Source organism: Mixophyes fleayi, chromosome 6, assembly GCF_038048845.1.
Source record: "Mixophyes fleayi isolate aMixFle1 chromosome 6, aMixFle1.hap1, whole genome shotgun sequence".
In the NCBI taxonomy this organism is placed as follows: Eukaryota; Metazoa; Chordata; class Amphibia; order Anura; family Limnodynastidae; genus Mixophyes; species Mixophyes fleayi.
This window is the reverse complement of record NC_134407.1, coordinates 100,130,621-100,202,709: the sequence shown is the minus strand read 5'-3', so window position 1 is coordinate 100,202,709 and position 72,089 is coordinate 100,130,621.

The window sequence follows — 72,089 nt, the reverse complement described above, 5'->3', positions numbered from 1 at the left end:
AAGACGTGAGTCAGCACTGCCTATGGGGGATGGGTTTATTATTTTCTGTGCAAGTTTACTTTTGTTGCAAATAAAAGCTATTTTATGTTGAAACATTTTCCTGGCTAGAGACCCTTAATTGGCAATCAAACACACAGCAGTGACTAAGACTGCAACGAGAGCTAATTACACCGGAGAGGCAGACCACCCCCTGCTACTATGGTAGTTCTGCCTTTTAAAACATACTTTATTGTCTTACCAAAAAAAGTGTAATCTAACAATTGTATGCAATTTCTTAAAAACTAGCTCATTACACAGTTAGAGCTAATTTTAATGTTGAATTCTTTGCAGAATAGGCCAAAAGGGTCCCAACAAGATTTACCATCAGAGGCCCACTATGTCCAGTTCTTGCGAGAATTTTAAATTGTAAGAACAGTCACTGCACTGCATATATCAAGGACATTTCACATTCGCTATATAAACACTAACATTTCTCTGTATCCAGATTTTTCACCATGGACGTTTAACAGCAAAGGCATGCTAGAGATCTTCAATATGCAATGATCTAACCAGCCAAAATCAATTATACAGAACAGCATTATTTTCTTCTATTCTGCCCATGAGGCAGCTGTATAGCCTAGCCGGACAAATAATGATATCTGGAAAGATGATGCCCTCCACAATGAGGCTTAAAGAAAGTAATTTATTTAACTTATGTTATTTACATGATTTTTTCCTGTTTTATGTTTAGGTTATGTTGTGTTGTTAGGAACCACAGGAATCCTACTTATGCTGCAGACAGGATCATCTAACATATTACTCACATACTTGCCAACTTCTTGTGGTTGGCTTCCGGGAAGTGCCGGGGGGAGGTTGGCGTGCGGGTGGTGGGGACCTGAAAATAGCGTAATTTGGGCTCACCCCCCCCCTTCCCGCTGTAAAATGACGCATTTGCGTCATTGCATCACGGGGGGCGGGACCAAATGCTGTGATTCCCAGAGAATCACGTCATTTTGGACCTAATTCTGCCCACTTCACTAGGAACTGGGCAGATGCGGGAGATTGCCATACACTCCCGATAGTCCGCGAGACCCATCTTGAATCCGGGAGTCTCTCGGACATTCCAGGATAGTTGGCTAGTATGATTGATCATAGCAAGTAATAATGGCTTTGAGCCGCTGGCTGGTTTGTCATGAGGGACCTTTTACATAAAGTTTTAGTCCTCAGTCTGCAGAGTGTGCAAAGTGTGAAACTTGTTTGTGTAGTAACTAAGGCCCCTATTTCTCAAAATGTGTCAATTACTTTAGTGTGGCATTAAAAAAAACACTTAGCGATGCAATTTAACATTAAAATATCTCCAGGGCAGCTCAGCGATGCTCAGCTTCCTCTGCGATACTGACTCAGAGTGATATGAGTTAATTTACTGCTTCAACTGCTAATATCTGGCCAGTAGATTTGCACATGAGTGAGACAACCAGCCATTTCAGGCATGCACAGTGAAAACACATATTTGGGTTTTAATTTCCACTAATTAAAATAAATAAATAAATATAACACATTATAGAAAAATGTTAAAATAATCATTTAAAAATGAAAATACTTAAAAACAATTGAACATGAATGCTCTATTCAAAGAATAAAGTATTGTTTAAATATATTTTGTTATCGCCATCCAGACATGGCGAAAACAGAATAAATAATGTGTGCTACATGTACCACTGTGATCCTTGCTAAATGGCTTCCCCATGCAAAGGGAAGTTATCATCGGCGATATCACTATAGGGTTTTTTTCACTGTGTATACCAATACACAGTGAAAAAAACCCTATAGCTGGTAAAAACCATTTTTTTAAACCTGAGCCTCCAATAAATAGCAGAGTTAAATCTAGTTTGATATGCCTTAACCATTGCAGGGAACACGTACACCATCCCTAGTGGGACAATAATACCTGTGCAAAGAAATAATCACACAAGCAAAATGAAATTGAACAAAAAAACTTATATAAACTGAAAATTAATTTGCAATAACATAAAGTAATGGTGCACCATACATATAAAGAAGAATGCAGTCTGTTGTTTGTGGTCAGCGATGACAAGAGTCCCCAGTGTACATACTGTATATCCTGTGAATGTCTTGGGATAGAACTAACCATAGATGCAGGCCTGTAATACAAGTGAACACCATTCCAGTGGATGGTAGTATGAACATCAGTTGGAGGTCTCCTAACAATGCCTCCACCTCACTTCAGGATTAGGATGATCTGCACCTGAAGATGGATCCCATTGCAGTTATCTGGAATGCAGCTAAGCAGAGTGTGGTCTCAGGCAGGGGCGGGCTGGGCCCTACAGAAATAATCTATTTTGGGCCGGTGGACTAAGCGGTGGCTGGTCCCTCCTCCGAGGGGCCAGCAATGTTACATCATAGGGGTTACCCCAGAGCATTAATCCAGCTCCAGCCGCGAGGGGGGAGGGGCGACAATCAAATCATTAGTGGTCAGTGGCAGCAACAGGCAGCCAATCATGAGGCTGCCTGTTGCTGATTGGCTGTTGCTGATTGGCCTCAGACAGGAAGTGCTCACTTCACTTCCTGTCTGAGCAGTGAGGAGGGAGATGCAGCAGAAGTGCACCTAAAGGTAAGGGAGAGGTGTGTGTGTGTCAAGGGGGCTTATGGCAGTGTAATGTGTGTGATGGCACAGGGGGCTTGTGGAAATGTAGTGTTTGTGTGATGGCATGGGGCTTGTGACAATGTAATGTGTGTGATGGCACAGGTGGCTTGTGGCAATATAGTGTGTATGTGATGGCAAGGGGCTTGTGGCAATGTAGTGTATGTGTGATGGTAAGGGGCTTGTGGAAATGTAGTGTGTGCAGAGCCGGATTTAGGCCTCATGGGGCCCTAGGCAGGCTACTGGTTTTGGGCCCCCTCCCTGAAACAATCCATAGCACTATATTTTTGTAGCCTACCATATATCCCTATAGTTAAGTAGAAGTGAAAGTATGTGCCACCGCCAAAGGTGGTGGGGGTGTGGCTTGCATCTTTGGGGGCGTACCTAACATGTGAAAAGAGCAAGGTTACAGAAAAAGGCACCTGATAATTACCGAGCAGTCCCGGTTTTTAAGTAGTTGGGTCAAAACAACCTAATAAGTATTTAAGACAGAAATACAGAAATACTTATTAAGTTGTTTTCAAAAATAATACACATAAATCCAAGGATGTGCCCTTGTCACTTTTGTCCATCAATCATCAAACTATGCCCATTTATTGCTACTTTTGCACCTTCATTATATTACCCCTGTGCCCCTTCACTGTATCACCTCCTTACCCCTTCATTGTATTACCCCTGTGCCCCTTCATTGTATTACCCCTGTGCCCCTTCATTGTATTACCCATGTGCCCCTTCATTGTATTAAACCCTGTGCCCCTTCATTGTATTACCGCTGTGCCCCTTCATTGTATTACCGCTGTGCCCCTTCATTGTATTACCCCTGTGCCCCTTCATTATGTCACCTCTGTCTATGTGCCTCTGTTTTACTTACCTGTCTTTTTCTCTTTTGAATTCCTCTTTTCTGTCTTCTGGTCTTCTTGTCTTCTTTCTTCTCCCACGCAGCTCCTCGGTGTTAGTCCTTCTCACAGTGGCCGGAAACAGAATAAAAAAGGTGAGCGCCCCTCCGCCTTGCCTACCCCGCTCACCGCCAGTCCTGACTGGGCCCTCTGGTACCACTAGGCCCTAGGCAGTTGCCTAGGTTGCCTAGCGGTAAATCCGGCCCTGAGTGTGTGTGATGGCAAGGGGCTTGTGGCAATGTAGTGTGTGTGTGATGGCACGGGGCTTGTGGTAATGTAGTGTGAGTGTGATGGCAAGGGGCTTGTGGCAATGTAGTGTGTGTGATGGCATAGGGCTTGTGACAATGTAGTGTGTGTGTGATGGCACAGGGCTTGTGGCAATGTAGTGTGTGATGGCACAGGGCTTGTGGCAATGTAGTGTGTGAGATGGGTGGTGTCTAATTAATGGGTGTTATTTTGTTTGTGTGGTTATGGTGGGGCAATTTAATTTAATAGTGGGGTTGGTGCAGACTTATTAATGTAGGGTGGGATGATTCATTTAATGTTGGGGTGGTTTGGATGCTATTAATTAAATGTGTGGCAGAGTTTTGGAAAAAAGATTGTTATTTCTTAAAAGTGAATGCAAATTATTTAATGTATGGTAGGAAATATGTTTATTTAATAAATATGACTACAATTAATGTTGGGGTTGTTTGGGGAAATAGGTCTTTTTATTAAAGGTGAATAAAATTATTTTACAGTCACAGCTGGTTACAAGAAAGGGGCACTAATAATAAAACATGAGTTGTTTTGATTTAATATCGGACTGCATAGAGACAGGGAGGCCTACTGTGCTCACTCATTGCTGGTATTTCTATATCTCATGTACCTATTCTGTTTCCAAACAGGGACCCAACATTCCAGGATCCAGACAAGCACAACTGAGCTTATGACACGAGCAGCAGCAACAAGTATTGAAAGAAGGAAGAACAGGTAGGAGAGAGCAGGACTTTCTGCCAACTGTCCTTATTCTGGTGGGGCGGTCCTGAGTTTGGGGACTGACCCACTCAGTCAGGACTTTGTCCTGACTACAGGGATATTTGAGAGGTATGTCCCACTTCACACTGCTCTGCTCATGAAGGGGGAGCTGCATGCACCTAACAGTAGTGCACGTAGCATTGCTCGGTATTTAAATGTTAATTGGAAGAGTTGGAGAGCTACCTAGCACTGTCTAAAATTATAGCTACGCTCCCATGCATGCTTGTCATGCCCACTGGTGATGTGCCATGGAACCCCCCCTCCTCAAATCCTGCATTTGCCCCTGGGCCGCCACTTATGGGCCAGTGCTGTGGTCTTTCCCCCTTGTGCTAAAGTCTGCCAGCCAGTCCCTGGTCTCAGGCTATTAGTGATGGATTTATAGCAAGGAACAATCACAAGGCAATTTTGCATAGAATATTTCCCTATATTCACTAAGGGGAACTGCCCCCGAGCAACTGTATATAATGTGAAGCTAACTGGATTTGTCTTAATATTTAAGAAGCCTAGTACCTAATTCATTCTAGCTAGCTAAACCAGGGAATGCCTATACTGTGCAGATACTGAAATCATATTTTCCTAGCAGCAGCAAAGTTGACACATTGGCCTGTTTTAGAATTGCCCATAAGTGCATTTGTGTGACACAAACTGTGGATACACTGTCCTCTTGCACTTGGAGAGCAGTAGCAGAGCCATTAATGTGCAAATGCAATACAGTAAGTGCGTGCAGACGCAAGTTAAGCACACTCCTTTAAGATGCATCTTATTTTGAGTTGCATATATCTTTAAATACATCAGCTGAGAGACACAAAATTTGCACTTATAACCTACTTTTCAATTTGTTGACAATGATTGTTGAATCTCCAGACACATCTATACACTAGATTTAAGGTTTCTTTAATCTTAAGATGCGAGGATCTCAAAATACAGATGAGAAAATGCAAGTGTTCAAATGCATCTTTAATCATATGCAAACAGGGCATCTTTACTAGAGATGCTCGGGCTCAGTTGTCCGAGAACCGAGCCCAATCAAACTTCGACGATCCGAGCAGCAAGCCGTGCCATCTCAGTACTTTTGCGCACCCTCGGAAGTGAAAACGAAGCAAAACGTCATTGTTGCATCATCTAATCTCGTGAGTTTTGGATTCTATAAGTACTGCCATCCACGGCGATCCGGCGCCATTTCACAGAGAGACACAGAAGGGGTAGCACAGTTCTTGGCAGTCTCTAGTGCAGTTGGGCAGCGTCATATCTAAAACAGAAAGAGGGCTGGCAGTTTTCCTAAAAGTCTCCAGTGACATTCTACTGAGTTATAGCTCACACAGAAACAGGAGAGGTCCAAGTATTGTTGCCAGTCTACAGTCTACGTGCCATTGCTCTATTGCTAATTGTCATTGCTGAAATAGAAATAATAGGGCTGGCAGTGTTTTTATAAATCTCCAGTCACATTCTACTGTGCCATAGCTCATACAGATACAGGAGGGGTGGCAGTGTCATTGTCACTCTCCAGTCTTCAGTCACATTGTTCTTGTCATTCTCCAGTCTTCAGTAACATTGTTTTTGTCACTCTCCAGTCTCAGTGCAGTTGGTCACACAGAAACAGGGGTAGCAATGTTCTTGTAACTCTCCAGTCTTCAGTCACATTTTTGCTGTCACTCTCCAGTCTCAGTCATGATGATACTAATACCTCTATGTCATGTGCTAAAGTCTATGTTCAAGTGCATAGTGGTTTTAAATCAGGGAAACAAAAAATGTAAAGAAAAAGCTTGTACCTTTTTAAAGAAAAAAACTCCTCTCTAATAAAGGTGAAAGTTTACATAAAATTGCCAACATGCCTTTCTACCCAAAATATTAACAAACTTACCAGCATCAGCTAGCTCCCTTCTCTCAGCTGGATCCCAGCACCTGCAATCTACACTGTCATCATCCTCATCCTCACACAATACTAATTCATCCCCGCTGGAATCCACCATTACAGAAGTCACTGTACTTTGATGTAATGGCCTTCCCAGTGGAATTTGTAGTTTATTTTACAACAGAACTGTCACAATTTTTGGGCAATTCTTTTACACCAGACCAAATGTCAAAATGTTGTGTTGACTCATCTGCATCACCACTGGGCATCTTGGGAATGCTAAGTTGTTTCCTAGCAGCAGTTGCCAAAGAAACTGAGGGAGGATGAGTCATCGTGTCATGTACCACTTGAGCTGTCAGCTTGCTGACCAGAAACTCATTGCATCTCTTGAGATCTGGGTCAGCTGGAAAGAAAGTGAAGAGATAGCTCTTAAACCTAGGATCATACACAGTTGCCAAAATGTAGTGATCTGATTTCATGATGTTCATAACTCTCAGATCCTGGCGAAGCAAATAAAGTACTTGATCCTACATAGTTAGCGGAATTGCTTAGTTTCATCTCCTCCTTCAATTTGTCTATCTGCTATTCCAAAAGTCTAATTAGGGCAATCACTTGACTCAAGCTAACAGTGTCTGAACTCAGTTCACAGGTGACTGCTTTGAGTAGTTTCAGCACCTTGCACAACACGGAAAGTATTCTCCACTGCGCTGGACTAAAGTACATTCCCCCTCAAATTCTTATTGCAGCAGTTGCAATCTCCTACATGCTGTTGCAGAATGCCGAAAATGACCCGAATTATAACTGGTCATTTTTTTAAAGGCTCGATACCACCAAGTTGATTAAGTGAGCAAAATAGGGAATGTGATGGGATTCTCCCCCGCTGTAATGCTCTCACAATATTGGTGGCGTTATTACAAATGACATATCCTCAGGAGAGCCCAAGCAGAATAAGCCATGTTGCAATGACATCCCTTAGTTTTTCAAACAGGTTGTCAGAGGTATGCCTCTCAGTGTAGCCGGTGATACACAAATGTAGAATACCACTTTGTATTTGTAACAGGATGAGGGGGATATTTGTGTAGCTGACGATGGCACTAATGAGGATGTTTTTGATGATGATGGTGAGGATGATGTTGTTTGTGTAAGTCCTGCACAATTATTTTTACCCAATGCTAACAGTTGTCTAGCCATTTGTAGCATTTGTAAAGCCACACCGACAACACCTTCCTCATCAATATTCTCACTAGTGATCAGGGTTAGTTGTGCATCCAAGTTGATAAGGCTAGATGACTTCTCCATTATCCAGGATTACTCTGAAGAATTCTTGAGCATTAGTCCTGCTGCTGCTGCTACTGGGGGTGGATCTTCAACTCAGAAGTAGACCAAGAAGAAGACCACTAGTAGTTTACAACAATTGAATGTTAATCACTTACAAGAGGAAGCAAGTATGAAAGCTGTCACCCAATTGACAATAAGGGTGTGCACCGGGCACTTTTGGGGTTTTGGGTTTTGGGTTCTGATTAGCTTGAGGTTTTGGGTTCTGATTTGTTTTGCCAAAACACCCCACGAAAGGTTTTAGTTCTGATTTTGGGTTTTGGGTTCTGATTTATTTTTAAAAAAGCATAAAAAGTGCTAAAATCCATATTTCGGTTTTTTTTTCACTCCTACACTATTATTAACCTCACTAACATTAATTTCCACTAATTTCCAGTCTATTCTGAACACCTCACACCTCACAATATTGTTTTTAGTCCAAAAGGTTGCACCGAGGTAGCTGGATGTCTAAGCAAAGCGACACAAGTCGGCGGCACAAACACGTGGTCCATCGTAGGTGGCTGTGTAGGCTTGAATGGCCTTTTTCTGCTCCTCCATCCTCTGCAGCAGTGGAGTTCAAGCGCGTCACTACCTCTTGTTTTTGTTGATGGCAGGGCATGTTCATGCTTTTTTGATGTAGCAGGAACAGTGAACGTAGTTTAATATCTGATACTAAGATTTCTGGACTGCGTAGTGGAGTGGCCCTGGTACCCAATTTGGTACCGGGGCCACAATACCTCCTTCAACTGGTCTAAATTCCACTGCACAGATGGCTGCTTCTCCATCCTCTGCATCATATAGAGGGTGGAGTTCAAGCGCGTCACTACCTCTTGGTTTTGTTGATGGCAGGGCATATTCATGCTTTTTTGATGTAGCAGGAACAGTGAACGTAGTTTAATATCTGATACTAAGATTTCTGGACTGCGTAGTGGAGTGGCCCCGGTACCCAATTTGATACCGGGGCCTCAATACCTCCTTCAACTGGTCTAAATTCCACTGCACAGAGGGCGGACACCAGATGCATGTCTAACACCAACATAGCTGTTAAGGCCGCAGTTATCCGCTTTGCCATAGGATGACTACTGTCGTACTTCGTGCTCATTGCAAACGATTGTTGGACGGTAACATAATGCCAAAAAAAGAGTTGCAAGATGGAATTGTCCTTGGGCCCTCCCACCCACCCTGATGTTGTTGAAATAGGACATGCACACTTTAACAAACCAATCATTTCAGCGACAGGGCCTACCAAACTACTGTGGCTGAAATGATTGGTTTGTTTGGGCCCCCACACAAAAAAAGCTGTTCATCTCTCTCTGTACAAACTAAACTGGCTCTACTGAGGCAAGATGTCATCCTCAACCTCAAACTCTGATTCCTCGTCCCTTCAGTGTGTACTTCCTCATCCTCACACATTATCAATTCGTCCCCGCTGGACTCCACAACCACAGGTCCCTCTGTAGTCTCTGGAGGGCAGTGCTGTTCTTGATTGAGGAATTGATAATTCATTTTTATGAACATAATTTTTTCAACGTTTTGCGGAAGCAACCTCCTTTGCTGCTCACTGACCAGGTTCCCCGCTGCACTAAAAACTCTTTCCGAGTATACACTGGAGGGGGGACAACTCAGGTAAAATAGAGCCAGTTTGTACAGGGGCTTCCAAACTGCCTTTTTTTCCGGCCAGTAAGAATATGGACTGTCTGACATGTCTACTTGGATGGTGTCAGCAAAGTAATCCTCCACCATTTTTTCAATTGTGGCAGAATCCAATGCAGCGACAGTCTGCAATGGTTGGCAGGTCCTTCAGTCTGGACCAGATGTTCTCAGCATCCCCGCCAGCGGGTCTTTTAGGAAAACTGAGCTTTTTCCTCGCAGCCACAGATGTTGAAGATTGGGCATCGCCATTGGCAGACGACGTTGATGGCATTTCATCGTCTATGTCATGACTAGTGGCAGCAGCTTCAGCATTAGGAGGAAGTGGGTCTTGATCTTTCCCTACTTTATCCTCAAAATTTTTGTACTCCATTATATGCAGCACAAGAGAGCGTACCCCTAAACCACACACACCTTGGGACTGCTGAAACTGTGAACGTAGTAATATAGATTGCAGTTCCTATTTTTTTGGACTGCAGAAATAGTGAACGTAGTAATATTGATTGCAGTTTCTATTTTTTGGACTGCAGAAACAGTGAACGTATAAATATAGATTGCAGTTCCTATTTTTTGGACTGCAGAAACAGTGAACGTAGAAATATAGATTGCAGTTCCTATTTTTTGGACTGCTGAAAGAGTAAACGTAGTAATATAGATTGCAGTTCCTATTTTTTGGGACTGCAGGAATATATTGCTCTAGAATATTTTTTATACTTTTTAAATTATTTTTTTATATTTTTTTTTAATTATTTTTTTATTATTTTTTTTTTTTAATTTTTAGAAGATTTTATTATAATTATAAAATTACTATGGACTTAGCCCAAAAAAACTCAGGAGAAAAGCACCACTGGACTAAGCAAGACAGACACTGGCCAAAGTACCACTGGAATCAGCAGGACACAGCACTGGACAAAGTACTACTGGACTCAGCAGGACAGAGCACTGGACAAAGGACCACTTGACTATAGTAAATTAGTATAATAACAGTGCACAGGATATCAACCTCCCTCGACAGTGATCGCAGGGAGAATGAAAATGGCGGCCACGAGCGGGGCATTTATGACAATCGAGCAGAGCCGGATTAAGGGAACGGAGGCCCCCCCCGTGATCCGAGTTGCCCGCGCCCCCCCCCCCCCGGCACTTACCTCCTTCTCCGGCGCGCTGTACGCTCTTTACTGAGGAGATCTCGTGAGAGTGAGACTCACAAGATTTCCTCAGTAAGGAGACTACAGCGTGCCGGAGAAGGACCGCAGTGAAAGTGCTCAGCAGCACTGATCGCGCCGGGGGCGCCCCCGCCCCCAACCGATCAATACTGCTGCTGAGCACTTTCAAGGGCCCCCTGGATGCCATAGGCCCCTGGGCTGTAGCCCAGTTAGCCCTATGGTTAATCCGGCCCTGCATCCGAGTCTCGCGAGATTCGACACGAGACTTGGATGTCATAGCCTCGTTTTGGATTCGTTTGGCGGCTGAAAGTATCCGAACAGTGCTCGGATCCCGTCGGATCCGCACTGTTCGGGTGGGCTCGGATTTCGGTAATCCGAGCCCGCTCATCCTTAGTTGACAAGTGGATCACAGACGCCAAGGCCACTGTGTTAGTATTAGATCTGCGTCCAATATCCACAATTAATCTAGCTGGTTTTAAACAGTTAATTGAGGTCCTCTGTCCCCGATACCGAATTCCATCACAACACCATTTTACTAGAAAAGCAATTCCTCACCTCTACCAGAAGGATCCATAAAATGTAATTATTGAGCTACAAAATGCCATTCTACCCACTGTACACTTAACCACAGATATGTGGACAAGTGGAACTGGGAAACCTAAATATTATATGACTGTGACAGCCCACTGGGTTGGTGAATTGCCTTCAGCAGCAGGAACAGCAACAGCATGTACCCAACAACGCCAGATTATTCCGAGGCAGACTACTCTGTGTATCAGCGACTTCACTAAGAGGCATACCGATGACAAACTGTTTGAAAAACTAAGGAATGTCATTGCACATGGCTTATCCCGTTTGGACTCTCCTGAGGATATGTAGTTTATGATAATGCCACCAATATTGTGAGAGCATTACAGCTTGGTAAAATCCATCACATTCCCTGTTTTGTTCAATACAATTTACTTGGTGGTACAGAGCTTTTTGAAAAATGACAGGGATATGCAGGAGATGCTGCCTGTGTCCCAAAAAAAATTCGGGACATTTTCGACATTCTGCAATTGCAGCAGCTGCAAGAACAATTTATTTTGCCCTGCCACCAACTGAAGCAAGAGGTGGAAAGAAGGTGAAATTACACACTTTATATGTTTGTGAGCATGGGGGAACAGCGAAAAGCCATCCACGCTTACTCCACAAGCCATGACATTGGGTAAGGAGGGGGAATGTATTTTAGTCCAGCGCAGTGGAGAATACTTCCCAGTATATCTCTTGTGTACAAGCTCTCTTAAATCTGGGATCTCATCCGTTGGGTCACGTTTTAATTTAAGTTTGGTCTCCTTAATTGCGTTTATATATTGGTTTAAATCTCTGTTCAATGCATTGTATTCCAAGATGACGGAATCCATGCTGCCCACATTTCCGTGTCATAGTAAGTTTGGCAGTTCATCGGGTATGAGAGGGAGGTATCCAGAGTGGAGAAGGAGATTAAAGATGCATCACGAGCAGGCATGATTTAATAATGTAGAGTTCATTGACAGCACTGTTGGGCTTAAGGCAGCTAAGCTATTGGTAGCTTTTTTTGTGAGGTCCAAGCAAACCAAGAACTTCAGACACAAATGTGGCCCTCCTTGTCGCTGGAGGGCTTGCTTTGTTAAAATGTACATGTCCTTTTCAATATCTTAAATAAGGGTGGGTGGGAGGGAACAAGGACAATTCCATATTGTACCACTTTTCTTTTCTGGCACTGCTGTGTGGCAATGTTTCCTACATGTGCAATGAACTGCCGTGTTTGTGTCGTTGCTCTGTCTCTTAGCATCCAGCCAGGTCGCTGCAGTCTTTGTCCGAAATTGTATGAAAATAATATTGTGAGCTGTGAGGTGGTCAAAATTGACTGGAAATGGCTGGAAATTAGTGTTATTGAGGTTATTGAGGTTAAAAATAATGTAAGAACAAAAAAGTGCAAAATTATGTGATTTTAGCATATTTTAACTATTTTTCTAAAAAATACAGATCCAAAACCAAAACCAAAACACGCAATGGTGGTTTTGCCAAACCAAAACCAAAACACGAACCTAATCCAGATCCAAAACCAAATCATGGGTCTCAGTAAACATCTCTAGTCTTTACAGCCTTTTTCATTCACTCTGATATTGGATTGAGTACGATCTGGCTACGCTGAAATAGTTGACAGTCAGACTGTGTCAGCCCCCGTCTCCACACTGACACTTGGTGCAGGAGACAGTCGTCTGCCACTTCTCAGCAGCTGCGTCCCGTTGCCTAGCAGCGAGAAGCTATATCCGCTCACCTGTCGGCAGTCAGCATGTCTAACCACCAAAATCTCCCTAACCCTATCTGTATACACCTTATGATATATAAAGCTCCCTCTGACACATGTCTAGTGCCAGAGTATTGGTGCTCCAGCGCATCCTGAACTTCTGATCCAGTGTTCTTTGGTTCTGACTCGGCTTCCTGTTAATATTCTCCTGTGTTTCGTTTTGGTATCTCGCTGCCCGGCTGATTTGACTTGACTTCTCTCTGCATCCTCCCTGTGTACTGCACCGCTTGGTTGGCTCTGACCTGGATTGCCTGACTACGCCTGTCTACTACTGTCACTACACAGGTAACTGTCCTCGAGAACCGTGACCTGCGTACCCTCTGCAGCTAAGCCCAAACTCCCATGTGGTCCCTGGTGAATACCGGGGGTACGTTAGACTCCACGCCTCCCTGTTCAGTTGCGCCAATACCAGTTAGCAGCCATCTGTGCAATTCCGTGTCAGACTGTCAACAGATTCTGTGTGTTGACAATTGTGACATTGTGACTGTCAAAAGGCAGTAAAGTCAACAATCACAATCTCGACATTCAAACGGCAATACAACAGTAGCCGGCAGAATCGCAGGCACAAAATAGTGCATACTACAAAAAAATAAATACAGTGGGCCTGATTCATTAGGGCAAGTACCTGCAGATTTTGGGCGTATCGCACACAAAGTCACATGCCCAGAACCGAGCCATACGGAGGAGAAATTGAGATATGGTTATGCACACAAGCAATGTTCGTGCGAAAGTAAGCGTAAGAAGCATTTACGACAGTTTGTGACTTAGGGAGAGAAAAGGGGCGTGTGATGGGCGGACACCTCTAAGACATACTCGAAGTAGGTGTTTACCTGCAAATACAAGAAAATCGTACTCTGCCGCACGAAGAAATTTACTTCTCATCACACGTAAACCTTGCTCAGGGTCTAGTCTAAGTCCACGTTGACATAGCTGATTAAACACAGCTTGACACTTATGTCATCTAATGCAAGTGTGAACCATACTCTTGCATACACCTCTCTCATTACACATCATTATAAAAGACCTAATGATGTAGAATTACATTGTCTGAGTTTATAGTGGAAGTTATGTAGTTGACTGGTTGTTGTATTTTTTTTTTTTAGAGTTAATTGATTTATTTTAAGAGGTTTGATTTGTCTCGTGCACTCCATACTAGTGTGTTTTTAGTTACACGTGTGATAGATGTTTTAAAGATGTGTTTTTTTCCTTCCCAAAATATTTTTTTTCTCTACACCTCAAACAGTCTATAATGATCTTCATGAGGTCAGCTGTAGGTGTATGTTTTAAATGTTTAATGTGCACGCAAACTTCAAAGGTTGCAGGGCATGAGTTTATTTATTTATTTGCACCATAGCCAGATTTCCGGCATGTCATAGGGGCAGTAGATGGGACACATGTAACCCTGGTCCCGTCGGGTGGGAATGCTTCCATTTATTTGAATAGGAAGCAATTCCACTCGATCAATGTGCAGGCTATATGTGACCCGTCTCTCCTGATTTGTGACCTAGTTGCTGAATCATTGGCGGGGGAGTACATATGACTTCTTTGCTTTCAAGCAGTCAGGGATGTAGCGCAGATTAGAAAAGTGGCAAGGGGGTGCAAGACAACATGGCGATGTGTGGCTGCTTGGTAACTTTATTTCCATTTTTACATTATGTATTATTAACCTTTTGTGGTCGTTCAGACCTTCCTATACAGTGTAGTCCGAAATGGTACTTTGCCCTCTGTTACTAAATCTCACCGTTCTGTAATAATAACAAGAATATAACAAACAACTACAGTGTCTTGGACATGCTCCAACCAAAACAGAAACATGTACACACATTTTAAAGTTAATTACCTCTCCAATGCCACATGGTTTAGCCAAGAACCAAATAGCCAAATTTAGGATGCTTTGCTTGCCATAAAGATGCACCTAGGGCTTGATTCATTAAATAAATTAAGCTAAAAATAAAAGGTAAGTTTCTCCTGGAGAAACCATGATAAAATGCACTGGCTGCAAACTTGGTTCTTATTTTGCACAGAAGTGAAAATGTGCCTGTTTTATAAGGTATCCCACTTGATTTTAGCATTATTGTTACAATGTAATTTACAGTTGATCGCGGACATGCCCTCCGCCAACTATAAATCTGCAATCACATTTTAAATTTACCCCCCTTCAAATTGAACATGGTTTTGCAAATGAGCTAATGAGTTAATCCTTTTTTATTTTTCTTTCCGTAATGAATTAAAGAAATTAAAGCAAATTTGTGTTTTTGGGCTATAATAGTAACACGATTCACCATATCATGTTTGCATATTCCATAAGCATATTTACTATGTTTGGTAAGCCATGACTAATTTTTTTTCTCTTTGTCTTTCTTGTCACCCTACATAGGATATAACACATACTCATTCCGCCCTTGGCTCCTCACTCCTATTTTTAGCCCAGACACAGAGTGTGAAGTTGTGTACAACTCGGCACATAAAGCCACTTGATCAGTCATAGAGAGGGCATTTGGGCTTTTGAAGGCACGGTTTAGGTGCCTTGACCGGCCTGGTGGCACACTGATGTATTCACTGATGGAAGTATGCAACATCATTGCTCTGTGTGTGGTGTTTCACAACATTGCCATCAGCAGTGGGACTCCAGGGGTGGAGGCCGCGGTTGCTGGGGAAGAGAAAGTAGGCGCAGACCCCAGCCTTCCTGAAACTGTGGAGGCAGCCTGCTTCAGGCATTATGTATTAGAGACCTATTTTTAAGGTAAGTAATTTCTACAATCTGGACTGAATATCACTTTTTAAAGTCTATTAGATAAAAAACAGAGACTTGGTTTTGTGAAAAAATTCAAACAAGTGTATTTTTAAAAACAACAAACAAAATCCACACAGACAGACATAACAAAAATTTGGAAAATTAGCTTAATTTTCGTTTTCATTTTCCACACGGCTGTGGCTTCTGGTTACCCCTGATGTGGAAGCCTTGGTATAAGAAGCAGAGGTCATTGGGTCAGCAGAGGGTGATGAAGGGGCTGGAGGGTGTGCCGAAGGGTCTGAAGGCTGGGCATAGGAGGCTGGAAGGAAAGATGTTTCTGGTTGGTAGGCAGAGTGGGCTAGTGGGTAGCCATAGGGGGCTGTGGGGTAGCCATAGGGGGCTCGGGGATAGGCATAAGGTGCTGGGTGGTAGGCAGAAGGGGCCAGTAGGTAACCATAGGGGGCTGGGTGACGAGATGTGGCTGGTAGGGATGCAGTATGGGCTGTGCGTGAGTTGTGACTGGTAGGGATGCAGATTGGGCTGGGGGTCAGATATGGCTGGTGGGGATGCAGCGGGGGCTATGGGTAAGATGTGGCTGGTGGGGATTCAGGTTGGGCTTGGGGGATGTGAGATGAGGCTGCTGGGTATGCAGAGGGGGCTGAGGGGCAAGATGTGGCTGGTGGGGATACAGAGTGGGCTGGTAGCAAGATGTGGCAGCTGGGGATGCAGAGTGGGTTGGGTGGGTGACATGGTTTGGGGACAGAATAATGGATTTGTGTTGGAGAGGACAGCAGAGAAAAGTGGAGACTATAAACAGGGAGAAATGGTGCATTACGGGGCAGAGGGTCTTGGGTGGGTAAATTAGGCAGATGGATAGGAGTGAACAATTGAGATGATGGGGAAGGAGAGAAAACATGGGACATTTGGGTAGAAAGGTTGAAAGTGACACAGTGGGAAACAAGGTAAGTGAAACCTGAAAAGATATTGCAGATGTCTGCGAGCATAGAAGTAATAGTTGTGAGGTTAGTGTCCAACTTGTGATCTAGATGGGTGAGGGTAGTGTTGATTTCCTGTGTATTGTTTAGAAGTAGTGCATTGGAGTGGTCCAGGTTCTCATACAAGTGAATTAGTGTCTGCTGCCGAATGGCCCCTGTTTCCTCTCTCAACATCATGGGCCTCCACCACCAGTGGCTCCTTTGATTACCTCCTCCTCATCATCAGCTGTAAGCAGAGGAAATGGACAAATGTATAGTTTTTTCCCAAGTATACAATCATTTCCAATATCTAAAACAATGTAAATTTTTTGCACCCCATTTAGCTGTTGTTATAGTCACTGAGCACAACTATCAATCAAGATTGGCGCAGGCCTTCCTGAGGCACGGAGTCTAACGGACCCCCCGGTCTTCACCAGGAACTTCCGCAATGCAGGATGGATTTTGCTGCCAGAAGCCTGCAGGTCGCGTCTCTCATGGTAGCCCCTTGATTGTATAGAGGGTAGATGGAAGGATGCGACTGAATTCCACGGGAGAGGTGATCCGAAACAGTAGAAGGAGTCGGTGTCCCAAAAGAGCCACTAGCATAAAGACGACTACAATGTACCGCTCAACTGGTGTCTCCCAGAAAGAGATCAGGAGAAGACTCCTTTACTATGCACAGGCTGGATAAATAGAGGACGGTACAGAGGTCGTGGCTAATATAATGAGCCGGGTCGTTTACACACTGAGGAAAAAAATTCAAATAAATAAGGCTGGAATATGACAGTGAATAAAAGCGATAGAGGATATAATAACAGTCCCTAGTCAGGAAACAAAAAAATAACACATTTTAAATACTTATCAAAGCGATGTGAAAGTAGAGAACAGGACATCTTTAAGTAGGAAAGAAAGGCCAATATAGAAAAGAGTAAGAGGGATAATGAATAACCCAGTGGTAATTTCAGGAAAAACACATATAATCAGAGGTACAATGAGAGTATAGAACCTAGTATAGAAAAAGAATGCAAAAAAAATAGGGGAGTTTCCGCATTCCTCACAATATGAGCCTAATAACTATAAATGAGAAGAAAGAGGAGGAGACAATAATATTTTTTTTTGGAGTACAAGGAAAAAATAACGAAGCACAGGTAGCAATTCTAAAAAGTAGAAAACAAAAAATGAGGAAATGGGAAATGAGGGGGAATGGAGAAAAGAAGGATACTATCCAAACAACTAAAGAAACTGCAATTAGATAAAGGCCCTAAAGAGATAAAAGAAGTAGACAACATGACCAAAATGTATAACTTAAGCACTTATGTATTATCCAAGGAAGAAAAATCCTTGCTAAGTAAAGGCTTAAAATTTCCTGCCATTAATAATATAAACCCTTGTCAGTTTTTTGTGGATATCCAAAAAACTGAGTTTAAAAAAAGTCTTTGCACAAAAGTAGCTTGATAGAGACAATGAAGAACACCAATAAAGAGAAATACGTTTAGAAGAAAATCAACGTTTAATCCAACCCTTAAACAAAAATATTGACAATCTCACGAAAAAAGAAAGATTAGCATTGGATTCTTTGAAATCTTTGAAATCACCATCAATCCCGCCGATAAAGGCAGAGCGATTGTCATCATGAATAAATCGAACTATATTGCCGAGATAAATAGACAACATAATGATGGATTGACTTATCAGAAACTTAGAGGGGATCCAATAAGTAGAACAGAGAGAGAATTTGTAGCATTGATCGAAAAATATAAAGCGAGACAAGTAATTGAGGAAGATATGGCAGATTCTTTGATATTAAATAATACAACAACACCATATATATACATTCTCCCAAAGATTCCATAACATACTACACCGTATTGCATTTATCTCTTTCCTTCTTTTATGTGATTGCCTCATTGGTGATATTCATACTGCAGTGTGATGAGTATGTAGTATATCTAATGACTGATTGTTATTTTCTGTTGAATTCATGTTTGACAATGTGAATATTTTATGTAACCTTGTAATGCAAGTGTCATTAATCTTTTGAAACAAGCCAGGCCCAGGATATACAAGGATCTTGGAGGAGTTTGAAGCCCCAAAGTTGTAAACCATCTAGTCACTCAAGCAGAGCAGGGGTGAGAGATTATCTGAGGTGCCCAAACATATACCTTAGTGATAGATAATTTACTTCGGAAAGTTCTGTGCCATTTTGGGAATCAATGTGACTTGATTGAAAATGTAATTCTTAAGGTGGGGGTGAAGAGCCTTTAAGAAGGGTGTAAAATCTTCTGCTTTATACATTACATGGTGCATTTTCATAAGGGGGTCTATCAAGACTGAAATGTCTCATTTTCTCAATTGTATTCCCTCACTCACCAAGTCTTAACTAGTAAGTAGTGACTTACTTAAGTAGTTTCTTATTTTGTATGGCTTGTTATTAATTTTTTGTAATTAAGCCTTGGAAGCATTTTTCAGATTAAATAAATTTAATCTAGTGTGCTCTCTGTGATTCTTTGTGAATTTACGAAGCCCGGGAGGCTCATGCTACATGTGTATATGATTTAAGTGTGAAACATTAATAAGTGGTTCTGGTGAAAGTGAGGACACCATAATAAATCCTGCGTGGTGGCAGAAAAGGTGGCATTGGCTAAGTGACTAATGTGACGCCAGTCACTGCCAGCTGTTCAGATTGCTGTATCTGGGAAAGGCTGGGTGTTCGTGACATGCAGTATCATTGAACAACTTGTGGATTGTGGGTTTGTGTAAGGAATAAGAACATTTTTTCATTTATTAAAGACTTTTGTTGAACTTTCTGTGGAATAACTAACGAACTGAAGATTACTTTGAAAGAACATAACAATCTTGTTTTGATAAATTAAGAAGTTGTTAATAAGATTGCATGGAATTGTGAGATAGTATATACTATTTCCCTCTTTCCCTGCACTGGGTGTCAATACTGCATTTCACCTATGTTTTATTCATATGGTATGCGCCTGTGATATATACAGTGTATAACTCTAAGTTTGAAATATTACCTCCTATTTTGAGGACAAAAAGTAAACCGCACTGTATCAACCAGCATATATGATGGGTGGATTATTAAATATGCATCATTTGGGTCCTGATATATGATTTGCTTATGTTAAACACTGTGGACTGAATGAACACTAGAATGACTGTTGCAGGAGAAGTGGCAAGGATGTATTATGTATATTAGAAATTTACCAATTAACCAAATAATGTTGGGTTGCAGGGGTATTTTGCACAAAAAAAATGCAGTTCTCCGAAACAATGTGTAAATGATTACAATATATCTACAGGAGATAGAGGTTCTAATAGGGGTGGGATGCATGCCGTCCACCCTTTGCACGCTTTCCTCATCAATGCAGCCCAATGCCGTGGTCTCCAGTGGAGTCATCTACAGGTGTGCTGGGGGACCAATGCTAGTTATTGCTTACGTGACTAACCTTAAAAAAAGGAGCATGGATATTTTTATACAAATAATTTTCCACAAGTTAAGAAAAAAAACATAAACAATGAGCTTTCATACAAACTTGTTTCTAGTTTATATACATTCTAAAATTGTTTTGGAAAATAATCTGACCTGTACTAGGGTTGCAGATAGCAATATATAAATTAGTGGGCCAAAAAACAATTTTTTAAGCTCTGTCATTGTGCGATGACATGGAGTCATGGCAATTGTCCTGCAAAGCCCCAAAAAACCCCGAACTTACAGGAGACAGAGGTGTTATTGTAGTAAAAACCGCAACATTTATTGTTCATTATTAAATGAATACTTCAACTGTCTCTTTGCCATTTAAATTATCCAAGAAGCGAGGTTCACATAGGACTCTGCTTGTGGGATACAATGAACCTGTATCCAGGTAATCTATGTACTACTGTACACTCAAATCTGTATATATTGTGGAAATTGGGACACTTTGCCACCGTCTAATGGAGGAAAGTGTGGTGATTTCCCTGGGAAACCACAGCCTAAAGGTGCAGAGAAGGTTAAATCTACACACACACACACACACACACACACACACACACACACACACACACACACACACACACACACACACACACACACACACACACACACACACACACACACACACACACACACACACACACACACACACACACACACACACACACACACACCAGGAGACCAGATGGAGCACCTGGTCTAATCAATTAAGGAGTCAGCCAAAGCAAGGCCTGACAGGAAGCTTTAAAAGCTGGGTTTGATCTGTGTGTGAGAGACTGGTGCAAACAAGTGGCCAGTGACTAGTTAGGGACCTAACTGTTATAGCCATTGTTTAGGGCTATTAGATTATGTTTATTGCTGTGAAAGTTTCATTTTGTTTGTTGAAGACACTGCCAAGACTGTTTATCAATCCTGACAAGTAAAATAAACGTCAAAGTGCCTAAGAAAAACCTGTGTGAGGAGCCATCTATTTGCACGCTTTTCACAATATATATATATATGTATATGTATATATATATATATATATATATATATATATATATATATATGTTGTGGTAGTCAAATAATTGGATGAAGTAAACTAAATTGATTAATATTGTTTCACCGTGCGATTGCGATTAATATGCCACGTATAGTGATGCAATCGCACGGATTAGTAACACACACATTTACATTCGCACTTACACTTGTGAATAATACACATTTATTAAGGTTCTAATCCACATTTATTTATTAGTAAAATGTATTAGACATTATTTATGCATAGATAAAACTATAGTAAAGGTACTTATGGTTCAGATCCTCTAAAAGGTAAAGAGTTTGGTCTCATATTAAAGCTTATTTCACCAGCATTAACCCGGTTTCGAAAGAGTAACGATCTCATCTAGCGGTTGCAAGTTATGAGCAATATGAGATTAATGCTCAAAAAGTACTTTATTTATTGAAACACTTCTGATTGGCTGGAGCTTTCCCTCTCAGAGGGGGCTGAGGCATATGGTTGTGCACTGATTGGCCAGTTTGGCTGGTAGAATGGTGCAAAGTTCCAAAGAAATAGTGTTTCCTGCAGAAGTTGTCAGAAAGTTGTAAGAGGTATTCTAGAGACCTGAGTTCAACACATGTATTTGCAAAGCCCAAAAACTCACCACCTGCAACTAGCAAAAATACCCCACAACTTGGAAAAGAAACAAGCCCAATTCAGCTTGTTATAAGCGGAATTTTAAACTATGCAGGTAAGGGCTCAAGGAAGTCCTTTTGTACTAGTTGTTGTTTCATGATTGGAGACCTTGGTAAGTAGGGTCTGATTAAGGGTTCTGGTCGCCCTAGGCTAATACGGCCGCAGCGCCCCCCTTCCCCCCCTTCCCCCGAATATATAAGTGTATAGGAACACTCCTGAATATGAATGTTCAGGTGTATTCTCCAGCATTCAAATTTAGACAGTGCTATTGTCTCTTACCTGTTCTTGCTCTTCTCTCTTGCAACTTTGTTATCCTCTCGCTGGCTTCTGGAAAGTTGGCGTCCTGTTTTAAAAATGCAAAAATGTATTATAATGCAAAATGTTAACAAACCCTGAATGATTAGGCCCTTTAGTTAAAACAAAACACTCCATTATGGACAGCTAAAAGTACCCCATTGTACAGGCATATATAAGCAATATCTGAATATTTGTGGTCAATCAAATACAAACCTCTACCAGCCCCATCTCACTAATATTTAGTATTCTAGTGATTGCTGAGACCACAGAGAGCATCCATGTAACCACCACACAATCATGAGATTATTCCTCCCAAAGCAGCTCTATTTTTTTAAATACCCCAGCAGCCATTTTCCTTAAACACCCTGACCCCCCTGCCCCCATAGCCATTTTCCTTAACACCTGCTGCAGCCATTTTCTTTAACCCCCCCTGCAGCCATTTTCCTTACCTCCCACCCTGCATCCATCCGCCCTGCAGCTATTTTCCTTATTTCCACCCTAGAGCTATCCCCCCCCCCCGTCATATCAAAATTCCCCCAGTCACATATATCAGCCCCCCTCCTCTGCCCTCCTTCACACTATTAAAGTAATTCTATCGTTTTCAAATAAGCATTGCCCAATCAATTGTATGTATTTCCAAAGCACAAAGTGATTTATTTTAGCAGATGTAAAAAGTTAACAGTTCAATACATTATTAAATAATACAGTACAGTACAGCACAGCCAATACCAAAAGTTAAATACATACATACCGCTGCAATCGCTGCACTTCCATGGGTCCCAATGGAACAGTATATCTGTTAGATAACTGTGGTCAGAGCAGACTGGCTGGCAGTGCAGCTGTGATCATATATATTCATTCAGTGTTACAGAGAACAATGCAAATGACGTAGCTTGCTTCTATAGGTCCAGACAAAGGGTATCTCCAGGGCAAACAGGTCATAGACTGATTCAATCTAAGGAATCCAAAGGTGGGGGTCGTCTCTCTAGGGGGTCTGCTCCTTTCATGGCCAGCATCATACAAAGGTTTATTCCCTATTATCAATAACTAAAGTCTCTTCGCCGACTGCACCGGACAGCTGCTGATGAATAGGGTTTCAGTATGATACCAGACATGCCACCTTTCCCACAACCTGAACCATATATATCACTGAAGTGCACATATAATCTTATTATATAAACTAATAATAAACCAAATGCTATCTGCTCATAAATTACAGTGTAACGGAACCAATATGAATATGAATTATATAAATAACTCAATGTTGTAATGTGAGTGTGTGTGTTCGTATTTTACCGTGCGATCGCACCACGCGTTGTGTTAGGTGACGTACGGATCTGTGTTACGTGGCGTACGCATCGCAATCGGACGGCAAAACAATATTAACCAATATACTTTCGTTCATCCAATTATACGACTTCGACAACACATATAAACCTCTCTCCCTCCCTATAGATTTTCTTGGCAGTCCCCCCCTCCCACCCTATAGATTTGTATGACAGTCCCCCCTCTCCCACCCTATAGATATGCACGGCAGTCACCCCTTCTCCCTCCCTATACATATGCATGGCAGTCCACCCCTTTCCCTCCCTATACATATGCATGGCAGTCCCCCCCTTTCCCTCCCTATAGATATGCATGGCAGTCCCCCCTTTCCCTCCCTATAGATATACATGGCAGTCCCCCCTCCATCCCTATAGATATACATGGCAGTCCCCCCTCCATCCCTATAGATATACATGGAAGTCCCTCCCCATCACTTACCTGTAGTTGAGTTGTGCTGGCCAGCGTCGCTCCTCGCTCCTCAGATCAGCAGACAGGAAGTGAAGACTTCCTGCTTCCTGTCTGCTGCACAGTAACAGGCAGCCTAGTGATTGGCTACCTGTTGCTGACCACTGACCACCAATGCTTTTGATCTCGCCACCTTTAAAAAAAAAAATACGTGACGGCGGCGCTCCCCGACTCCTCTCTGCTCCGTTCACACTGAATGTCGGGCCTGACGTCATCACGCCTGACGTTCAGTGAGGAGCGGCACAGAGGGAAGTCTGCTAGAAGAGAGAAGACAGAAGAAGAGAAGAAAGAAGCCGATAGAAAAGGTAAGTGCAAGAACATAAGCAAGGGGGAGTAAAGGCAGCATGACAGAGAGTGAATGGGGAGCACACACAGCATGGCAAAGAGTAAAGGTGGAGCACAGACAGCATGGCAGAGAGTGAAGTTGGAGCACAGACAGCATGGCAAAGAGTAAAGGTGGAGCACAGACAGCATGGCAGAGAGTGAAGGTGGAGCACAGACAGCATGGCAGAGAGTGAAGGGGGAGCACAGACAGCATGGCAGAGAGTGAAGGGGGAGCACAGACAGCATGGCAGGGAGAGTAGGGGCAAAGGCAACATGGCAGAGAGTGAGAAGGGGCAAAGATAGCATGGCAGAGATTGAGAAGGGGCAAAGGCAGCATGGCAGAGAGTGAGAAGGGGCAAAGCCAGCATGACAGAGAGTGAGAAGGGGCAAAGGCAGCATGGCAGAGAGTGAAGGGGGCCAAAGCAACATGGCACAGAGTGAAGGGGGGCCAAAACAGCATACCAGAGTGTGATGGGGGGCCAAAGCAGAATGGCACATGGTGATGAAGGGGTGCCCGGAGAAGGGGGGGGGAGCAAAAGCAGCATGGCACAGTGTGAAAAGGGGGGCCAGGAGAAGGGGGGAGCAAATGCAGCATAGAGGGCGCAGTGTGATAATAAGGAGACAGCATGGTGATGAAGGGGCACTGTAATTTGTGTGTGATGGCACAGCAGGCTTGTGGCAATGTAATGTGTGTCTGGCAGGTGGTGATTAACTAATAGGTGCTATTTTGTTTGTGGGGTTATGGTGGGGAAATTTAAGTTTTGTAGTGGGGACTATTAATTTAAGATGGGGTGGTTTGGGCGCTATTAATTGAATGCAGGGCTGAGTTTGAGGAGCATGAGGTCTTTTTATTAAATGTGAATATGAATTATTTAATGGCAGTGACGTTTGCAGGAAATAGGAATGTTTATTATACGTTAATGCTATTAATTTATTGCTGGGGCTGTCTGAATGGAGGGAAATTGGTTTATTTATTAAATGGGAATACTATTACTTTAATGTTGGGGCTGGAGGAAGGTCTAAGTATTATTTGTGGGTCCTATTGTTTTAACGCCGAGACTGGTTGGAATTTTCTAAATGTAACTATTTTTTTTTCAAAATAGCACCCCCCAACATTCCAGGATCAAGACAAGCCGCAACTAAAGAAACCAGCAGCCACAGGTGGTGAAAGTGACAAGAACAGGTAGGACAGTCTGTCTAATGTTCTGAGTCTAGTAGGACAATCCCGATTTTTGGTGACTGTTCTGCCCAATCTAAAGGGCATGACAAGACTGTGTATTCTTTATAAACACACTGAATTCTTTATAAACTACACTATGGTGCTAGCTGTCCTTCATGGGCTGACCACTCCCAGTGTCTGGTCTCACCCTTCATGCCCCATTCCGACACTGGTTGCACCAGGACCTCAACCTCCTGTTGGTTGAAGCTCGGCTGCCTCCATTTGGAGGCAGATGTTGAGGATCCAGAGGCTTGGCTGGGCCCTGTCTGTTCCTCGTCTGACATTTTGGATGTTATCTGAATGAATGGTTTTGGTTTTGGATCTATATTTTGTTGTTTTTTTTTAAATTGCTAAAATATGCTAAAATCACATAATTTGGCTCTTTTTGTATTCCTACATTATTATTAACCTCAATAATACAATTTTCCAGTCATTTCCAGTCAATTTTGACCACCTCAGCGGTCACAATATTATTTGCATCCACTTTTGGCCAAAGACTGCAGTGAGTTGGATACTAAGCGACAGAGCAACAGCACAAACACACAGCAGTTCATAACACATCTAGGAAACATTGCCACACAGCAGTGGCAGAAAAGGAAAGTGGTGCAAGATGGAATTGTCCTTCAGTACTCCCACAAAACCCTTATGTTAGATGTTAGATATTAAAAAGCACATGTACAGTTTAACAAACCAAGCACTTCAGCGACAAGAAATGACACTTTTGTGGCTGAAGCGCTTGGCTTGTTTGGGCCCCCACAAAACAAGCTACCAAAGGGCTTAAGTCAGCTAAGCTATCAGTGCTGTCAATGAACTCTAAGACTGCAGCGAGCTGGCTGGTTACTAAGCGACAGAAGAATGGCACAAACACAGGCTGTTTTTATCACATGTAGGAAACATTGCCACAAGGCAATGGCAGAAAATAATATTGCAAGATAGAATTGTCTTTGGGACCTCCCATCCACCCTTATGTCGTATTAACATAATATGATTGATGGGCAGCAGACTACACAAGGTTATAAATTTGACAATATAATGACATCAACAGTATTATTAGGACAACAATTGAAATGTAGATAGTATTTAATAGGTTGACAATTAAATGTAGACAGTTTTATCCCTAACTCTATACCTTTCCCTGTCCCTATCCCTGTCCATATCCTTAGACATGTCCCTATCCCTATCCCTGTTGCTAGACCTGTCCCTGTCTCTTGACATGTCCCTATCCCTGGCCCTATCCCTATCCCTAGATATGTCCCTAGGCCTGTCCTTAACCATATCCCTAGCCTTATAATAATACTGTCCACATTTGAATAGTTTACCTAATCATCGAGTCTATTATGTGAATTGACAACCTAATAATACTGTTGACACCTGAATAGTTGACTGTTACACAAGCTAATAGACTTAAATGTTAAACAGTGCAAGATGGAATTGTTAAATTAAATTTCACATGTACAGTTTAACATACCAAGCACTTCAGAGACAAGGACTGCTAATTTTGTGGCTGAAGTGATTGGTACCACCAAGTTGATTGTATGAGCAAAATAGGGAATGTGATAGGATTCACCCAGCTGTAATGCTCTCACAATTTTGGTGGCATTATCAGGAATTACATATCCTGAATAGAGTCCAAGCAGGATAAGCCATGTTGCAATGACATTGCTTAGTTTTTGTATCAGGTTGTCAGCGGTATGCCTCCTAGTGAAGCCAGTGAAACACAGAGTAGCTGCCTCTGAAAGATCTGGCGTTGTTTGATAGATGCTGCTACTGTTCCTGCTGCTGAAGGCGAATTACCAACCCAGTGGGCTGTCACAGTCATATAATCTTTACTTTGCCCAGTTCCGCTTGTCCACATATCTGTTGTTAAGTGTACAATGGGTAGAATGGCATTTTGTAGCCCAATAATTTTCTTTTTTGCAACCTCCTGGTATAGGTGAGGAATTGCTTGTCTAGTATAATGGTGTCAAGATGGAATTTTGTAACAGGGACACAGGACCTCAATTAACTGTCTAAAACCAGCTGCACTAATTGTGGATATTGGACGCTGTGACAGAAGTGCAATACTTGGGGCACCGTGTTGGTGGGGGAATCATACGACCTGAACCGGCAAAAGTAGAAGCCATTGTTCAGTGGCCCCAACCCACCAACCAAAAGCAGGTACGAGCGTTCCTCGGGATCGCAGGGTACTACAGAAAATTCGTGCCTCAGTATAGCAATGTTGCCAGGCCCCTGACTGACTTGACAGAGAAAAAATACTCCAGACATATAGAATGGACCCCAGAGTGCGAGGGAGCCTTTGACGCTCTGAAGGCAGCATTGACCCAGTCCCCAGTGTTAGCAGCCCCAGACTTCAAGAAACGATTTCTGGTACAGACAGATGCTTCAGGGTGTGGACTCGGTGCTGTGCTCAGCCAAGTGGGGGAGGATGGACATGAGCACCCAGTGGTTTATTTATCCCGAAAGCTGGTGGATAGAGAGGTAGCCTATGCCACAATTGAAAAAGAATGCCTGGCCATAGTGTGGGCCCTAAAGAAATTACAACCCTACATTTATGGGCAAGAGTTCACAGTAATTACAGACCACAACCCCCTTTACTGGTTACAAAGATCTTCTGGGGAAAATGGGAGGTTATTACGGTGGAGTTTAGCATTACAAGGTTATAACTTTACTATCTCGCACAAAAAGGGGAAAGACCACTCAAATGCGGACGGACTCTCCAGAGGAGAGGAAGAGAACCCTTCATTAAGGAACCCACCATGCCAAGGAGAACATCTGGAGCCCGACCACCAGACTCCAACTGTCCCCTTGATTTAATAAGGGGGAGGTATGTGACAGACCCGGGCCTTATATTGAGAATATCCTGCCAACCCGGTCTGTCCTCAGTGGGCCAACTGAACAACCATGGCCCACTCTGTTATTAAATGCCGCCCGGTGGTCAGATCTGTTATTGCTGTGGTGTCCAGAGAGGGAGGGGAGAGGCAGCTCACAGGAAGTGGGAATCAGCTGTGGACCCTGTGACATCAAAAAGTAGTGGAACGGGTTAAAAAGAGGAGGGTCAGGACCTTATCTAAAATCAGGAGGGGGTCTCTCCCTGTTTGCTAACTATTGTTCTAGCAAGTCTGCAACACAGTCCGAATGGCACCATCACCGCAGGGGGGAGACCACTGATGTCATGCACTATTTCCACCCCTGTTACCACCCAAACTCTCCACACCACCAATCAGAAGAGGACAATGAGTGGGGGGTTGTGGAAGGGACAAAAGGGGAGCTGTCTGGGGAAGGGGGAGAGTTGTTGGAGAATCTTGAGACAGTGAGGACTTGGACTGTTGGAGAGTAACCGTATTCTCGCAGGGCCTTAAAGGAATGCTTAAGGCAGGAGCTTTTTGACAGAGATCGGACAGTGTACCTCTAGGACTGATTCTGTTACCACTCCATCGGGAGACACTCGCAGATTCTGGGGAATTGGTGAGCCTACATCGGTAGGGAGACTATACCCAGGGTCCCACCAAGCTGGTGGAGAGTTGGCCGAGCGGCTGGGAACAGCAAGATACACAGACCCACCTTAAGGATCAGAAACCGTGGCCCACTTGGATTGTCAGCTGTGGATTTTATTACCAGGAGTTTGGGCCTGCTAGGACTCTGTGCTTGGAGGTAACCTGCTGGGGACTTTGTTGGGGAGTTTTTACTTGCACTGGTGATTTTCTGACACTTGATATATTTGGTGGGGGAACAAGTTTCTCCTTGGGGAGCACTGTTGTATTTTACTAAGTGTGTACACTTTGTTTAATAAAAGGGATTATTATTTATTTCCTGTCTCCTGTGTGACCTGTGAACCTAGAGGACAGGGTATCTAGTGAGCTTTGGTTCTAACCCCGGTGTCCTCACAATTTTGGTGGCAGCGGTGGGATCACACAGTCCCAACGTTTGGGTAGAGCGCAGGGACTCGTATTCAGATACGGTCAGGCTCTGTAAGGACACAAGGCAACAGTCTGTCAGCACCAGTGTTAGTAAAAAAAGAAACTAGCTGGGAAGTCAGCAGGAATGGCCACAGAAGCAGAGCAGATCAGTTTAAAAGCCACAGAGAGATTCTATATGAAAGCAAGGAAACAACACTTGCAGGGGTTCTGCAGAACCAAAGGGGTGGACTTTGATGACACAGACGTGCGTGAAGTTCTGGTGGCCAAACTAATGGAATGGGAAAGGGCTCACCCTGAGGAGATGGAAGAGTCAGAGGTGGAGGAGGAGGAGGCCAAAGGCCAGCCACAGAGACCCCCCAGTGGGACAAATCCCAGACCACCGTCCGGCACTCCAGCAGTGCTTCAAGATTGGCTGACAGCACTGGGGGAAAGGGCAACCCTGCATGAAAGGGCAGCCGTACTTCAAGCAATGTTGGGGGTAGCAATTGAGGTACCCCAGATGCAGAGAGAAGAAGGTCGGGGAGAGGCCCGGTTGAGACCTCAGCTGGGATATAGTGGAGTCCCAATTTTTAAAGAGGCAGATGCAGACATTGATACCCATCTCCAGATTTTTGAAAACTTGATGGGAGTCCATGGGATTGAGGAGGAAGAATGGTCCAAATATCTGGGACCCAGCCTGACTGGGAGAGCGCTGGAAGCTTACCAGGCTCTAAGCCCTCAAGAATGTGGGGATTATGGTACGGTGAAAAAGGCGCTGATGGTAAAATTCCAGTTAAATGCAGAGACCTACAGATATAAGTTCAGGACTTTAAATAAAGGAGGGTCACAGTCGCACCAGGAATTTGCCAGCCAGCTACAGAGGGCCTGTGAGAAATGGTTGGAAGGGAAAGGGGCTTGCTCTGCTAAGCAAATTAAAGAGCTCATTATGCTGGAGCAGCTGACTCTAAAAATGGCCCCAGAGATCCGGGAATGGCTGGCGGACAGAAAACCTGAGACCCTGGAGGAGGCAGCAGGGCTAGCTGATGAGTATGTGGTGAGTCGACTCAGGTGGAGAGCCCCTAGTATGCCTAGTTAAGCAGCTGCAGGGAGGGGGAGCCGACCAATTCCAGCAAGTCTAGCAACACCTGGAGGCCCCTTTATTAGAGAGAACTCTGCCCGGAATCCAAGAGATGAACCAGTCCGATCCAGACCCTGGGACCTGAATCCAAAGAGGTGCTATCGGTGCAACCAGGTGGGGCACTTCCAGAGAGATTGTCCCCGTACCAAAGGTCCGATGCCAGGAGCCAGAGCTGCACCAGTGGCCGCTGTACAGTATGCCCCAGGAGATTTTGAAATCGGCATTGAGGCCGAGCCACCCTGTCCTGATGTGCCAGAGGCAAGGGACGGGGTGTATGTGGTGAACCTGATTTTGGGGGAGGGGAGGCAGAGCCCTAGGAATATGCAGGGTCATCTACAGGACGTGTGGGTGGGGGACTGCAAGGTCCAGGGGTTGAGAGACTCAGGAGCATCCCTGACCCTGGTGGAGCCTGATATAATTAAAAGATCCCAAGTTATGGAGGGACAGCAGGTCCGGATTTCCACGGTGGAGGGCCATCTTGCAGATATTCAAGTGGCCCGGGTACATTTGGATTGGGGGCGGGATTTGGAATGGTGGAGGTGGGCATCCTGGATGGACTACCAGCAAAAGTGATTTTGGGGAATGATTTGGGCCAGGGATTGGTCACTCACTTTGTGCAAGCTGTGACCCGCAGCCAGAGCCGAGTGCAAGCCACAGCTGCACAAGATGCCGCAACGCCAAGGAGACCACCAAGACTAACCCCAGAAACCAGAACCAAGGAGCCAGAGGCAGCACCATTGGTGAGTAACCCTAAAAGATCTGATGTTGTACCAGAAATTGATTTGGGGGAGGAGGACAGAAGGGAATTTAGGAAGGCCCAACAGACTGACCCATCCCTAGCCAAACTGAGGAGTGCAGCAGACGCTCGGGGAGGGGAAGTGGCAGGCAGTAAAGTAGTGTGGGACAAAGGGCTGTTATATAGGGTAGTCACCCCCACCCTAGATCAAGACCCAGGGACAGAAGTGAAGCAGTTGGTAGTACCCTGGGCTTACCGGACCCATTTATTAGCGCTGGCCCATGACATTCCAGCAGCGGGGCACTTTGGCACCAGAAAAACATTGGCCCGGGTGTTGCGGACTTTTTTCTGGCCTCAAGTCACCCAGGATGTGAAACGGTACAAAGCCTCCTGTGACACCTGCCAGAGAATAGGGAGAGCCCCTAAGAAAGTCCCACTACAATCCCTGCCTATAATTGAGGAGCCCTTTGCACGGGTGGCTATAGATATCGTAGGTCCATTAACCATCCCCAGTTACACCGGAAAAAGATTCATCCTCACCCTGGTGGACTTTGCCACCAGATACCCAGAGGCAGTAGCCCTGTCGTCCATAGACGCAGAGCATGTGGCCCAGGCTCTGGTGGACATTTTAAGCCGGGTAGGATATCCCAGGAAAGTGGTTACTGACCAGGGGACCCAATTCCAAGGGGACCTAGTCCAGACCCTATGGGAAAAGTGGGGCATTAAGCCCCTGCGAACCACTCCGTACCATTCCCAGACCAATGGGTTATGTGAGCGTTTCAATGGAACGCTGAAACACCTCCTGAAGGCATATGTACAGTCTGAAGGGAGAGACTGGGACAGGGCCCTGCAGCAGCTCCTGTTTGCATACAGAGAAGTGCCCCAGGAGTCCACCGGACACTCTCCTTTCAAACTTTTGTATGGCCGGAGGGTACGAGGCCCCCTAGACCTGGTTAGAGAGAGCTGGGAAGGAACGTTCCAGGCTAATGAGCAGCCGATCCTTAAATATGTAGAGAAGATGAGGAAGAGGATGAAGAGGGTAGCGCAGCTGGCGCAAGGCCATTTAAAAGGAGCCCAGGCAAGACAGAAAGAGTGGTACGATGCCCACGCTCAGGATAGGAAGCTGAACGCAGGACAGAAGGTGATGGTGCTGGTCCCAATGAGACGGAATAAACTTCAAGCCACCTGGGATGGCCCATACAAAGTGGTGAGGCAGGTAGGGCCGGTCAACTATGTAGTAGCGCTGGATGATGAGGAAACCTGGCTGAAAACCTTCCACATCAATTGACTAAAAGGTTATGTGGAATGGCAGATGGCAGCAATGGTGGTGTGTTGTCCCCCCATGGGTCCCACAGAGGTAGACCCCCTACTGGAGATGATATGGGAGGTGAGAGAGGAAAAGGGGGTGGAGACAGTGACAGTGGGGACGCAACTAGGAGAGGGACAGAGGCAGGAAATGAGGGAGGTGCTGGAGAAGGAGCAGGCCCAATTTACCTGTAAGCCCGGGCGTACCCACCTAGCCACCCACCATGTAGACACGGGGGAGGAGAAGCCCATAAGACAGGTAGCATACCGCATGACCCCCGCAGTACTGGCCCAAGTACGGAAGGAGATAGAGGAAATGCTGGCCTTAGGAGTAATTAAGAAGTCAAATAGTCCATGGGCTGCAGGGGTGGTATTGGTCCCGAAGAAGGATGGGACCACCCGCTTCTGCGTGGACTACCGTAAACTAAATGAGGTCACCACCACTGATGCTTATCCCATGGCCCGAATAGATGAGCTACTAGACAGGCTAGGGGCAGCCAAGTTTGTGTCCACTTTGGATCTGAGTAAGGGCTATTGGCAAATTCCCCTCACCCCAAAGGCTCAGGAGCGGTCAGCCTTTATAACCCCACTGGGATTGTTTGAATGTACGACCATGCCCTTTGGGATGAAAAATGCTCCAGCCACATTCCAACGGATGATTGATGACCTGTTGGGGGGGTGTCAGGAATTTGCCCAGGCTTACTTAGATGACATTGCCATCTTCAGCCAGACGTGGGAGGATCACTTAGTGCAAGTGTCAGAGGTCCTGAGGAGAATCAGGCAGGCAGGGTTGACCATTCGCCCAGACAAATGCTTCATGGGCATGGCAGAAGTGCAATACTTGGGGCACCGTGTTGGTGGGGGAATCATACGACCTGAACAGGCAAAAGTAGAAGCCATTGTTCAGTGGCCCCGACCCACCAACCAAAAGCAGGTACGAGCGTTCCTCGGGATCGCAGGGTACTACAGAAAATTCGTGCCTCAGTATAGCACTGTTGCCAGGCCCCTGACTGACTTGACAAAGAAAAAATACTCCAGACATATAGAATGGACCCCAGAGTGCGAGGGAGCCTTTGACGTTATGAAGGCAACATTGACCCAGTCCCCAGTGTTAGCAGCCCCAGACTTCAAGAAACGATTTCTGGTACAGACAGATGCTTCAGGGTGTGGACTCGGTGCTGTGCTCAGCCAAGTGGGGGAGGATGGGCATGAGCACCCAGTGGTTTATTTATCCCGAAAGCTGGTGGATAGAGAGGTAGCCTATGCCACAATTGAAAAAGAATGCCTGTGTCACGACTGATAGTGGGTACCTGCTGTTGTTGGCGCAACTCAGAGGAAGGCGCGGAGTCTAACGTGCCCCTGGTATTCACCAGGAACCCCCGCAAGGAAGTATGGACTCCGCTGCAGGGACACGCAGGTCGCGGTCCTTCCTAGAGTCCACAGCGAGATACAAGGAGGTGTCAGACAGGCCGGGTCAGCAACGTTCAGGTAGAAGAGGTACAAAGGGAAATCCAGAAGAATGGCGAGGCAAGCCGGGTCGGTAACTTTCAGGGAGAACAGTACAAAGGCAGAATCCAAATAGGGGTGGTCAAACGGTCCGGGTCAAAAGGTCACAAGCAGCACGAGGATAGTCAGGAACGAATACAGCAACTGGTATACACAAACGCTGGAGGCAGGAAGACCTGATACTCTGGCACTGGTGAGAGGGCAGGAAAAGGTTTAAATACTGTGGTAGCCCAATCAGAATCAGCGCTGCAGCGCTGTCATACCTGCCGCCGGGAATCCTTCATAGCGTCCCGTTGCCTAGCAACGGGGCGCGTCATCACACCCAGAGGTCGGACGGCAGCGGGATCCGGAAGTGATGCGTCTGGTTGCTATGCAACCAGACTCGCTGTCAGCAGACAGGCGGCCGTGCGGAACGGCGCCTGACAGTATACCCTCCTCTTCTTCCTCCTGTTTGAAGGAACCTTTTAAGAATTCTAGGAGCGTGAAGGTCCTGCTTGTCCACCCATGATCTCTCCTCTGGGCCAAATCCTTTCCAATGGACAAGAAATTGCTGTTTGCCACGAAGAATGCGAGAGGCCAAGATCCGATTGACTTCGAATTCTGTTCCAGAAGAGGTTTGTATTGGTGGGGGACGACAGGGAGGTCGATAGAATTTATTGAGTACCACTGGTCGTAGTAATGAGACATGAAAAGTATTATGACATCTCAGAGAAGGAGGAAGTTTCAATTTAAAGCATACAGGATTAATTACTTGCATGATGGTGTACGGGCCAATAAATCGAGGAGCCATCTTCATAGAAGGAACTTTTAGTCTTAGGTCCCGGGTGGATAGCCATACTTGGTCTCCCACCTTTAAGAGAGGAGTGGCCCTCCGATGACGATCTGCAAAGATTTTGTGATGCTGAGTAGCCTTGAGTAAAGCCCTCTTAGTCTTAGCCCAAATGAGAGAAAACTCCCGATAAAGAGTATCTACGGCTGGAACCGGTGAAGAGGACACTGGAAAAGGATCCGGAAACACAGGATGACTTCCATATACAATAAAAAATGGGGAGAATCCGGTAGACTCATGAATGTGTTGGTTATGGGAGAACTCCGCCCACGGAAGGAATTGAGACCATTTATTCTGATTGTCAGAGGTAAAACAGCGAAGAAATGTCTCGAGATCCTGATTGATTCGCTCCGTCTGTCCATTGGTTTGAGGATGATATCCCGAAGAGAATTTCAATTCTATGTTCAATCTCTTACAAAAGGTTCTCCAAAAACGGGATGTGAATTGGACTCCACGGTCCGAAATGATCTCCTTCGGGCAACCATGTAATCTGAATATCTCCTTGATAAAGATATCTGCCAGACGACTGGCCGTGAGCAGTCCAGTTAGATAAATAAAATGTGCCATCTTCGAAAATCGATCAATAACCACCCAGATAGTGGTAAACCCTGCACTGTGGGGTAGGTCTGTGATAAAATCCATGGCCACACTTTCCCAAGGAGCATCAGGGATAGGGAGTGGACGAAGAAGGCCTGCTGGGACTCTTCTACAAGTCTTGTGTTGAGCACAAGTAGTGCAGGAAGCAATAAATTTACAAATATCGGCACGTACAGTAGGCCACCAGCAGCGTCGGCAAAGCAGCGATGTTGTCTTCTTTATTCCAGCATGGCCGGCAATGCGGGATGAATGAGCCCACTGCAGGGTCTTGAGCCGGAGATGAGGTTCCACGAATGACCGGCCTGGAGGAGGAGAGGACGTTTTGGTCCTAGTGAGGGCTACAATATTAGAAGGATCAATAATATGCTGAGGAACCAACGGTCTCAAACGATCGGAATCGTCAAATGAGCGAGATAATGCATCGGCACGTCCGTTCTTGGCTCCAGGGCAGAATGTGAGCTTCATGTTAAATCGAGCAAAGAAGGATACCCAGCGGGCTTGCCGAGGATTAAGGCAACGAGCCTCTTGAATGAACACTAGGTTCCGATGGTCGGTAAACACAGTAACAGGAAATATAGCCCCCTCCAACAGATGTCGCCATTCCTCCAGAGCCGCCTTGATGGCCAGTAACTCCTTGTCCCCTATTCCATAATTACATTCACTTGGAAGAAATCGTCTGGAGAAAAACCCACACGGGTTGTGTGAGCCAGCAGGAGACTCTTGAAAAAGCACCGCCCCAATGCCTACAGAGGATGCATCTACCTCTAAGAAGAAAGGTCGTTCTTGATCTGGCTGGGACAGAACTGGAGCTGAAGAAAATGCTTTCTTTAACGTTATGAAGGCAGACATGGCTTCCGAGGACCAAACCCTGGGGTTGGCAGTCTTCCTGGTTAAAGCTGTAATGGGAGCTATGATGGTGGAGAATCCCTGAATAAATTGGCGATAATAGTTTGCAAAGCCAATGAACCTTTGAATCGCTTTAAGGCCTTGTGGCTGAGGCCAGTCCAGAATAGCTGACACCTTGGTGGGATCCATACAAAGACCTTGACCCGACACAATGAAACCAAGAAAAGGTACCTGGCTGATCTCAAACACACATTTCTCCAGCTTGCAGTAGAGGTGATGTTTCCGGAGTCTACGTAAGACCTCCTTTACTTGTTCCCGATGAGTTTTCAGATCTTTAGAAAATATTAATATATCGTCTAAATACACTACCACAGAAGTGTATAACAGGTCATGAAAGATATCGTTAACAAAGGTTTGGAAGATGGCTGGGGCGTTGCAGAGGCCGAAGGGCATCACCAGGTACTCGAAATGTCCATCTCTGGTGTTAAAGGCCGTTTTCCATTCGTCCCCCTTCTTGATGCGAATCAAATTATAGGCCCCACGGAGATCTAATTTGGAAAAGATTTGAGATCCACTGAGTTTGTCAAAGAGGTCGGAGATGAGAGGTAGTGGATATCGATTTTTGACAGTGATGCGGTTGAGAGGACGATAATCAATACAAGGCCGAAGAGACCCATCCTTCTTCTTAACAAAAAAAACCCCTGCACCCGCTGGGGAAGTGGATTTGCGGATAAATCCCCGTTTCAGGTTCTCCGAAATATATTGAGACATGGCTGACGTCTCTGGACGAGATAAAGGGTAGGTCCGCCCTTTGGGGATGGGTTGGTCAGGAGATAAAACAATAGCGCAATCCCAGGGACGATGAGGAGGCAAGATCTCCGCTTCCACCTTACTGAATACATCTTGGAATTCCATATAGGCCTCAGGAAGATGGGTTAGCTCGGAATGAGCCATTACTTGACATTTTGAAGGCAAGACTCTAGACAGACATTCAAAGCGACATCCTGAACCCCACGACATAACTTGAGCGTGGTCCCAATCCATCTGAGGAGAATGCTTTCTCAGCCACGGTAGCCCCAAGATGAGGGGATTAATGGACCTCGGCAACACCAAAAGTTGGATCATCTCGCTATGAAGTACTCCTACCCTCAACCGAACAGGAGAAGTCACGGAGGAGATGGAGCCGTGAGTGACACGACTACCGTCGACTGCCGTCAGAGATAACGGTTGAGGCAATGGGTTTAAAGGTATTTGGAGCTGCGAAGCTAGATCCGCCGAAATGAAGTTCCCGGAGGAGCCGGAGTCCACAAAGGCCGTGGTGGAAAAGGTACCCTTGGGGGTGCTCAGGATGACAGCCATCTGAAATTCTGGGGAATTTTCTTTAGAATAGGGAGCAACTGTGGATTCTCCTAAAACGGCCTCCCCGCCACCGTTTAGGAGGAAGAGTTTCCCGGTTTCTTGGGACAACTCTTAGCAGGTGTCCCGGATCTCCACAATACAGACACAGGCGTTGTTTGAAGCGTCTCTCCCTCTCTTCAAGGGATAATTTAGAGCGTCCTACTTGCATTGGTTCGTCCACTGGCAGGATGGGATTTTGGAACTGGGGTGCTAGCCGTGGTATGAACCGTTTGCCAGGAGAGCGTTCCTGCGTGCGCTCTTGGTAGCGCAAATCCACCTTTATGCACATGGAGATGAGGGAATCTAACTCAGCCGGGAGTTCTCTGGAAATTAGCTTATCCTTAATCCGGTCAACCAGACCTTGCCAAAAGGTTGCCACCAGTGCTTCGTTATTCCATTTTAACTCGGAAGCCAGGGTCCGAAATTGAACTGCGTATTGCCCCACGGACAGGTCACCTTGGCGGAGGTTTAACAAGCTAGTAGCTGCAGAAGCAACTCTTCCGGGATCATCGAAGACTTTTCTGAAAGCTTCAATGAAGGAGTTGGAGCTATTAAGAAGTGGACCCCCTTGTTCCCATAAAGGTGAGGCCCAGGCAAGGGCTTGACCACTGAGGAGGGAGATGAGAAAGGCTACTTTGGTGCGTTCTGAAGAAAAGGCCCCTGGGTTGCACTCAAATTGAATGGCACATTGGTTCAGAAAGCCCCTGCACTTCTTGGGATCACCGTCAAACTTTTCGGGTGTCGGGATGCGTAAACCGGAGGCCGCTGTAGAGACCGTAACCACACTGGATGCTGTGGATGCAGAAGAGGTTATGGCTGGTGTAGCGGGTGAAGCATTCTGAAATGTATCGAAGCGGGTAGCAATCCCTTGGACACATTGTAGGAGATGCGCTTGGGCTGCTTCTTGTTGCTCCACTCGTTGAGCCAAATGCAGGAGTAGGTCTCGAGCAGACGGTTCACCAGACCCCTCCGTTGTCATGGCCAGAGTATACTGTCACGACTGATAGTGGGTACCTGCTGTTGTTGGCGCAACTCAGAGGAAGGCGCGGAGTCTAACGTGCCCCTGGTATTCACCAGGAACCCCCGCAAGGAAGTATGGACTCCGCTGCAGGGACACGCAGGTCGCGGTCCTTCCTAGAGTCCACAGCGAGATACAAGGAGGTGTCAGACAGGCCGGGTCAGCAACGTTCAGGTAGAAGAGGTACAAAGGGAAATCCAGAAGAATGGTGAGGCAAGCCGGGTCGGTAACTTTCAGGGAGAACAGTACAAAGGCAGAATCCAAATAGGGGTGGTCAAACGGTCCGGGTCAAAAGGTCACAAGCAGCACGAGGATAGTCAGGAACGAATACAGCAACTGGTATACACAAACGCTGGAGGCAGGAAGACCTGATACTCTGGCACTGGTGAGAGGGCAGGAAAAGGTTTAAATACTGTGGTAGCCAAATCAGAATCAGCGCTGCAGCGCTGTCATACCTGCTGCCGGGAATCCTTCATAGCGTCCCGTTGCCTAGCAACGGGGCGCGTCATCACACCCAGAGGTCGGACGGCAGGGGGATCCGGAAGTGATGCGTCTGGTTGCTATGCAACCAGACGCGCTGTCAGCAGACAGGCGGCCGTGCGGAACGGCGCCTGACAGCCTGGCCATAGTGTGGGCCCTAAAGAAATTACAACCCTACATTTATGGGCAAGAGTTCACAGTAATTACAGACCACAACCCACTTTACTGGTTACAAAGATCTTCTGGGGAAAATGGGAGGTTATTACGGTGGAGTTTAGCATTACAAGGTTATAACTTTACTATCTCGCACAAAAAGGGGAAAGACCACTCAAATGCGGACGGACTCTCCAGAAGAGAGGAAGAGAACCCTTCATTAAGGAACCCACCGTGCCAAGGAGAACATCTGGAGCCCGACCACCAGACTCCAAATGTCCCCTTGATTTAATAAGGGGGAGGTATGTGACAGACCCGGGCCTTATATTGAGAATATCCTGCCAACCCGGTCTGTCCTCAGTGGGCCAACTGAACAACCATGGCCCACTCTGTTATTAAATGCCACCCGGTGGCCAGATCTGTTATTGCTGTGGTGTCCAGAGAGGGAGGGGAGAGGCAGCTCACAGGAAGTGGGAATCAGCTGTGGACCCATGACATCAAAAGTAGTGGAACGGGTTAAAAAGAGGAGGGTCAGGACCTTATCTAAAATCAGGAGGGGGTCTCTCCCTGTTTGCTAACTATTGTTCTAGCAAGTCTGCAACACAGTCCGAATGGCACCATCACCGCAGGGGGGAGACCACTGATGTCATGCACTATTTCCACCCCTGTTACCACCCAAACTCTCCACACCACCAATCAGAAGAGGACAATGAGTGGGGGGTTGTGGAAGGGACAAAAGGGGAGCTGTCTGGGGAAGGGGGAGAGTTGTTGGAGAATCTTGAGACAGTGAGGACTTGGACTGTTGGAGAGTAACCGTATTCTCGCAGGGCCTTAAAGGAATGCTTAAGGCAGGAGCTTTTTGACAGAGATTGGACAGTGTACCTCTAGGACTGATTCTGTTACCACTCCATCGGGAGACACTCGCAGATTCTGGGGAATTGGTGAGCCTACATCGGTAGGGAGACTATACCCAGGGTCCCACCAAGCTGGTGGAAAGTTGGCCTAGCGGCTGGGATCAGCAAGAAACACAGACCCACCTTAAGGATCAGAAACCGTGGCCCACTTGGATTGTCAGCTGTGGATTTTATTACCAGGAGTTTCGGCCTGCTAGGACTCTGTGCTTGAAGGTAACCTGCTGGGGACTTTGTTGGGGAGGTTTTTACTTGCACTGGTGATTTTCTGACACTTGATATATTTGGTGGGGGAACAAGTTTCTCCTTGGGGAGCACTGTTGTATTTTACTAAGTGTGTACACTTTGTTTAATAAAAGGGATTATTATTTCTTTCCTGTCTCCTTACCTGTGTGACCTGTGAACCTAGAGGACAGGGTATCTAGTGAGCTTTGGTTCTAACCCCGGTGTCCTCACAGACGCAGATCTAATAGTAGCATAGTCGCCATGGCGCCTGTGATCCACTGTGTGACTGGGTGACAGCTTTCATACTTGCTTCCTTTTGCAAAGGATTGTTTATTAGTCAATTGTTGTAAACTACTCGTAGTCTTCTTATTGTTCTGTTTCTGGGATGAAGACCCACCCCCAGCAGCAGCGGCAGCAGCAGTGGTCCTTTAGCTCAAGAGTCCCTCAGAGGAATCCTGGATAGGGGAAGATTCATCTAGCCTTAGCAACTTGGATGCAGCACTAACTCCGATCACTAGTGAGGAAAGTGATGAGGAACGTGTTGTTGGTGTAGATTGAAGGTGCTGGGATCTAGCTAAGAGAAGGGAGCTAGCTGATGCTGGACTGGTTGTTGTTATTTTTTTAGCATAATTTTCAGATTTTCCCAAAAGCTTCCCACAAACTCTCTTCAAATGATGTAACACAGATGAGGTTTCTAGATGGTTAAGATCCCTAACTCTACTGAATGTGGCTTTTTAAACGCTACAAATGGCTAGACAACTGTTGTCAGGATTTGGTTAAAATAAGGTTGATTTTTTGTTCTTATCATCATCATCATCATCATTTATTTATATAGCGCCAACATATTCCGTAGCGCTTTACAATTAGGGACAAACATAGTAAACTAATAAACAAACTGGGTAAAACAGACAAAGAGGTGAGAAGGCCCTGCTCGCAAGCTTACAATCTATGGGACAATGGGAGTTTGACACATGAGGTTAAGTCTACATTTGCAGCCGAGGCATGACAGTGGCCATCTTCTTATCACTGGCAAGTACTGCTTCCACTGGTGCAGGACTTACACAAACAACATTATCATTGTCAACATCCTCATCCGCCGTCGTCAGCTACACAAATATCTCCCTCATCCTGTTGCAAATCCAAAGTGGCATCCTCAATTTCTATATCACCAGCTACACTTAGGCTGCCTGTACACACATTTTGCAGAAATGGTGAAAGGGTGCTTCTTTATGAGTACAGTATCAGAAAGGTGATGCTTAGACATAGCACTTGTGGATAGACTCTCTGCAGGGATTTGTGTCATTTACAAACATACAGTTTCTTCTACTGGCTTACTGTTTTTTTCCAGCTTGGCTTTTACAAATTACATTTTTCTGTGTGAGCAATGGCACTGTACAATGGCACTGGAGACTGGAGAGTGACAAAAACACTGCTACTCCTTCTGTTTTTTGTGTGAGCAATGGCATTGGAGACTGGAGAGTGACAAGAACACTGCTACCCCTGTTTCTATGTGAGCAATGGCACTGGAGAGTGACAAGAACACTGCTACCCCTTCTGTTTCTGTGTGAGCACTGGCACTCAGCAATGTCACTGGAGACTGGAGATTGACAAGAACACTGCTACCCCTTCTGTTTCTGTGTGAGCAATGTCACTGGAGACTGAAGAGTGACAAGAACACTGCTACCCCTTCTGGTTTTGTGTGAGTAATGGCACAGAGCGCACAAAGCAATGATACAAGAGACTGACCAGAACACTGCCACCACTCCTGTTTCTGTGTGAGCAATGGCACTGGAGACTGCCAAGAACACTGCTACCCCTCCTGTTTCTGTTTGAGAAATGGAGCCGGATCTCCAGGGAGGGAGGTACTTATGGAATCCAAAACCGTGAGATCCGGGACAATGACGTTTTGCCTCGATTTCAATTCCGAGGACGCAGGAAAGTACTGATCCAGTTCGGATTTGTGAAGTTCGTGGGGCTCGGTTTTCGGAAATCCGAGCCTAAGCATCCCAACTTTAGATCTCTTTATATATAGTACACCCACAGAAGTAATATATGTTGACGAAATGACCTAAGTTCAGAAAGCTAAATTGTTTCCTTTTCTGTATAACAGCTCAAGAAGACATAGGCCAGACATAGGCTATTGTACTCACCAATAATACTAAAGAGGAAGGCAGATGTCTGAAAACACACAAATGTATGAAGTAAAAAATTTCTGAAGTTAATGATGCCACAAAATGTCAGGTCTGAATGAGTATCTTACTAGTTCTTATATAGAGCATGCAGTTGTGCGTTACTGTGATTTAATGCAGGTGCATTTATTTGCGAATGATGATGTATGATTAGAAGAAGGTTGAACATGCTTGTAACTGCCTGGATATGCTTGATGAAGGAAAATAACTTACAGGTGATATTGAAGGGATTCACGAATGATGTGTCTACATCCATACATGCACTGAGAACCAATCACTGTGCAGAATGTTGGAGAGTCATTCACTTGCAAACATGTGGGCTGGGATATTTGCCCAACAGACTGCGGATTTTGACAGCTACAGGGGCCGGTACATAACAAATGAGGACAAGCTGTAGGCTTACCATACAGTCTGCCGATGCATACAGATGCTAGTTAACTGTATGTATTCAATAGCGCAACTCCAGCGGCATTAAAGCGATCTTCGAAGGCAGCAGCCGCGACTCCTTGAAGACCTAAAAACTGAGATAGGACATGTGGGTTTCCAACTAACCGCAATTTTTAAATTTAAATAATTGTTTAACACTTAGTTTAGGCTTATGAAATGTTGTAACTGGTAATATGCTTCATTTGACAAAGTACAAGTCCTTAGACAAATGTCATATGTAAAATGTCTGCCTCATAGGTCAATTATTCTGTCATTAACCGTAATAATAATCTTTCTGAATCACTATGTGCTTGATATTTCCCTTTGGTCAAGTCCATCTGTAAGTGGTGTAGAGGTGTTTTTTTTGTAAAACACTCAATTGTCTATGTGTGGAATTGGGTAATTCACAGTGTAACCTAACACTATCTGGCTGCCTCTATGTAAGTGTGAAACAGTGATAACATTTTTAAAATATTTAATTTGTAATATTTATTCAAACAGACTGACCGTGCTCCACCGCAGAGACCTCGAGGTACCAGGGAGGAGGTCCAGGAGCAGGTCGAGGAGGAGGCTGATGAAGAATGTAAGTATCGTGAGGTAATAATCACATTTTGTGGAGTTGGAGGGTCAGTATTAAAGGGTAGTCATCAGAAATCCTTCATCATCATCATCACCATTTATTTATATAGCACCACTGATTGCGCAGCACTGTACAGAGAACTCATTCACATCAGTCCCTGCCCCATTGGAGCTTACAGTCTAAATTCCCTAACATACACACACAGACAGATAGAGAGAGGGAGACTAGGGTCAATTTTGCTAGCAGCCAATTAACCTACCAGTTTGTTTTTGGAGTGTGGGAGGAAACTGGAGCACCCGGACGAAACCCACCCAAACACAGTGAGAACATACAAACTCCACACAGATAAGGCCATGGTCGGGAATTGAACTAATGACCCCAGGGCTGTGAGGCAGAAGTGCTAACCACTAAGCCACTGTGCTGCCCCAATCCTTGATTCCAAACATGAAAGGTTTCTGACATTATGGACCTAATAAGTGTTTGTGGTAAATAAACTGCCCCCCATCCACCCCACAAATATATATATATCTGCATGTGCAACCAAAGAGTATTAGTCCTCGGTCTACTACTGTGTCTTGCATAATATGAACCTTTGTAAAGAGTTTCAAGTTATGTAACACTTCAGAACTCTGCTGAGTATGGCAAATGTGTAAACAAAGTATACCTATTTAAGTAATATATATTGTCAAAATGACCTAAGATTGCAAATCTAAGTTTTTTTTTCTTTTTACATCTCAAGAAGCCATATTTCTGGCTCCCCAGTGGCAGCTTCCAGCTCCCCTGCCCTGGATTCCCACACACCTGACCCAGTTGTCACCCCCCTATCTCTGGTTTTAAAAAAATGTAAAAATACCAAAATAAATTAATTTTAAATAATGTTGAATTCATTTTACATTTTTATAGTCCTTAATATTGTTTATATGTTAATGTTTGTTTAGTTAGTAAAAACATTATTAAACAGATTGGTGTGTGTGTGTGGGTGTATTGTTTTAGATAAAAGAAAATGCATATTCATGTCAATTTGAACCATAATGAATGGCATAAACTAATATATAATATACTGTACATGTATACCTTTCTATTGGATATTTAGTTCCCAAAAATCATCCCCAATTACTGTAATGAAAGAGGTAATATTTTCCTCCTTTCCACACACATTATGGTCTCAAAGACATTATCATCATATGGAATCCAGTCACAATATTGCCATAAATCATTACATTTTTACAGATAGGGTCCGTCTGCCCTAATGGCAACCATTCCCAGCAGGGGCAACTGCAGGATTTCTAGAGAGGGGTTTCCACGCCACTGGGCATGAACAGTATGCATGCCGGTCTGCTCTCCAACTCTTCCTATCCCAACAATATACACAGGGCAAGCCGAGCTTAACAGTGCCCTAGGCTGGGAGGGGGGTTCCAGGCTCCAGGAAACCACCCATGGGTGCGCCCCTGCAAGAATAGTCAGTACTGAGCAGCATTTCCTAGACAGAAGTGGCCCTACACCCACCCCCCACTCCATCCCTAGGGGTACACACACCCCACTCTTTGCTGAAAGCACTAAACCTTTTCCCTAAGCCTTGAGCGGTGTGTGTGAATGGGCTGGTAATAATAATAATAATAATACATGAAAGTATTTTGTCCCTGGTGCACTACAGGTCCCACAGCTGCCATTATGTAGCAATAGTACTACAAGTACAAGCATAGTCCTTAGTTGCAAAGCCATGCTTGGACCTATAGTGCCCCAAAGAAACATCTAAATACAAAACAGACACAAGTGTAAACATAATTTCTAATGGCATGAATTACACACACGTTATTGGTCACTTACATTAAGGGTCATCTGTAACCCATTGTGTGATTCAAATAAAACCAAAACCATGGTACATGATGCAAAATCAGCTCCATTGCAAAATAAGCTCTTTGTAAATACATTATTTATATTATTTAAAATGTATATTATTATACATTGAAAATTATAATAAATAGTTCAGTTTAGTTCAGTTCAGTTGCGTTGTGTTCAGATGTTTCGAGTTTTTTAACTTAATAATAAATAGCCTTGAGTTTACTGTACAGGAGAGTTATTTACCTTATTTAAAGTTTTGGTTTTACATTAAATATACATCATTTTGTAGTCACTTAAGAACTCTCCGGCACAGTAAACTCAAGGCTATTTATTATAAAATCAGCTCAACTCAAATTACCTGAACACAATGTAACTCAACTGAACTGAACTATTTGTTATATTACCAATACATAACATACTCTAACATATATGGACCATACAGCCGGCTTGATACTGTCATCGGACACATGAATGTGCCACGTTACTTTTACGTAACCGACTTACGAACTAATTCATCTTGCTACATATCTTTAGATCCGTTCCCTGATGAATACGTGCCCTAATAACTCAGACCCAACATGTACACCCCCAAAACAAATTAACCCTAATATAGTTATAAATACATAAATAGTACCTAAGTAAATCTGGGGCTTTCCAACGTTGTCAGCGCTGAGGACATGGGAAAAGCCACAGGTTATAAATAGACCTAGCAGCTGTAATTCTTTCATTACGCATTAGGAGCTTTTGCTGTCAAGATAAAAATCAAGAAGCGCAAACAACACTCAGGGATAGAGAAAAATGTGTTCTAAAAATTATATATATACTTATAGTGTGAATGAGATGCAGAACGTTTACACCTCTTTTGCAGAGTATTTGCACAGCGGGGCTTGCAGAAAAGGAGAATTAGAAAGGTTCGGATTCTAACCCTATTTCTAACTTCTATCTTACCCTGTCATGTTCTTCTTCCGTCGGTCTTCTCCTTTCTACACGTCCTTTTCCGATGCTGATGTTCTCTCGGCGTCTTCTTCCCGGTATCTGAATGTATCACATGGCCCGCAGTTGGAACGCAGGTGTCACTGGTATACTTCCAGGATTGGCTGAGGGCGTGTGATAGTGGTCTCCAAAGCGTTTCGTCCATTAGGACTTTTTCAAGGATACTTTTTAAAAAAGCTTTATTAAAAGTGCAACAATTAATAAGGGCTTATATAGAGATTGTGTTAATAACAATAGTTGTTACAATGAAAATATAAATAATAAAAATTATGGTAAGTATCTCCATGTAAATATAGGGGTCGGTATTAGACAAAATCCTACTTTAACCAATCATTTCTATAAAAACTGACCTAAGTCAAAGTCAATGTTCATTCCATGTGAGGAGAGGGTTTTCATATTGTAAATCCACTGTGCCTCTAATTTTTGATTTGTTCTACATGATTTCCACCCCTCCAAAATTCTGTAATCGGATGTATTCCCATAAATTTCAGATGACTTGTATCTTTATTATGAATTTTGGCAAAATGCTCAGATACGCTGTGGGTTGATAAACCCCTTTTGATATTATACACGTGTTTGGCAAGACATACTTTTAATTTCCTCTTTGTCATTCCTATGTACTGTAAGCCACATGTACATTCCAACATATATATATATAATACATTCAGAGTTGCAAGGTAATTCTGTTTCTTACTCTGAAAATTCTTCCATTTGTGGAAGGAAGGGGGTGTGAGTTGACAGCCAGAAATAGAGACGTTGCACTCTACTCCTATCACCGACACCTTGATTTTATCTGGTCCTGGGCACGGGACTATGGATATTCGGGACAGGGTATCCTGCCTGAATATCCTACTGAGGGCCCTGACCAAGAGAAAGAGACAAAACAGAAAGATGATACTCACTGGGTCCTGCCTCCTCTTGATGAACGTCTGTACTGCAAGGATCGGCGTCTAGAACAAGGTGTCACACAAGGCAGCCCACCCACAATGCTGTATACTGGGTTAATATGTACTTCCCACACTATTGCAAGCTATAATAATACTACAAATCATCGCCCTGGTCCTACCAACCAAACTATGTGACCAAATGCTATGCAACTTTAAACTCCTAGCACTAGATACCTCATAACTGCTACCGGGCCTGATGCCAATCTGAACTCACAGGCCTAATGTCTGAATTATGTGCCTATAGGCCACCCCTGTAATTATCTGGGGCCATAGGCTAAGCATAACTTTTAATGCTGCCAGAGACTAAGCTGGACTTTAAATGGAACGAATGTGCAAGCAGAAAAAAATACAATTTTCCTAAAAGCACCTAATACCCAGCACCTCATGCAAACTGCTGCTGCATGAACATAGCATCTGAAAAATGCGAAGGGCCTTCTACCCAAAGTGTAAGGAAGACAGAGTGCAGACCTGGGTTTTGAAGAGGGCTGCCCAAAGGGCCTTACTTGACTCTAACTGCTTTCATTGTCAGCAGGGGGGAACCATGAAAGCTCTTTTGCTTCCCCCCTACTGCTTCATCTGGACGGCGTCTTCAGAAATCTTCTGTTTGTGTCTTCTTTCTTCTCTTTTCTTCTCCGCCGGCTTCTTTCTTCTATCCGCCATTTTCTTTGTTGATCTCGCCGTCTTCTTTGTTGTTCCCAGTGCCTTCTTCCTAAAGATCTTCTCTGCTTGAGTCTCGCAGTTAAACTGAAACTGCACTGCATGGGACACCTATATAACAGCCGTCGTGTGCCGGAAATTACCTAAAACATAGAAAAATATCATTTGAGGTCAGATAAGAACCGCTTAGCCCATCTAGTCAGCGTAATTTTTAACCTATGGTAACCTCAAACCTTATTTCAACCTTTATTCTTTGTAAAGATATCCTTATGTCTATCCCAAGCATATTTAAATTGCTCTACTGTATTAGCCTCAACCACCTCTAAAGGGAGGCTATTCCACTTATCCACTACCCTTTCTGTGAAGTAGTTTTTCCTCAAATTATCTCTGAACCTACTTCCCTCCGGTTTCAGTGCATACCCTCATGTTCTAATATTTCTCTTTAAAGAATGTTTTCCTCCTGTAACTTGTTAAAACCCTTGATATATTTGAAAGTTTTATTCATGTACCCCTGTTCCCTTCTCTGTTCCAAACTATACAATTAAGATCTTTTCGTCTTTCTGAGTAAGCTTTGTGCTGTAGGCCATGCACCATTTTAGTTCCCTTCTTTGTACAGTCTCTAAAGTCTCTATTTAAATCCTTGTAGACATATGGGGGTAAATGTATCAAGCTGAGAGTTTTCCGCCGGGTTTGAAAAGTGGAGATGTTGCCTATAGCAACCAATCAGATTCTAGCTGTCATTTTGTAGAATGTACTAAATAAATGATAACTAGAATCTGATTGGTTTTTCAAACCCGCCGGATAACTCTCAGCTTGATACATTTACCCCTCGGTCTCCAGAATTGAACAAAGTATTCTACAGTCATGGCCAAAAGTTTTGAGAATGACACAGGTATTGGTTTTCACAAACTGTGCTGCTTCAGTCTTTTTAAACTTTTTTGTCAGATGTTGCTATGGTATACTGAAGTAAAATTATAAGCATTTCATAAATGTCAAAGGCTTCTATTGACAGTTACATTAAGTTTATGCAATGAGTTAATATTTGCAGTGCTGACACTTCTTTTTGAAGACATCTGAAATTTGCCCTGGCAAGCTGTCAATCAACTTCTGGGCTACATACTGACTGATGGCCACCCATTCTTGCCTGATCTATGCTTGGAGTGTGTCAGAACTTGTGGCTTTTTGTTTGTCCAACCGCTTCTTGAGGATTGACCACAAGTTCTCAATGGGATTAAGGTCTGGGGAGTTTCCTGGCCATGGACCCAAAATTTCAATGTTTTGATCCTCGAGTCAATGAAGTTATCACTTTTGCCTTATGACAAGGTGCTCCATCATGCTGGAAAAGGCATTGTTTGTCACCAAACTGTTCTTGGATGGTTGGGAGAAGTTGCTCTTGGAGGATGTTTGTGTACCATTCTTTATTCATGGCTGTGTTTTTAGGCCCACTCCCTTGGCTGAGGTACAACCCCACACATGAATGGTCTGAGGATGCTTTACTGTTAGCATGACACAGGACTGATTGCAGCGCTCACCTTTCCTTCTCTGGACAAGAATTTTTCCAGATGCACCAAACAATCTGAAAAGGGATTCATCAGAGAAAATGACTTTACCCCAGTCCTCAGCAGTGCAATCCCTGTACCTTTTGCATAATATCAGCCTCTCCCTGATGTTTTCCCTGGAGAGAATTGGCTTCTTTATTGGACTTCTTGACACCAGGCCAGCCTCACTGTGCGTGCAGATGCACTCACACCTACCTGCTGTCATTCCTGAGCAAGCTCTGCACTGGTGTTGCCCTTAGCCTGCAGCTGAATCAACTTTAGGAGACAGTCCTGGCGCTTGCTGCACGTTTTTGGGTGCCCTGAAGCCTTCTTCACAACTACGGAACCTCTTTTCTTGAAGTTCTTGATGATCCGATAAATGTTTGATTTAGGTGCAATCTTACTGTCACTCACCGGACCGTGAGTGCCTCTTCCCGGACATTTAGGAACCGTGGTCGTCCACCACCCTGAGGGTCTGCGCATGCGCAGCCCTTTTCTATACTTCAGTGTATACCCCTTTAACTCAATTGGCAGATCAGGCAACCTCCCTATATTAAGCACCTGTGGTCAACACCATGTTGCCTGATCTTGGAGTCTCATTCCTCATGAGTCTCTGAAGGTGTTCCTGTATTCCTCGTGTATTCAGCGCTGCTGAATCCTGTGGTTTCCAAACCACTTCTATTCCTGTGGTTTCCAAACCACTTCTACTTCTGTGGTTCCCATACCACTTCTACCATCAACTGTATCATCGTGACTGTTTGCTGATTCCTATCCGCTGCCTCCGTGCACTACAGTCTTCTATACCACTTCTACCATCAACTGTATCATCGTGACTGTTTGCTGATTCCTATCCGCTGCCTCCGTGCACTACAGTCTTCTATACCACTTCATCGCTATTGTATATCTTTGGGACTGTTGCTGATTCCTATCCGCTGCCTCCGTGCACTACAGTCTTCTAAACCACTTCAACGTTATTTTATATCAATGTGACTGTTTGCTCATTGCTATCCGCTGCCTCCGTGCACTCCAGCTTTTACTTCACTCACCTGCTTCTCATCAAGTCTGTTTGCTGATTCCTATCCGCTGCCTCCGTGCACTACAGTCTCATCTCATCTTTGCTGTGACTTCCTCGAGACTGCCGCTTTCATGACCATCTGCTACACTTCGTGATCAACAGCTCCTGCCCTGCGCTGCACTCCTGTTTCCCATCGCTGTTGGTTCCTGTGGTTGCTACTGGTTACCTCCGTGTGCCGCTGAGCCCTGCTGCTGTGGTCAGCGCTATCGTCCATCTCCTGCTGATCCACTCTCCACGCCTTCACGTGTTCCACTGGTCTCTACCCTCCTGTCAGCATTGGATTTGTATCTCATCTACTACCCTCTGCTGGATCATCTCCATTCTCCTGGGTCCCCTATGAGTCCAGTTCCACGTGTTGCTGACTCCTGTGGATTCGTGTCCCTGTCGGTCTACTCACCTGTGCGCTGCACCTGCTAGACCGCTGCCTCACCTATCCAGGGACTTCCTATCCAGTCGGTCTCCAGCCGCTCAGGTACCGCTGCAATCCCATCTGACTGCTACTGCTGAACCACGGTATGCATACTTCTCATTGACTGTGCTGTGTATTGCATATCTTGCTGGACTGTGTTTGGTTCTCTCTGGAGTCTGCTATCCGCTGAGTCTATTGCCATCATTGACTGTGTTATCATTGTGCTGGACTACTTCAAGAGACTTTCTAGATTGCAGACCTGCTCAGTCATTTATATCCATATATATATCTATATTGTGCATATTACTGTGGATCGTGTATAAGGTGCCTGTGTATATCCTGTGTTGCAGTCTTCCCCTGTGCACCTCCTCACATATATATTCAGTGGTACAACTTGCTGATGTCAGACCACTGATCCCTGTTTCCGGTATCACCTGTTCCATCATCCTCTCACATAGCAGTGGTACAACTTGCTACCGCAGACCACTGACTACCTGGATACCTCCACTTGGATTCCATTCCTTCACTCAGACAGCGGTACAACTCGCTACCCGCAGACCGCTGACTCTCATCACCTCCTTGTTTCTGTTGGACATTCCTCCTCATTATAGCAGTGGTACAACTTGCTATCGCAGACCACTGACTACCTTCACGTGTCCTTGTCCATACAGTTCCTTGTGTATTATTACCTCATTATTACCAGTGTTGCTAGTCATAGACTTTCCTGAGCATCTCATCGGCCATCATTTCATGTTCCGTGATCACCCAGCTACCAGAGTCCTCTATTACCATCTACATTGCTCTGGTAAGCCTACCATCTGGTGATCCCTGGGTAAAGACTCCTAGTGCCCGTGACAGTAAGATCAGGCCATGACAGACCCAGATGCGGAACCTACCGCCAAAGAGATGCTGCAACATCTGGTTAGCCGTATGGAGCAACAGGATGCCCGCCAACAGCTGTTACTTCATTGTTATCAGTCATTAACCTCCCAAGGAACATCTGGACAGACTGTGACAGCTACTACTGAAGCTCCTGTGCTTTCCTCCGTTTCCCCATTGCCATCCCAGGTGTCTACAGCTTCCACGCTTCACCTGCCTACTCCGTCAAAGTACGATGGAGACCCCAAAACTTGTAGGGGTTTCCTTAACCAATGTTCAGTCCATTTTGAGCTCCAACCTCAAAATTTTTCTACCCATCGTTCCAGAGTGGCCTATCTTATCTCTTTGTTTTCAGGACAAGCCCTGGCTTGGGCCTCCCCCCTGTGGGAGAGGAACGATCCAATATTACAAGATAGTGCCAAATTTATTTCTACATTTCGAAGTGTGTTCGATGAACCAGGTCGTGTGACCTCCGCTGCTTCCAGCATCCTCCGTCTGCGACAAGGATCTCATACTGTAGGCCAGTACGTCATTCAATTTAGGATCTTAGCCTCTGAACTTCAGTGGAACACTGAAGCCCTAGTTGCCGCCTTCTGGCAGGGGCTTTCCGATAAAATTAAAGATGCACTGACTACTCAAGAGCTTCCTTCGTCACTTGAAGATTTGATCTCTCTATGCCATCGTGTTGATATGAGATTTCGTGAAAGAGAGGCTGAGAAAACGACTTCTGCTAAAGCACCTCTTCGCTCTAACCCTCAATTTCGTCCAGTGTCACCCGCTGTGATTCCCATGGAGATAGGACGTTCCAAGTTATCTTCTGAGGAGAGGAAACGAAGAGTCAAGAATAGACTCTGTATCTATTGTGCTGATTCCACTCATGTCCTCAGCTCCTGCCCTAAGAGATCGGGAAATGCCAGGCCCTAACTAGTTCTGGAGAGGTGAAGTTAGGGTCCCTGGAGTCCTCTCCATCATCTATGAAATCTAAAGTCTGCGCTTTTGATGTGACTATTTCCTTTGCTACCAAAACCTTTGAGTCACAGGCATTGATTGATTCCGGAGCAGCAGGAAATTTTATTTCCAAATCGTTAGTAAATCAATGGTCTCTACCAGTGATTACCTTAAAAACTCCCATTACTGTGACGGCTATCGATGGATCACGTCTCATCAACGGTCTCATCACCCAGAGTACGTCTCCAGTAACCCTTCAGATTGGTGCTCTGCATCATGAAGAGATATCGTTTTTAATTCTTCCTGTTACGACAAGTCCGATTGTCCTAGGCCTTCCATGGCTTCAGTGTCACTCTCCCCAGATTGACTGGCGCACCCCTCAAGTCACGTCTTGGGGGTCTGAATGTCACCATCAGTGCCTTTCCCAAGTCATTCCTCTCAAGGTACAGCAAGCTTCCATCTCAGCTATTTCACCGGGACTCCCTCCTCAATATGCTTCATTTACCGATGTTTTTGATAAAGCTCAGTCTGAACGTCTTCCTCCTCATCGTTCTTGGGATTGTCCGATTGATCTTCTTCCTGGCAAGACTCCTCCCAGGGGCCGGGTCTATCCACTCTCGTTACCTGAAACTCAAGCTACATCTGAATATATACGGGAGAACCTCCAGCGTGGGTTCATTCGACCTTCCACCTCGCCCGCTGGAGCTGGGTTCTTCTTTGTCAAAAAGAAGGATGGATCATTACGCCCTTGTATAGATTTTCGTGGACTCAATGCCATTACTATCAAGAATCGGTATCCCATTCCGTTGATCACTGAGCTATTTGACCGCATCAAGGGAGCCCGTATTTTTACTAAGTTGGATCTTCGTGGTGCCTACAATTTAATCAGAATCCGTTCCGGTGACGAATGGAAGACAGCGTTTAACACCAGAGACGGGCATTACGAATATCTGGTAATGCCTTTCGGGCTATGTAATGCCCCCGCTGTTTTTCAGGGCTTCATCAATGAGATTTTTCGGGACTTATTATATGTATGTGTCGTCGTCTACCTGGACGACATATTGATTTTTTCACAGGACCTGCCTTCTCACCACCAACATGTGGCAGAAGTCCTCTCCAGGCTACGGAAAAATTCATTGTTCTGTAAATTAGAAAAATGTTCATTCGAATTACCCCAGATTCCATTCTTGGGGTATATTGTTTCCGGAGTTGGTCTGAAGATGGATCCTGACAAAGTAAATGCTGTACTACATTGGCCCCAGCCAACTACTCTTCGTGCGATCCAGCGTTTTTTAGGTTTTGCCAATTACTATAGACGCTTCATTCAAGACTTTTCCTCCATTGCATCTCCTATTGTGGCCCTGACTCGAAAAGGGGCTAATCCTAAGCAATGGTCAACTGAGGCTATTCAAGCCTTTCAAACATTAAAAGAGTCCTTCTCTTCGGCTCCAATCCTTCGTCAGCCTGATGTGACACTCCCCTTCTTCCTAGAAGTAGATGCCTCTAATGTGGGCTTAGGAGCTATTCTCTCCCAACGCTCGGAACAGCAAAAATTCCACCCTTGTGCCTTCTATTCTCGGGGTCTCCTACCCGCAGAGAAGAATTATACCATCGGAGACAAGGAATTACTGGCTATCAAAGCCGCATTAGAGGAATGGAGATACTTGTTGGAGGGAGCTCGCCATCCGGTGACGATCTTCACGGATCATAAGAACTTGTCATATCTCCAGTCTGCCCAATGCTTGAACCCTCGTCAAGCAAGATGGTCTCTTTTCTTTTCCCGTTTTGAATTAATAATTACCTTCAAACCAGCTGCCAAGAACAAAAAAGCTGATGCCTTATCTAGAGCCTTTGTTACGTCCTCTGATATAGAAGAGGTTTCCAACCATACCATTCTAGACCCCAAATGTATCTCACTGGCTGCTTCATCCACCAAAACGCTACCATTTGGGAAGACCCTCGTGCCTCCTACTCTAAGGAGGAAAATCCTTTCGTGGTTCCATGCCTCTCGTTTTTCTGGACACGCCGGTGAACACAAGACTTTTGAGATCCTCTCTCGAAGTTACTGGTGGCCTTCAATGAGGAGAGACGTCAAAGAGTTCATTGCTTCCTGTGAATTATGTTCGCAATTCAAATCCTCCCGCAGAACCCCAGCAGGGTTGCTGCGACCACTACCCATTCCGTCCAAACCATGGACCCATATTAGTATGGATTTCGTTACTGACTTACCACCTAGTAAGAACCATAACACTATTTGGGTGGTAGTGGACAGATTTTCGAAGATGGCTCATTTCATCCCTCTGTCTGGTTTGCCTTCCTCGTCTATCCTGGCTGAACATTTCATTAAAGAGATCTTCCGTATCCATGGATGTCCATCTGAGATTGTGTCTGATAGAGGAGTACAATTCGTGTCCAGATTCTGGCGAGCCCTTTGTAAAACCTTGGGCATACGATTAGCACTCTCATCTTCTTACCATCCGCAATCCAATGGACAAACCGAACGTGTCAATCAAGATCTTGAGACTTTTATAAGGATATTTTCATCAGCCAATCAAGACAACTGGGTAGAGTTACTCCCTTGGGCTGAGTTCGCCCATAACAACATGTACCATGAGTCATCATCCAAAACTCCATTTTTTGTGGTCTACGGTCACCATCCGTCTTTTCCGGAATTTCCTGCCCTCCCGCCCACCCAAGTTCCTGCGGTGGAAACTGTTTGTCAGACCTTTAAAAATATCTGGTCTCAGGTCAGAACCTGTTTAAAGAAGACATCTGTCAAATATAAATCTTTCGCTGATAAGAAGAGGCGGGCTATTCCACCACTAAAAATTGGAGATCGTGTCTGGTTATCCACAAAAAATATTCGTTTGAAGGTTCCATCCATGAAATTCGCCCCTCGTTTTATTGGTCCATATAGGATCATTCAAGTTATCAATCCAGTATGTGTGAAACTCCTTCTTCCTAAGAGTCTTCGGATTTCTAATGCCTTCCATGTATCTTTGCTCAAACCTCTTATTATCAACCGTTTTTCAACTCCTCCCTCAGCTCCGCAGCCAGTTCAAGTTCATCAGGAGGAGGATTTTGAGATTACCGAGGTACTAGATGCAAAAATTTCGCGAGGAGTCCTCCACTTCCTCGTTCATTGGAAGGGCTTTGGTCCTGAGGAGCGCTCTTGGATCAAAGCTGAAGATCTTAATGCTCCTGCCCTTTTGAAGAAGTTTTACTCCAAAAATCCGGACAAGCCCGGTTCCAGGCGTTCTGTGCCCACCTTTAAAAGGGGGGGTACTGTCACTCACCGGACCGTGAGTGCCTCTTCCCGGACATTTAGGAACCGTGGTCGTCCACCACCCTGAGGGTCTGCGCATGCGCAGCCCTTTTCTATACTTCAGTGTATACCCCTTTAACTCAATTGGCAGATCAGGCAACCTCCCTATATTAAGCACCTGTGGTCAACACCATGTTGCCTGATCTTGGAGTCTCATTCCTCATGAGTCTCTGAAGGTGTTCCTGTATTCCTCGTGTATTCAGCGCTGCTGAATCCTGTGGTTTCCAAACCACTTCTATTCCTGTGGTTTCCAAACCACTTCTACTTCTGTGGTTCCCATACCACTTCTACCATCAACTGTATCATCGTGACTGTTTGCTGATTCCTATCCGCTGCCTCCGTGCACTACAGTCTTCTATACCACTTCTACCATCAACTGTATCATCGTGACTGTTTGCTGATTCCTATCCGCTGCCTCCGTGCACTACAGTCTTCTATACCACTTCATCGCTATTGTATATCTTTGGGACTGTTGCTGATTCCTATCCGCTGCCTCCGTGCACTACAGTCTTCTAAACCACTTCAACGTTATTTTATATCAATGTGACTGTTTGCTCATTGCTATCCGCTGCCTCCGTGCACTCCAGCTTTTACTTCACTCACCTGCTTCTCATCAAGTCTGTTTGCTGATTCCTATCCGCTGCCTCCGTGCACTACAGTCTCATCTCATCTTTGCTGTGACTTCCTCGAGACTGCCGCTTTCATGACCATCTGCTACACTTCGTGATCAACAGCTCCTGCCCTGCGCTGCACTCCTGTTTCCCATCGCTGTTGGTTCCTGTGGTTGCTACTGGTTACCTCCGTGTGCCGCTGAGCCCTGCTGCTGTGGTCAGCGCTATCGTCCATCTCCTGCTGATCCACTCTCCACGCCTTCACGTGTTCCACTGGTCTCTACCCTCCTGTCAGCATTGGATTTGTATCTCATCTACTACCCTCTGCTGGATCATCTCCATTCTCCTGGGTCCCCTATGAGTCCAGTTCCACGTGTTGCTGACTCCTGTGGATTCGTGTCCCTGTCGGTCTACTCACCTGTGCGCTGCACCTGCTAGACCACTGCCTCACCTATCCAGGGACTTCCTATCCAGTCGGTCTCCAGCCGCTCAGGTACCGCTGCAATCCCATCTGACTGCTACTGCTGAACCACGGTATGCATACTTCTCATTGACTGTGCTGTGTATTGCATATCTTGCTGGACTGTGTTTGGTTCTCTCTGGAGTCTGCTATCCGCTGAGTCTATTGCCATCATTGACTGTGTTATCATTGTGCTGGACTACTTCAAGAGACTTTCTAGATTGCAGACCTGCTCAGTCATTTATATCCATATATATATCTATATTGTGCATATTACTGTGGATCGTGTATAAGGTGCCTGTGTATATCCTGTGTTGCAGTCTTCCCCTGTGCACCTCCTCACATATATATTCAGTGGTACAACTTGCTGATGTCAGACCACTGATCCCTGTTTCCGGTATCACCTGTTCCATCATCCTCTCACATAGCAGTGGTACAACTTGCTACCGCAGACCACTGACTACCTGGATACCTCCACTTGGATTCCATTCCTTCACTCAGACAGCGGTACAACTCGCTACCCGCAGACCGCTGACTCTCATCACCTCCTTGTTTCTGTTGGACATTCCTCCTCATTATAGCAGTGGTACAACTTGCTATCGCAGACCACTGACTACCTTCACGTGTCCTTGTCCATACAGTTCCTTGTGTATTATTACCTCATTATTACCAGTGTTGCTAGTCATAGACTTTCCTGAGCATCTCATCGGCCATCATTTCATGTTCCGTGATCACCCAGCTACCAGAGTCCTCTATTACCATCTACATTGCTCTGGTAAGCCTACCATCTGGTGATCCCTGGGTAAAGACTCCTAGTGCCCGTGACACTTACTAGCAGCAATATCCTTGCCTGTGAAGCCATTTTAGTGCAAAGCAATGATGGCTGAACGTGTTTCCTTGTAGGCAACCATGGTTAGCAGTGAAGAACAATGATTTCAAGCACCACCCTCCTTTTAAAGCTTACAGTCTGTTATTCTAACTCAATCAGCATGACAGAGTGATCTCCAACCTTGTCCTCATCAACACTCTCACCTGTGTTAACAAGAGAATCACTGACCTGATGTTAGCTGGTCCTTTTGTGGCAGGGCTGAAATGCAGTGGAAATGTTGTTTTGGGAATAAAGTTCATTGTCATGGCAAAGAACAACTTTACAATCAATTACAATTCATCTGATCACTCTTCATGACATTCTGGAGTATACGCAAATTGCCATCATAAAAACTCTGGCAGCAGACTTTGTGAAAAATAATATTTGTGTCATTCTCAAAACTTTTGGCCATTACTGTAGATGAAGCCCCCTTGATCTATTACTTTAGTCACCCAATCAAAAAAAAGTCAATAAGATTTGTTTGACATGATCTCCCTCCAGTAAATCTATGCTGTTTGGGATCATGTAAATTACTGGATTTGAAATATTCTACAACTTCTTATTTTAAGAATGATTCTATCAATTTCCCTACTGCTTATGTAAGGCTCACTGGTCTTTAGCTGCTTGCCTCTTCCTTTCTTCCATTTTTGTGAAGTGGGAGTACATTTGCTCCTTTCCCGTCCTCTGGAATTACTCCTGTAGCTAGTGACTGGTTGAATACTTTTGTTAATGGTGTTGCCAGCACTCTTTTAAGCTCTCTTAATATCCTTGGATGTATCCCATCTGGCACCATTGATTTATCCACTTTCTGTTTTGAGAGTTCTGTTAAGACCTTCTTTTCTGTAAATATCCTTGTATCTACCTCATTTATATGACTATGCTTGCAACTTAATTGTAGCCCCTTGCCCTCTCTTTCTGTAGTGAACACTGAGCAAAAATATATGAGGATGATCTGCTATTACCTTGCCTCCCTCAACAAGACACTCACTCTCTACCTTTAGTATTATTATTTCTCCTTTTGTTTATCTCCTTTCACTTATGTACCTAAAATTAGGGGTGTGCACCGGCCACTTTTCGGGTTTTGGGTTTTGGGTTCTGATTACCTTGAGGTTTTGGGTTTGAATGGGTTTTGCCAAAACACCCCACTCAAGGTTTTGGTTCTGATTTTGGATTTTGGGTTCTGATTTTTTTTTTAAAAAAGCATAAAAAGTGCTAAAATCCAGATTTTTGGATTTTTTTACACTCCTACGCTATTATTAACCTCCATAATATTCATTTCCACTAATTTCCAGTCTATTCTGAACACCTCACACCTCACAATATTGTTTTTAGGCCAAAAGGTTGCACCGAGGAACTGGATGACTAAGCTAAGCGACAAGTGGGCGGCACAAACACGTGGCCCATCTAGGAGTGGCACTGCAGTGGCAGACAGGATGGCAGTTTGAAAAACTAGGCCCCAAAGAGCACAATTCGCCAAAAAAAGAGGTGCAAGATGGAATTGTCCTTGGGCCCTCCCACCCACCCTTATGTTGCGTAAAAAGGACATGCACACTTTAACAAACCAATCATTTCAGCGACAGGGCCTACCAAACTACTGTGGCTGAAATTATTGGTTTGTTTGAGCCCCCACACAAAAAAAGCTATTCATCTCTCCCTGTACAAAGTAAACTGGCTCTAGTGAGGCAAGATGTCGTCCTCATCCTCATCCTCTGATTCCTCGCCCCCTTCAGTGTGTACTTCCTCATCCTCACGCATTATCAATTCGTCCCCGTTGGACTCCACAATGACCGGTCCCTCTGTAGTCTCTGGAGGCCATTGCTGGTCTTGACTGAAGAATTGATAATTAATTTTTATGAACATCATCTTCTCAACATTTTGTGGAAGCAACCTCCTTCTCCGCTCACTGACCAGGTTCCCCGCTGCACTAAAAACTCTTTCAGAGTACACACTGGAGGGGGGACAACTCAGGTAAAATAGAGCCAGTTTTTACAGGGGCTTCCAAACTGCCTTTTTTTCCTGCCAGTAAAAGTAAGGACTGTCTGACATGTCTACTTGGATGGTGTCAGCAAAGTAATCCTCCACCATTTTTTCAATGGTGACAGAATCCAATGCAGCGACAGTAGACATGTCTGCAATGGTTGGCAGGTCCTTCAGTCCGGACCAGATGTTCTCTGCATCCCCGCCAGCGGGTCGTTTATGAAATCTCAGCTGTTTCCTCGCAGCCACAGGTGTGGAAGAAAATGAAGGAGGAGCTGTTGGCATGTCACGGTCCTCTTCAGATGACAATCTCCTGACCAGCAGGTCTTTGCACCGCTGTAGACTTGTGTCCGCCGGAAACAGAGACACAAAATACACTTTAAACCGAGGATCGAGCACGGTGGCCAGAATGTATTCCTCTGACTTTAAAAGACTGACCATCCTCGGATCCTGGCAAAGCGTACGAAGGGCTTCATCCACAAGAGCTACATGCTTTGTGGAATCGCAATGGTTTACCAGCTCCTCCCTCACTTTCTCCAGCTGCTTCTGCAACAGCCTGATCAGGGGAATCACCTGACTCAAGCTGGCAGTGTCGGAACTGACTTCTCGTGTGGCAAGTTCAAACGGCTGGAGAACCTTACACAACACGGAAATCAGTCTCCACAGGCGCATCCCCACTCCTTTGCCTATGTCGTAGGTGGCTGTGTAGACTTGAACTGCCTTTTGCTGCTCCTCCATCCTCTGCAGCATATAGAGGGTGGAGTTCCAGCGTGTCACAACCTTTTGTTTGAGGTGATGGCAGGGCAGGTTCAGGCTTTTCTGATCTTGCTTGAGTCTGCGGTAGGCAGTGGCAAAATGCCGAAAGTGTCCAGCAATTTTGCGGGCCACCGCAAGCATATCCTGCACACCCCTGTCACTTTTCAGGTAATGCTGCACCACCAAATTTATTGGCACGTGCTGGAATTTGCCCATATGTAATGCCCGCACAATGTTACTGGCGTTGTCCGACACCACAAATCCCCAGGAGAGTGTAAGTGGGGTAAGCCACTGCGAGATTATTTCCCTCAGTTTCTCTAAGAGGTTGTCAGCGTTGTGCCTCTTACTAAAACCGGTGATACACAACATTGCCTGCCTTGGAACGAGCAGGCGTTTTGGAGATGCCTGCTATTGATGCTGCTGTTGCTGCGGAAGGCGATGCATCTACCCAGTGGGCTGTCACAGTCATATAGTCCTTAGTTTGCCCTGAACCACTTGTCCATATGTCAGTGGTTAAGTGGACAGTGGGTACAACCGCATTTTTCAGAGCACTGAGGACACTTTTTCGTACTTCTCTGTACATCCCGGGTATCGCCTGCCTAGTGAAGTGAAATCTCAACGGGATTTGTACCGAGGACACAATACCTCCATCAACCCTCTAAATCCCACTCCACTGATGGCGGACACCGGACACACGTCTAACACCAACATAGCTGTTAAGGACGCAGTTATCCGCTTTGCCATAGAATGACTACTGTCGTACTTCGTGCTCATGGCAAACGACTGTTGTACGTTCAATTGTTTAGTGAAAGACATAGCGGTCTTACGACTTCCCCTCTGGGAAGATGACCGACTACCAGCAGCAACAGCAGCAGCGGCAGTAGTAGGCGTAGCGCTGCAGGATCCTCTGGAAGAATCCCGGATTGAAGAGGACTCAGTCATGCCGGTGACATGGCCTGCAGGACTATCTCCAATCGAGATCGGGGAGGAAATTGACGAGGAGGGTGTTGCTGGTGTGGATACAACAGGACCAAGGGATTTAGGTGTCCCTGGACTGCCGACGGTCCTAGCCACAGTTCCTGAACTAAACACTGAATTATGAAGGTTCTTCAGGTGACGTATAAGGGAGGATGTCCCTATGTGGCCAAGATCCTTACCCCTGCTTATTTGAGCTTTACATAAGGTACATATGGCAATACATTTGTTGTCTGGATTGGGATAGAAATAATTCCAGACCGAAGAGGTGGATTTCTTGGTCTTCTGGCCAGGCATGACGATGTGCTTTTTCATCCCATGGACAACAACTGTTTCCCCCCCCGGTGCCTCATTTAAGATAACCACATCAGCATCCTCCTCGTCAAGTTCCTCCTCAGCGCCAGCTACATCAATATCCTCCTCCTGGTGTACAACATTGACACCTTCATTAGCCAAATCTGTAACTGCACTGTGGGTGATCCTTCCAGCATATGCAGAGGGCGTGCTGCAAATGGTGGAAGGAGCCACCTCTTCCCGTACAGTGATGACAAGGTCAGGCTTCGCAACCACCAACACTCTTGGACTCGCCTTGGGGATTTGTGATGCCATCTCTTTAGAAGGCAGAGTTGTTTGCTGTGTTGTTGATGACAGCTTAACTCTCTTAAATTTTTTAGAGGGGGGGGAGGAGGGCTTAGATCCTTGGGTGAAGCTGAACCACTAGTCTTGAACACGGGCCAGGGCCTAAGCCGTTCCTTGCCACTCCGTGTCGTAAATGGCATATTGGCAAGTTTACGTTTCTCCTCAGATGATTTTAATTTTCTTATTTTTGCTAATTTTAGTGAACTTTGGCTTTTTGAATTTTACATGCCCTCTACTAGGAGATTGGGCATCGGCCTTGGCAGACGACGTTGATGGCATTTCATTGTCTATGTCATGACTAGTGGCAGCAGCTTCAGCATTAGGAGGAAGGGGTTCTTGATCTTTCCCTACTTTATCCTCCAAATTTTTGTACTCCATTATATGCAGCACCACACACACCCGGCAAAGGCTTTAAAAATTATATGCGGCACAGGACAGTACCACTGGACTGGAGTTATACAGCAGTACCCATTTTTTTAGACTGTAGGAACAGTGAACGTAGTTAGATTGCAGTACCAATTTTTTTAGACTGCAGGAACAGTGAACGTAGTTAGATTGCAGTACCAATTTTTTTTTAGACTGCAGGAACAGTGAACTTAGTTAGATTGCAGTAGCAATGGACTTGTATACTGCAGGAACAGTGAATGTACTTAGATTGCAGTAGCAATGGACTTGTATACTACAGGAACAGTGAACGTAGTTAGATTGCAGTACCAATGGACTCAGCAGGACAGAGCACAGGAAACAGCACCACTGGACTCAGCAGGACAGAGCACGGGGCGGGGCATCACTGGATTCAGCAGGACAGAGAGAGGAGGTGTTTTGTTTCAGCTCTGACTTCCAGAAGCCTGCAGGGTAAAGTTCTGTGCCTAGCCCAGCCTTGATGGAGGATCCTGGGGGGGGAGTGGAGGAGAACCCCCAGGCTCATGGGCCTACTGAGTCTAGTATGAAAGCTAGCATCTCCTGCCGGCCTTATATCAGCGTGGCCACGGTTCTGGACCCTGCATGTGTGGAAAGATGCCCTGAAGCTATGGAGGTGACCCCCCCAGATATGGAGGATGGAGTCCCAGGGCCTTCTGTTACTGTCAGCCCGGCATTTCCCTGTATGGAGAATAATACAGGGGGTCATATGAAAGAGGCCTGTGTCCCAGCTCTAGTGAGGAAACTAGGGGCTGTGGAAGGACTGCCTGTGATATCTAACAGGCAGCCTCATGCAGTTAATCAGGTCATCCCGGAGCCTGTGTCATCGCAGCAGGCCGGGGTAGAGGGGTCCCATATGAATACTAATATGGGGCCTGAAGAGATCCAGCCGGCTTCTGTGATGATACAACAGAAGTCGGGCGTGGGAGCCGAGATCCGGAGGTGTAATGTGCCCAGAGATGAGGTGGATCCGGCGTCAGTCGGTCTCCCGGATACAGAGAGTGAAACGGAGGAGTCAGAGACCGGGCAGCGGGTGAAAGAGCTGGAACTCGCCGTCGCATGCCTTGAGAAGCGGATAGCTGCAAGGAAGAAAAAAAGAAATTGTGCTTTCAGCAGGGACCGGGCGATTATCTCAGTGGAAATTGAAGAACTGATCGTCTCCCTGAAAGAAAAGAAAAAATCATTAGCAAAAGTTAAAGCGCTCCAGCGCGCTGTGCTCCTGGAGAACTCGGAGCCTCTGCCTCCCAATGTGGCGGGCGGATCAGATGTGGTAACCGAAGAGTTGTGCCTATATGATAAGATCCGGGACACGGATGGGGAGAGGTCTGTGAAGGGCCTGGTGGACGCGGAGGGTGTTCCCGGTGGGTATTCAGTCCAGGCCGCCGTCTTGGTGGCTGACTCGTGTGCCCAGCCACTAGCGGTACTTCCGGCGGACACCGGAAGTGATGTACCTGCCCGGAGACTGGATGTTGTGAGCGACCCCTCCGTGAGTAAAAATGATAATGTTGATACTGTAAATATAGTGTCTGGTTCAGCTAGTTGTATGGGAGCAGCGCCGTCCCCGGTGGCAGTGTCTCCCTGTCAGGCGGACCCGGCTGTTTCTAGCAGTCTGTCCACGGGTCATGCCATTAATCCTGATATAGTAGCTGGTGATATAGTAGCTGGTGTTGTATATGGGGTAGATATTCCTGCAAAGCTTGAGCTGATGAGCAGGAGAGTCTCGGTCACTGTCCCTGGAGTGCTAGTGGGCAAGGGATCTGAGAGGTCTGTGGATAAATCTGCAGCTACTGACCCAGCCCCCACAGGAGACCTGGTGCTTGAGACCTCTCTGGGAGGCACATTAGTCAAAAATGATAATGCTGACAAAGTTTGTGGTGTTAATAATAATGATGGACCTAATCAAGTATGTAATACTGTTAATGTCAATGTTAATGTTGTTGGTTCTGCTAATAATAGTATGAATAAGTCTATAAGGGAAGAGCTCAGCCCAGTCCAGGCTCATGTTATAGATACCATCTATGGGCCCCTGCACATTACAGACAGGGCAAAAAGGGCTGCTGTTTTGATAGAGGATGTCTCAAAAAGAATGCCCAACATGTTGGCCCAAGGAGATGTTAGGTTGGATAAATCAGCCCCCCAAGCCAAAGCTCCCCTAAAGACTCGTTCTATATCACAGTGTGATAATGATCCCAGTGGGGAGGGTAATAGTAGGGTGAAGGGGAATGCTTCTGTCCAGAGCCCGGTTGTAAGATCTGGCCCTCTCCCTGGTATAATGTCATATGCGGGTATAGTATCTGGGACAAGCCCGGGGCCTGGGGTGAATGCTCAGAACGTTATATCAGCTCCAATCGGGGCTCAGCCCTTTAAACGACGTAATGTTGTTCAGTTTAAATATGTAGGAAGGGACCCCCCAAACAGGGCGGATTTCCTTAAGATATTCTTGGACTCTTTCGGGTTTGTTCCAGCGGATCTCTTTGCTTGCATCCACCCTGTTAGTACTGCAGAATACGATGTAAGTTTCATCTCTTACCAAGGGCTACAGGCTTTTTGGGGCAGGTGGGGTGGGTGCAAGGGAAGAGATCCATGGAGGGATTTCAGAGCAATCCCTATAACACGTCAAGAGAGGGTGAGGATAAATATACTTGTTAGGAATGAGTCCATCCCGGCCGCAGATTTGACCTTTTGGGTCAGGAGGTTTGCTAACTTGATATCCCCATTGACAAAGGTCCCTGATCCGAGCCACGGTGTCTGGGGTGGCAGGTGGTCTGCCATGGTGGATCTCAGGTGCACGGAGGCTGGTCTGGTGCATTTACCATCTGCAGCATTCCTGGGGAGGGACAGAATTCAGTGCTTTTACCCAGGTCAGCCGAGGATGTGTCACCGGTGTGGGGATTTCCGCCACCTCAGTGCCAACTGCCCCTTGCAGAAGTGTGGTCATTGCGGGGATATGGGCCATGAATCTAGAACTTGCAGTCGAATCCGGTGCAATCTATGTGGGGTGATAGGGCACCCTTTTAGTAAATGCCCGCATGCGGCCCCCAATTCTGCTATCACAGATGAAGAGTTGGTGAGGATAGCTGAGGGGGTTGAGAAGGGTGAGACAGCAAGGAGTTTGGTTGTCCCTGTTAGTGTGATTTCTGTCCCCCCACTTCCCCCACCCCCTGTTTCTGAACCACCTGGGGTGTCGTTGTTGGTACCCGCAGATGACGTTTCAAATCAGTGGGTCAAACAAAAAACCAAGAAAAAAAAGAGTAGAACAGAAAGGGAAGGGATTGTTATGTCCAACAAGTTCCAGTTTTCAACAAGTGAGGAGGAGAGTATGGAAGAGGGCGAGGTTATGATGACGGAGGAGGGAGACTTAGTGCAGAAAATGAAACCAGGGAGGAAGACAAAGAAGTCCAGGGACCTTTCAGTTTTGGGAGAGGTTGCGAAAATTTCAAAAAAACCAAAGGGAAAGAGAACAGCTAGATCTTTTCTAAAAAATCCAGAGTTACTTCCATCTGGCCCTCTCTCGATAGAGGACCTAGTACCTCCCCCCATCCGTAACCCCCCTCCCACCCCTCCCTTAGACGCCGGCCCCTCCGGTCAAAATTTGGAGGTCCGTCCTTTGTAGACGGGGGTTTTGGCCTCGGTAAATGACCCAGTCCCCACTTCCCATCAAGCCCTTTCTATATGTTCTGACTCCACAAGTCCCATCCCCCCTCCTGTCCCTTCTGACACTTCCCTTAGTTCTCCTTCTCCTGATCCAGTCCATGGCCCGTTAGGAACATCAGTGGCTAGGTTCCCGATTAGGACTATTCCTAATGGCTCTGTGAGTGAGGAGGATAGGTCGGGCGGGGTCCCTCCCTCTGGGGAAGAGGTTATTCTTCGGGGGGAGGAATCCCTGCCGGCAGGCCTGAGCTATAAGAGATTCGGGTCCTCAGATGAGGACTTGGCGAAAAAGTTTAAAAAGAAGTAAGTTGTTCCTACTGTCTATAGCTCTGAAGGATGGCTTCCCAGCCCATTAGATTCGCTACCATTAATGTGGCATCTATAAAATCCGAACGTGCTCGTTATATGGCCTTTGATTTTTTCAGCACGGTTGAGGCTGATTTTTTATTTTTGCAGGAGACCAGACTGGGTCAGCTTGCTGACCTACATAAAGCCAAAAGTGAGTGGAGGCGTGGGCCCTCCTACTGGTCTCTTGCGGCCGAGCCGTATGGTGGGGTGGCGGTGCTTTTTACCGGCATGATAACCATCCAGCGAGTCATTGAGCTTGAGGTAGGTAGGTGCATGGTGCTAGATGTCAACCTGAGGGGGCACGACCTGAGGTTAATTAATATTTACGGCCCTCAAACAAAATGGGGAAGGAAGTGCCTCTTCATGGAGATAAAGCCATACCTTTTTACAGCCCGGCAGATAGTCTTTGGTGGTGATTTTAACACCGTCACTAGGACAAAAGACAGGGGAGGTTCAAGGGCTTCTCTGGGCTGCGATTCCCTTTTTCTAGCAAGTATGGTTAGGCAGGCTGGTCTGGTGGATGTGCACATTCGTCATTTCCCAGACCACACGGGTTTCACTTTTTATAGAGGTAGTTGTAGGTCTAGGATAGATAGGTTTTTTGTTAAGGAGAGCTCGAAAACCTTGGCTCCAGAGCTGAGGCCGGTAGAGTTCTCTGACCACGTTTACCTATCTATGTCCTTGAATGCTTCGGAGACTCTTCGGAAGGGTAGGGGTCTCTGGCGCTTGAACTCTAAGCTTCTGGAGGAGGAGGTGATAAGACAGTCTTTTAGGGACTTCTTTGAATCCCAGGAATCACTTTTGGAGGCGGGTTGGAGTAGGTCTGAATGGTGGGAGATGCTGAAGAAAAGGACCCGGAGCTTTTTTCGGGGCCTTGTAGCCAGAAATAACTTGTTAAAAGAGAGCGCCTACATGGCACTGAGGAAAAAACTTGGATTCTTGATCTCTGGCCAGGGGGATAGTGGGGAGATCCCTCGGGTGAAGGCTCAGATGAGAGAGATACAGTATGACCGGTACGCATCCTTGGTTCTGGAGAGGGATTATGGGAAGTACCATTCGCCCGATCCTTTCCAGAGCTGTAGGAACTCGGTAGATGCTAAGGAGGTGAGGGGCTTGCGCGATGCTGAGGGTGTCCTTAGGGAGGAGAAGGAGGGCATCCTTGGTGTAGTGCGGCCCTTCTATTCCGATCTCTTATCGGAGAAGTCACTTGACAAAGAGAGGATGGACCAGTTTTTGAGGGAAACTCCTGGCCTTGGTGATTTTAGCGGCCTGCTTGAGTCCTTGGGCGATGAAATAACGGTGGACGAGGTCAGGATGGCAATAGATGGTTTATCTGTCAAGAAAGCCCCAGGCCCAGATGGCCTTACATCTGAGTTTTTTAAAATCTTTAGGGACATTCTGGCTCCGCAACTCGTGGAGGTTTTTAATGAGAGCCTGGGCAGAGGTTTATTGCCTCCCTCCATGAGGGTCTCTGCCCTTATCTTACTGTCCAAGGGGAAAGATCAATCATGTATTGAGAACTGGCGCCCCATCGCTCTTCTCAATACTGACAGGAAGATTCTGGCGAAGGTGCTTTTTAATAGAGTGATGCAGGTTTCCGGCCAGTTGCTCTCTCCTTCTCAGCACTGCACTGTGAAGGGCCGAAGCACTTTCAGTGCTGTCCTGACGGTGCGGGAGGCCTTTGAGCGGTGCCGTGCGGAGAAGTGGGGGAAGTACCTTTTAGCCTTAGATCAGTCGAAGGCTTTTGATAGGGTAAATCATGAGTACCTTTGGGCTCTACTTCTGTGGTATGGTCTTCCAGTGCAGGTGGTGAATTGGCTCCGTACCATTTATAGACAAGCCGAGAGCTTCCCTCTTGTGAATGGTTGGGTGGGTCAGTCCTTTGAGGTCAGCTCTGGAGTAAGACAAGGTTGTCCCCGAGCCCCCTCCTGTATGTGTTTGCCATAGATCCCTTCGTCAGAAGGGTTGGTGGTAGCTCGTTGGGAGGTGTGCTGTTGGGTCCGGAGTGCCCCTTGAAGGTAGTGGCCTACGCTGATGATGTTACTGTTGTCTTGTCGAGTTCCGCGGAAGCTGAGGAGGTAACGACTCTGGTCCGTGGGTATTCTGAGGCCAGTGGCTCATTAGTAAACCAGGAAAAGAGTAAAGTTTTCTGGATGGGGGAGGAGGGTTGTGAATTCAACCTTCCAGACAGTCTTCCCCGGGCGAGTGAGAAGATCAAAATTTTAGGGATTCATTTCGGCCCTGGTGATTATGCCAAGCAAAATTGGGAGTTAAGGCTGGAGGCAGCTTCCCGGAAGGTAGTGAGCTGGAAGAGGTGGAAACACTCTCTCCGGGAAAGGGTGGACCTGATCAAGACCTTCCTGATCCCGGTATTCCTGTACATCAGCTATGTGTGCCTTTTGCCGGAGTCTTTATGGTCTAGGGTTTATGCAGTTTTCTTCCAGTTACTCTGGGGGAATAGGCTGAACCTGGTCAAGCGGGCCCTGACCTACCGACTGAGGAAGGATGGGGGCCTGGGTATGATTAACCCTGTGCTTTTCTTTATGTCAACCTTCCTGAAGTTGCACCTTAGTAGTCTCCTAGTTGAGACCCCTCCTCAGTGGGTGGGAGGATTCAAGGTATGGGTGGATCCCTTTCTCAGTGCATGGTATGGGGGAGGCACTGTTAAGAGATTCCGGGTCCGGCATGGGTATCTCCCGACCTACGTTTCCTTGGGTTTGAAGGTGACAAGGCGTTGGGGCTTAGGGGCGGGGGAAGTTGGGAGCTCTTCTAGAAGGGAGTTGGAGAAGAGAGTCCTGCACTCCCACTTTTGGGTTCCGCTGTCACTGAGAGACTGCCCAGGTGATGTGAATTCGGTGGGGCTTTCCTTGATTAACTCGAGGGGAATCCCGTTGAAGCTTCAGGACATTGCCTGGCTCTCCTTTCACGGGAGACTTTATGTAAGAGGGAACCTTAAGCACAGAAATGCTGATGATCGTGGCTGCCCACGGGAGGAGTGTCTAGGGGTGGAGGAGACTATGGACCATTTCTTGCTCGAGTGTCCCTTTAATGTAAAGGTTTATAAAAGAGTCTCCAGGTCGCTGGGGATCCCCTGCCTTTCGGGGCTTAGTTACCCTGAATGGGTCTACGGGGCATTCAAGGCAAGGTGGAGGGCTTTTGATTTCTGTACACTTTTTTTAGTCAGTTTAGTGGTCAGGTATTTCACGTGGAACGCACGGTGTCAGGTCACCATCCGGCAGAAAGTCCTTCCCTGTGAGGTAGTGGTGGAAGATATTCTCCACGAGGTGTGGAAATTGAGGGGCATGGAGGGTCGCCGGATGTCCAATGCTAACTGGCTCAGGCTGTGGCGGAGTCTGAGACCTCCTTAGGGGGTCAAAGTCTGGTGCCTCTCCTTTCTAAGTGGCTTCTCTTGCTGTCCTTTCACCCCATTAGATTTTGTGTGGTGGAAATTTTTTTCAAGTATGGCTTACATGCACCTACAACTTGCTTCTTAGTGGGATACGGTGATGTATATGAGTTGGGTTTGTTGTTTGTATGGTGGCACCTTCTTGTTTTATGTGATTTTATCCCTTTGTATTTACTGGACTTATGAATTGGGCAAATAGCCCTTCTGGACTTTCGGTTAAGTTAGGCAAATCAGCCTTTGTTTTCAGTTGGTCTTTTTTAATATAGGTTGGTGCCACCTTTAGTAAAGTTTATTGGTTTTATTGTTTCATATGTAATGTTATGTTGCAAGTTTTAAATAAAAAACATTAGCAGGACAGAGGACCACGGAGAGAAAGCAGGTGAACGAAATGGTTTTATTAGAGACACAGGAAATACTGGTTCAGGATGCAATAACTGGTAAGGCAGCAATAAAACCACAGATCTTAACAGTGGAATAGGCAATACTGTAAAGCAACGGTGAGAAGCAGTAGTCTGCGGATTGCAGTGTTGGATACCTCTGGAAAGGTGGTGAGATGAGTAGTTTCAGGATCTGCCTTTGCCTGACATGCTGCTTTGCCTGGCAGCTCCTGCCTTTTTGTCCTTATTATTGTATTTGTATTGGCAGTACCTCCATTCACCAGAGGTGCTGCTATTGTGCCTTATTGTTTGCATTAGGGGTTAACCTGCTCACCAATTATTACCTGCACCTGGGTGTGTTCTCAATCATACCTGTCACTCCCAGCATACTGTCACGGGCACTAGGAGTCTTGCCCAGGAATTCACCAGATGACTGGGCTTACCAGAGTAGTGAAGTTCACACAACGGTCCTCTGGTAGGCGGGTGACTAGCGGAACAGATATCACAGCAGATGGAGAGAGAATGCCAATAAATAATAGGAAAGTCAGTGACTTGCAGCAATCTTTGGTCAATGAATCAGCGACTAGCTGATATAGTGGAAAGGCAGATTTGAACACGTAGATCAGGATGGACGTGAGTAGATGCAGGGAGGTAGCAGGGAAGTCAGTGGTCTGCGTACAGCAAGTTGTACCACTGCTTATGGTGAAGAGACTTGTCCAGGTGCAGGTAGGTAGCGGGGAAGTCAGTGGTCTGCATATAGCAAGTTGTACCACTGCTTATGGTGAGAAGACTTGTCCAGGTGCAGGTAGGTAGCGGGGAAGTCAGTGGTCTGCAAATAGCAAGTTGTACCACTGCTTAATAGGTGAGGATGTGTACAAGTGTTGATGAGTGGAAGCCTACAAAGATAATAGGATGCAGACACTGAGAGCACAGAGGAACTTGATCCCAATAGGTATGCAGCGTATCCAACAAAGTCTATCTAACGGTATGTGTGGCGCTGCTTGGTAGAGACTTGCTCAGCACAGATATGCAGGCCAATAATGGATAGTCAATCACAGTTATGCATATAACGACTGAGTAGTACGGTTAATTCCAAACAGGTATGCAGCGTAACAATAACAGTCTATATGGATACCGCTGCTGAGCGTGGAAACTTGTCCTAGCGGATATGCAGAGTAAACGTAGAAAGTCAATAACAGATAGGCATACCGCTATTCAGTAGAACAGTGTGTCCACAGGGAGATGCAGGAACTGCAGAGACGCTGGATGGCAGAGACGAGTGTAGTAACCACAGGTGAGTAGATCCGGTAATCAGAGTCCAGCTGTGGACACAGGCAGGGAACAGGAGACTGTAGCAGGTATGGAAACCAGCGATGAGTAGCACAGGGA